Below are 58587 nucleotides of genomic sequence, written 5' to 3'. Positions count from 1 at the left end.
AACCTTTTAGGGTGTGTGAAAAGCAGAGACAGGATAGACAGGGTGAGGGAGGCAGGGGGATTAAACATGGAAATGATTTTCTACCTGATCTTCTTCCATTATTTGGATCACATTCTCTCCCTGTTAGATCTGGATACTGTTCCATTGCCAATAGATCTTGGTTATGTTCTCTCCCAATTAAATCTGGACCATGTTCTGTCCAAAATTAGATCTGAGTCACATTTTCTCTAATATGCTTATACTGGGACCATATTGTTCCAAATCTGAAACAGTTAATCTTCAACTAGAGTGAGTCATGGAAGTGAAACTCAAATTGTCATTCTTACACCAAGTGCTTATAAGAACTTTACTTGCTGCTCTCACTCCTCAGTCTCTCTGCTGCTGCGTGAAACCTCTTCAGCTGTGTTGACAATGGATCCTGGAGCTTTAGAGGATGAATTAACCTGTTCGGTGTGCCTCCGCGTGTACCAAGACCCCGTGACATTACCCTGTCAGCACAGTTTCTGCTTGAATTGTATTGAAGGAGTGTGGGCCCAGACAGCAGGGCCAAGAAAGTTTGAGTGTCCTGACTGTCACCGGAAATTCAAGCACAAGCCCACTTTGGAGAGAAACGCCACGCTGTATAACATAGTGGCAAAATACAAACAGACACAGTCTCCTGCTGATTCACCCAACGTATATTGTGATAATTGTGATGATAAACCATTCCAAGCTGTGAAAACGTGTCTTACTTGTTTAGCTTCCTTTTGCTTCCTTCATTTAAAACCTCATTTGAGGAACAAGGCCTACCAAGATCACACCCTCATTGAACCTGGGCTTGACGTTACAGTGACGCAATGCAATGACCATAAGAAGATCCTAGAGTTTTACTGTGAAGATGACGCTCTATGTGTATGTGTTTACTGTACAATAGTAGGGAAGCATAAATCCCACACACTGCTGAGCCTCGATCAGGCACAAGCGACAGTTAAGGTGAGTGACGCAATTTCTGATGCTAAATACAATGAGGGAAGAGTTTTCTTGTAAATGGCCAATATTCATCGGAACTGACTGATGACAATACTCATTTAGTCTAATGTTTCTTGATTTTGTGTTTGCCTGGTCTGGATTTGTGGCAGTTTGTTTTTTGTCATTCAGATTTTCTCTCTCCCATTTGTCTGACAGAGGAAACAGGATGGGCAGTGGCAGGGATGTGACAGCGACCCAAGGTGGTTAACCTTCACCCACACTTGACTCCTGTGGGAACTGAGAGCACCACAGAATTCAGTCTTCCACTTTGTGGGCTCATGTGAGAACAAGACTCCATGACATGCTGATATAGAGTCTGTTGCAACCTTGTGTAACACTGGAAGATTCTGCCCAAGAATCAAGGAGAAAAAAATCCAGTACTAGGGGGCGTAAGGGACACCCATGGGTGTAGTCTAATGAACTGGGTGGAAAAAGGAATATGTGTTCCTTACTACAAGAGGGAAATATCGCCTAAGAAACAATTCAGGCACAATCTGTCTCTTTTCAGAATCACACAGTTGTACAGCATGGAAATTCATCATTTGGGCCAACTCACCCATGTCAACCAGATATGCTAAATTAATCTTGTTCCATTTTTCCAGCATTTGGCCCACTTCCTTCTAAACCCTTCTTATGCATGTACCCATCAAGATGCCGTTTAAATGTTATAATTCTACCAGCCTCCACCACTTCCTCTGGCAGCTCGGACCATACATGTACCAACCTCTGCATGAAAAAGTTGTCCCTCAGGTCCCTTTTATATCTTTCCCTCTCACCCTAAACCTGTGCCCTCTAGTTTTGGACTCCCTTATCCCAGGAAAAAGACCTTGGCTATTCATGCTATTCAAGGCCCCTCATGATTTTCCTCGTGGCTGATTCTCAGAAATGGAGATACTGAGTTCACATGAAAATGCACACTCTGCTGATTGTGAAATGAAGCTGATATGTTCAGTTATTCAGTTTATAATACACATGGAGTTGTTCTTTGCTGAGGGCCACAGAAGGAAATATCACTGCTCTGAGGCTAAATACTGGGGGCTTGAGATTCACAGGGAGGCAATGGGGCAGCTGTCAACAGCCAGGAAATCTCCAATTGCTGGGAATTTGGAGACCCAGCAAGATTTAATGGAGTTACCTCAACAGAATTCCTTTACTCCTGTTTCCTGCCAAGCAGCTGGCATTGACAGGCTGAGTATTTCTGGGTTAGAAATGCTGCAGGACAAGGCAGGAGCCAGGAGCCTGGGGGATAGCCTTGATCAATCAGAGGGTCAATGGCAGGTTGGGGTATTTCACAGCATATGACAGAGAAAGAGAGAAGTAATGGGAGTCTGAGAGAGGAAAGATAAGAAAAGAGAGAGGCAATGAGGCACAGCGAGATTTTGGGTGAAATGATAGAAAGATGGTCACAGAGAGAAATGTCAGGAAGAAAGAGAAGTGGGGAGAATGAGAGGTGATGAGAGGGAAAAGAGATGGTAAGAGTAAGAAACAATTACTGAGTGAGATTGAAAGCAGCACCAAGGATGAAGCAGCTGGAAGAGAAAGAAGATGCACAGATTGCTACATGGGAAAAACAACAACCAGAATATGAAGAATGAAAGTGTGAATCAGTTAAAACAAATGGAAATAATCTGACAATTGACTGGATTATTACCATTGTAATCACTGACTCTGTAGCCCAATCCTGCTGGGAATGACGGTATGTCAGCTTGTTCATCTCATTTAAAATCATAAACATTGTTTCCTCGCCCTATGTCAAATCCACTAACAGCAAAAAATAGGAAGGAGAAACTTAAAAACAATCATTATTAGAGAAAAATGTTAAGCAAACTAATGGGTCTAAAAGTTGCTAAGTCTCCTCAACCAAATGGCCTTACCATTAAGTGTATAAGTCCTGTCCTGATTTGCCTTTCCAAAATGCAGCACCTCGCATTTATCTAAATAAAACGCCTTCTGCCATTCCGCGGCCCATTAGCACATGTGATCAAGATCCTGTTGTACTCTGAGGTAATTTTTTTTGCTGTCCACTACACCTTCAATTTTGGCGTCATCTTCAAACTTATTTATCATACCTCCTATGTTCACATCCAAATTATTTATATCAATGATGAAAAGCAATGGAACCAGCACTGAACCTTGTAGTAGACCACTGGTCACAGGCCTCCAGTCTAAAAAGCAACCCTTCACCACCACCCTCTGTCTTCTACCTTCAAGCCAATTCTGCATTCAAATGGCTAATTCTCCCTGTATTCCACGTGATCTAACCTTGCTAGCCTGTATACCATGAGGAACATTGTCGAACGCCTTATTGAAGTCCATATAGATCATGTTCACCAGTCTGCCCCCATCAATTCTCTTCATTATTTCTTCAAAAAACTCAATCAAGTTAGTGAGGCACGATTTCCCATGCAAAACCATGCTCACTATCCCTGATCAGTCCTTGCCTTTCCAAATACATGTAAATCCTGTCCCTCGAACAACTTGCCCACCACTGATGTCAGGCTCACTGGTCTCTGGTACCCTGGCTTTTCCTTACCTAAATAGCGGCACCACGTTTGCCAAAATCCACTCTCTGGCACTTTACCTGTAACTATCGATGATACAAATATCTCAGCAAAGGGTCTAGTAATCACATCTTTGGCTTCCAACAGTGTTCTGGGATACTCCCGATCAGGTCCCGGGGATTTATCTACCTTTATGCATTTTCAGACGTCCAGCACCTCCTCCTTTGTAATATGGACATTTTTCATGATATCACTATTTACTTCCTAACGTTCCCTATCTTGCGTATCCTATATGTGCAGTAAACGCTGATGCAAAATACTCATTTAGTATCTCCCCCCATCTCATGCTGTTCCACACATAGACAGCCTTGCTGATTTTTAAGAGGCCTATTCTCTCCCTTGTTACCCTTTTGTCCTTAGTATATTTGTAGAATCCTTTTAGATTCTCCTTAATCCTATTTGCCAAAGCTATTTCACGTCCCATTTTTGTCTCCCGATTTCCCTCTTAAGTATACTCCTGCTGCCTTTATATCTTTCTAGGGATTCACTCGATCTCTGCTGTTTATACCTGACATATGCTTCTTTCTTACTCTTGACCAAAACCACAATTTCTCTAGTCATCCAGCATCGCCTACAACTACCAGGCTTGCCCTTCAACCTAACACGGACATACTGTCTCTAGACTCTCATTATCTCATTTTTCAAGGCTTCTCATTTTCCAACTGTCTCTGTACCTGCAAACAAATATGCAAGTTGGCCTAAAATCAATCATGTCAAAAATGCTGGAAACCATTACTAAGGAAGTAGTTACACAATACTGAAAAAACTGCAAAACAAGCAAACGTAGTCAACATGGTTTTTCAAAAGGAAAGTTCTGTTTGTATTGTTTTGTCTGAGTTCTTTGAGGATGAAACAAACAGGCTCGATAAAGAATAAACAAGTTGTTTGGACTTCCAAAAACATTTGGTCAGGTGCCAGATAAAAGCTTACTGCACAAAATAAGGGCATGTGCTGGGGCTGGTAAATTAGCATGACAGAGGATTGGCAAACATGTAGGAAACAGAGATTGGGATAAATGGGTCATTTTTCATGTTGGTAAACTTTAACCTGAGGTGTGCCACAGACGGGGACTCAATATTTTACGATTTATAATAATGGTTTTGCTAAAGGAACATACGAAATTGTTGCCAAATTTTCTGATGAGACCAGATAGGTGGCAAGCAAGTTATAAAGATTCTGCAAAGGGTTTTAGCTAGGTTAGGTGGTGGATAAAAAAATCACAAATGTATCATAATGTACAAAAATGAGATACTCACTTTGGTAGGAAGAAATAAAGCAAAATAGTATCTGAACAGAGAGAGAATAAAGAATGTTGCAGTACAGAGAGAACAAATGTCCTCGAACATTAAGCACAAAACATTATCATGAACATACAGTTAAGTAATTAGAAAGGCAAATTGAATTTTGGCTTTTATTGCAGGAAGATGGACTCTGAAATAGGGAAGTCTTGCTGTCCCTCTGTAAGGCACTGGGGAGACCACACTTGGAATACTATGTGCAGTTTAATTTCTCTTAAGAATGATACATGTGGGGACAGTTCAGAGAAGATTTATTCCTGGAATGAAACAGTGGTCTTATGAAGAAAAACTGAGTAGCACTGGGCCCATACTCTTTAGAGTTAAGAAGAATGAGATGTGATGTTATTGAAATCAGCAAGCTATGAGGGGGCTTGACAAGGTAGATGTAGTGAAGAATTTTCTACCTCATGGAAGAAATCTAGAATTGAGACCATAGTTTCATTAGAGAGAATTGCCCATTTAAGATGGAGATGAAGAATTTCTTTTCTTAGAGTGTTGTAAAACCATTGTAATTCTGTGGCCGAGAGACATGTGGAGGCTGTCATTGAATATATTCAGCCTAATTATCTGATGGAGAGATTACTGAATTCATGAATGGGAGTGATGGTGGCTAGTAGTAATGTCACTAGTAATCCTGCAGTCCAGGTGAATTCTCTGGTGACTTTGGTTCAATTAGGGACAGAACAAATGGCAACTTTCCCAATGACACTCACATCCTATTAAAGATATGAGGAATAGGGATAAATGTGGAATTGAGGTCAAGAGCAACTTAACGAATGGAACAGAAGGCTCAAGGGCTCAATGGTCTACTCTTGCTCCTATATATTTAACTTCTAATTTTATTTGCATTGGATATGAATGTTGCTAGTTGAGCAGAATATATTGTTCCATCCCGAATTGCCCCTTGATCTGAATGGCTTGCGAGGGCAATTTGAGAAGATTGTTAAGAGTCAGCCACATTGATGTGGATTTGGATTCATATGTAGGCCAGACCAGGTAAGAAACACAAGTTGCCCTTCCTAAAGGACATTAGTGAACCAGATGGTTTTTAACAACAAACGATAGCAAAGGTTATATGCCATTGGGCTATCTTATAATTATTGCAATTTTAATTTCACCATCTACCATGGTTAGATTTGAACCTGTGGCACCAGAGCATTAGCCTGAAGTTCTGGATTACTAGTTCAATGACATTATCACTGCCTGTCCCAAGGATACAAATCCAAGGATCACAGACATAATGGGGCCAACTTATAAGTTTTAAGAGTTTGGAAGACAATGCGCTAAATTGTTCTTCTTCGATAACAGGTATCAATTGAGTTCATGGGCCTACAATACTTAACACAGTAACTCCAGTTCGAGAGAATATTAGCTCTTTATTGAACTTGATTTGATTCCCTGTTACAGGTGTGAAATACTGAAATGCCGATTTTATTTGATAGTTTAGAGACTGTTCACATCAGTTGCAGGACTAACTGTCCCTGGTGACCAGTCACAATAAAACAGCATTCAGAATTTCACAGTTGTTCAGATGCTCAGTCTATAAACTTAAGTCTGTTGTTTTCAGTTACTTTAATTCAATGCAGACCCAGAAACAAAGGAACTGAAATACTCAAAACATGTATATAGGATGACACAAGGCTTATATACATTATCTTCTCCTTGCTCTCCAGCCTTGTAATTAATCTACTGTAGCAATTTGATCAGCTGCCAAAGAACATAAAGGGCAGAAATAGGCCATTCAGTCCACTGTTCAATTAGATCATAGCTAATCACCTAATTCAATGGCACTTTCCCTATCATCCACATATCCTGTAATAGCTTAGCATCTAGATATCTTTTGATCTCCGTCTGAACAAGCTCAATGCTTTCCTCCTTTCCTCTCAGCATCTTCATCTAACTGGCTTTACTAAATAACCACTATCCCCATCCTAGCCCTGAACTCACATCTTTCTTTTGTTTCTATCATACTTCATTGAATGACACAAAGACTGCTGTAGAAACTTTGCAGGCCTGGCAGCGTCTGTGGAGAGAAAACAGAGTTAATGTTTCGAGTTCAGAATTTCTATTTTTGTGTTTCAGATCTCCAACATGTTTTTTTTTGTTTTATCCCATTCCATTGATCCTATTCCTACTAAAATGCTGATCACCCAACATCTCTCTGAGTCTTGATGCTAGCTACGACAATAACGCTTGACCCCATCATCCTTGCAAACTACTGCTCCATCTCCAACCTCCCTTTCCCCTCTGAATGCCATAAAAGAGTTGTCACTTCCCAAAACCATTTGCATCTTTTTCAGAACTCTATGTTTAAATATTTCCACAATTTTGTTGCCCACGTTGGGGTCTTCTTTACATTGGCAAGACCATAAGACATAGGAGTGGAAGTAAGGCCATTCGGCCCATCAAGTCCACTCCGCCATTTAAATCATGGCTGATGGGCATTTCAATACCACTTCCTTGCACTCTCCCCGTAGCCCTCGATTCCTTTTGAGATCAAGAATTTGTCGATCTCTGCCTTGAAGGCATCCAACATCCCGGCCTCCACTACACTCTGCGGCCATGAATTCCACAAGTCCACCACCCTCTGGCTGAAGAAATGTCATCTCATTTCAGTTTTAAATTTATACCCTCTAATTTTAAGGCTGTGCCCGTGGGTCCTAGTATCACCACCTAATGGAAACAACTTCCTAGCATCCACCCCTTCTAAACCATACATTATCTTGTAAGTTTCTATTAGATCTCCCCTCAACCTTCTAAACTCTAATGAGTACAATCCCAGGATCCTTAGCCATTCATCATACGTTAAACCTACCATTCCAGGGATCATCCGTGTGAATCTCCGCTGGACATGCTCCAGGGCTAGTATGTCCTTCCTGAGATGTGGGGCCCAAAATTGGACACAGTATTCTAAATGGGGCCTAACTAGAGCCTTATAAAGCCTCAGAAGCACATCGTTGCTTTTATATTCCAACCCTCTTGAGATAAACGACATTACATTCGCTTTCTCAATTACGGACTCTACCTGCAAGTTAACCTTTAGAGAATCCTGGACCAACACTCCCAGATCCCTTTGTGCTTCTGATTTGTGAATTTTCTCACCATTTAGAAAATAGTCCATGCCTGTATTCTTTTTTCCAAAGTGCAAAACCTCACATTTACTCACATTGAATTTCATCAGCCATTTCCTGGACCGCTTTCCTAAACTGTCCAAATCTCTCTGCAGCTTCCCCACCTTGTCAGTACCACCTGCCTGTCCACCTATCTTCGTATCGTCGGCAAACTTCGCCGGAATGCCCCTAGTCCCTTCATCCAGATCATTAATAGATAAGGTGAACAGCTGTGGCCCCAACACTGAACCCTGCGGGACAGCCCTTATCACTGGTTGCCATTCCGACCAAACACAGACTGGGTGACGGCTTTGTGAAACACCTCTTCTCTATCCATTGGAATGACACTGATCTTCCAGTTGTTTGCCATTTCAATAAATCACCTTGTCCTTATGCTAATATTTCTGTCCTGGACCTGTTGCAATCTTCCAATGAAGCACTAAGCAAGCTGAAGGAATAATGCTTCATTTTTCACTTAGGCATTTTACAGCCTTGAAATCTCTCACTGAATTCTACAACTCCAGAAACTGACTGCATTACACATGTTCTCCATTTTCTTACATTTCTTCCTCTTCCCTACTGCCTCATCTTGTTTACTTTGCTGTGTGTAGAGAAAACCTATTCATTCCCTTTCATATCCTAATTCACAAAATTTTAGATCAATTTTTCTATTTTATCTCCATTAACAAGCCTTCGTCTTTTGTATTGGGCCTCTCCACTTTCTGCCCTTTGCTCCTCCTCTTCCCATGTCAAAAGAACAGGAAAAGTGTTTCAAACACCTTTCAGTGCTGAAAAAACAATCATAAGTCACAAGTGACATCTTTTCTGGCTGTGACAAAAATAAACTATTCAGCCTCATCCTTCTTAACTTGTCCACAAGCCTTTGATGCAATTTACTATATAATCCCCTGCCAGAACCTTTACACTTTCATCGAATTGGGTGAAACAGCATTCACTTAGTGCCATTCTTTTCGTTTTATTAATAGTTGACGTATCAATTGCAATGTCTTTGTTTCCCAATTCTAGAAAATTACCTCTGGTACCCTACAAGGATGCATCCAAGGCCTCTTATTGTTTTGCCATGCACACTTCCGCCCCTTGGCAACATCATCAGAAAGCGTAGGGCTAGTTTTCACATGCTTTATCTCACAATCAACTTTCTTCATTCATTCACAGGTGCTGTATTTTCAGACTACACATTTGACATCATGTGCTAGATGAGAAGAAACTTCATCCATTTGAATATATGGAAGGTTGAAGCTTTTGTCTTCTACAACAAAATTCACTCCCCAGCAGCTAATTCCATGCTGCTGCCTGAACTAGACTCATAATTGCAGTAGCTTACTTACAGCTACACTTCTGACAGAGATCTATAGCACAGATAAAGGTCCTTTAGTTCATCGCATCCCCAGTGGTCAAAACCAACCACTAACTATTCTAATCCCATCTTAATGCATTTGGCCCATAGCCTTCGTATCACAAAAAGAGCACATCTAAATATTTTTTAAATGTTATGAAGGGTTCTGCCTCTACCATGCTTATAGGGAAGGAGTTCCAGATTCCATTACCCTCTGGGTGAAAAGGCCCCAACACTGATCCTTGTGGGACCTTATTGGACACAGATTTCCAGTTGAGAAAACACCCTTCAATTATCACATTATTAACAGCATTAAAGGGCAGAAGCTTTAGCGGAGATTTGAGAAAAACATTTTCTGTGGTCGGGTTCTCTATGACTCGATGATGCTTTTGTTATTGCCAGAGTTGATTCTTCCAATATTTTCCTGATTTCCCTCCAACAGTCTGCCCCTTGCATAGATAACTTCTTCCAAAATTTTGAAGCCATTTTCCTGGTTTGGACCAAATCTTGTTTTTTCATCATCCTCATGCTTGTTGATCTATGTTGTATTCTAGTCTGGCAATGCCTCGATTTTAAAGTTCTCATCCTTGTGTTAACATCGCTTCATGGTCCTTTGTGCATCCTTAGCTTTCTTCTTCTCGTCACTGGTGGTTGGCCTTCACCTCTAGAATTCCATGCTTAAGGTCATTGTCTCTAAATCTCTCCTTCCCCTCCATGAAAGGCTCCTTAAAACCTACCTTTTCAACGAAGCTTTTGTCATAAGCTCTAATGTGTTATTCTTTTGCTTGGGTTGAATTTTTGAATGATTACGGTTCTGTAAAGCACCTCCCGATATTTTACAATATATAAAGTTTATCATAATTTTAAAGTTTTTTGAAATGTCTTCACAGGAAGAATTGGAAGCAGAAATTGAAAGACTACAGACAGACCAGGAAATTTATTCCAGGAAACAGCGAGATTTGGAGAATTCAGAAATTGACATTAAGGTTAGGAAAAGTAGGACTAGATTTGGAGAGGTATTCTCTGCACAGTAAATGGAGCACCTCACTAACAGGCCTTCCAAAGCAGGCTGGTTCTGTTGGAGCCGAGTCACTGATTACACTGAATTATCCTGGGTTTTATGTGAGGGTATGCTATTTAACTCTCCCTGCACCTCCCAGCGAATATTATTCTACCACCTGGACACTGGATTTACTGAAACACGCACAGTCAGAGGCTGGATCATATGAACGTAGAATAGAAGAGCAAGAAAACCCCATTTGCCCCAGTGAGCCCGCTCCATGCAGACAGGATTCATTCACACACACCCACTGATCCACCACTGAGTCCTGGCCTAGGAAAGACAAACAGAAGAAAGACCAGACATCTGCAACCAATTCAGAACAAACCCAGGAAATTACTCTCCCTGTCCCTTTAAAAGGGTGACAGTGACTCCATATCCACCACATGATCAGGGAATCTGTTCCAGAGCATTAACGTAATTCACAAGAATACATGAAAAACACAGGAATTTGGTGCAGGAGTAGGACCAGCATTCAAACCAGCTCCGCCATTCACTAAGATAATGGCTTCAGTAACTCTGACCTTAACACCACTTGTGGTCTGTCACCTCTCTAATGTATGCATTGTATTCACAGGCTATGTATCTGACCATCCTGATCCATCTCAGTCATCCCATCCAACAAATGGCTACAGGAATCCCGCTATCATTTTAACACCTCCATCATGTCCCTCTTAGTCAGTCTTTCTCTCAGTCGCCTGACCCCTTGGAGTTGATTCTCTTAACAAAAATCAATCAGACTCTTGTATCATTCCAGTCACATCCACTCCAGAATCTCAGTCTCCCTCAAAACTGAAGGCATTGCTCCAGGTGTGGATGGACCAAGTGGCAGTGCCATCCCCAATCTGAATGCAGTGCACTTTTTTTGAAACTCAAGGTAACACCAATGAAATTCTGTTCTCCCTCCTTGTGGACACCCTCTGACCCCACTGCTTGTCTATCTTTAATGATGATAGGTTGGTGATTAAAACAAACTACCCTGTACTTAGAAAGTGCCATGTGCTCAGGGTATTGACTGTGAGGAAATGCTGTTTGTAATGAGAGTTAGTTTTGGTTTCAGACACAGATCAATGATCTGAAAGAAAATCTACTGAAGAGCTTCTCTGAATGGAGGAAAAAGCTGGAAGAAGATGAAGAGTCCACCATGTCACTGATTGATGAGGAGGGTCGCCGAGCTCTGTCACAGATTAGAAGCTGTTCTGAAGCATTGAAGAAGAGAATGGAACTGATAACATTAATAAATAAGGAAACCCAGAATCTGGTACAAAGAGACCATCTGTCCTTTATTCAGGTACATTTTCAGTGTAAACAGGACCATGGCTGAGATTTCAGACACTTGAGGCTGGTGTAAGGCTGAATTGTTTGAAGTCTGTTGCTGGAGCCCAGTGTTGAAGTTGCCCCCTCAGCTCTGCCATTGGAGTGTTGGTGCTCCCCCTCTAAGTCCCACCCTTAGGTGATGGTGTTGCCCCCTTGGCCCTTTTCTCAGAACGTTGGTGCTGCACCTTCAGCACTGCTCTTGGAATATTTTTTGCTGCCTGCCCAGTCCAGCCCTTGAAGTGTCGGTACTCTGTCAAGATGGAGTGCAGTGAAATGTGAATTGTTCCCTATTTCTGTGACTGGCTTCACCTATTGTTCAACAGTGAACTCTTTCTCTCAATCATAAATTCATTGTTGTGTTTCTATGGGTGTCTGTTTTTCGTTGACCGATTTGATCTCCTTTCTTTATTTGTAGAACTCAAGGCAACTGATTTCCAGGTAAGCTCCTCTCAGTTATACACTGACTGCTGTTAGGGAACCTTCCTCTGGGAGAAGAGTGGAAGTAGACTATAGGTGTGGAAACCTTCCCTGATACAATCCTATCAAATGGTGAGAATATTGAGTGATATTCCAATGTGGTTTGAGGGGTCTCTGGCTCAGGCAGCCTGTTGGAAACGGCTATGTTATGAACTGTTTGTTAGGAGCTTCTCAGAAATCCGAGAGAAAGCTGCATTATTCATTATCAAAATCCCTTCAGATGAAAAAAGGCTATAGTTGGGGACTCATTGTTACCTCCTTGTCATGGAAGGGAAACAAAAGATCTGGGTTTCCAATAAAATAGGAAGCTGATAAGGTCTATGGGTTCCAATGGGTATCTCCTGCTTCTCCTAATTCACAAGGAGTATGAAAAGGAGCAGATAATTACCACTGACCTTCGGACAGTCAGCTCTTTCAATACCTGAGCTGCTGCTGGGCAACCAACAGCACTAGGCCCTCTGACCTAGAAACACAGAAACTAGAAGCAGGAGGAGGCCAGCTGGCCCTTTGAGCCATCTGCATCTTTTAATATGATCAGCTGATCTTCTATCTCATTGCCGTACTTCTGCTTTCTCTCCATACGCCTATGCCTTTAAAAGCTAAAAATGTTATCTATTACTTTCTTGAATATATTCAGTGACTTGGCTTCCAAAGCCTTCTGTGGTAGATAACTTCACAGGCTCAGTACACTTTGAGTGAAGACAATATTCCTCCCCACACTCCTGAATGCCTACCCTATATCCTGAAACTGTGCCCACTGACGCTAGACTCCTCAACTGGGGAACACATGCTTCTTGCATCTAGTCTGTTCAGCCCTATTAGAATTTTAACATTTCAATCCTCTCTCATCCTTCCAAACCCTAGTGAATACAGGCCTAGTTGAACTAATCTCTCCTCAGAGGTGTGTCCTGTCATCCTGGTATCACTCTGTTGAACTTCTGCACCACTTTCTCTTCGGGAAATATACCCTTTCTGACGTAGGGAGACCAAACTGCACACTATACTCTATGTATGCTCTTACCAAGGCCTGGTATAACTGCAATAGGACATCCCTATTTCCAAAGTCAAATTGTCTTGCAATGAAGGCTGGTATATCATTTGCCTTCCAAATTGCTGGCTGCACTTGCCCATCTACGGTCATTAACCCAGAGTACAAGGACGCCCAGATCCTTTCCTACATCCATACTTCCCAACATATCATGGTCTAAAAAAGTCTTTCTTTCTGTTTTCCACACCAAAGTGTATAACTTCACATTTAATCACATTGTATTGCATCTGCCGTATGATTGTTGACTCACTCAATTTATCTGAATCACCTTGAAGTCTCTATGCATCCTCATCACAACCTGTCCAGTTTTGTGACATCAGCAAACTTGGAAATGTTGCATTTGGTTTGCTCATATATATCTATATCATGAATAGATAGGGCCCAAGCATTGATCCCTGTGGTATCCCACTAGTTACTGCTTGCCATGCAGAGAAAGACTAATTTATTTCCACGCTCTGTTTCCTGTCTGTCAGCATTTCTCGACTCACGCCAACATAATACACCACATGTTTTAACTTTGCCGGTTAACCTCTTCTGAGGGACTTTACCAAGAGCTTTCTAAAAATGCAAATACACCATATCCACTAGTTCTCCCTTATCTACTCTACTGGTTACATTATCAAACAACTCCAATGGATCAGTTAAGCATGCCAGTTAAATTGCTTTTCATAAACCCTTACTGCCTTTGTCCAAAACTATTAAGGCTTTCAAAATGATCTGTTATCACATCTATTTAATAGAATCCAGCATTTTCCCATTGCGATGTTAGTCTAACTGGTCCATAATTCCCTGATATTTCTTTCCTTCCCTTTTTAAATAATAGATTTAAATTTGTCACTCTCCAATATGCATGAGCTACTCCACAATCTATGGAATTTGGAACATGACCACCAATGTATCCAATACTTCCAGAATCACATCCTTTTTCACTTTAGGATGTAGATTGTCAGCCGTCTATACTTCCATTCCCCACCAGGACACTCTGAGAGCGCTTGACTTTTCCTCCACCAGAGACCTGAACAATCCTTATCTACACCACTCCCCTTTGCTGGCCATGGGCACCTTCATGGGCCCCAATTATGCCTGCCTCTTTATGGGCTATGTGGAACAATCTTTGTTCTAGTCCTATACTCAACCCTTTCCCACAACTCTTTCTATGGTATGTCGATGACTGCTTTGGTGCCACATGATGCTCCTGTCCGGTCCTTGAAAAATTTGTTCATTTTGCCTCGAATTTTCATCCCTCTATAATCTTTGCATCATCCATTTCCGACTGTTCTCTTCCTTTCCTTGACCTTGCTGTCTGCATTTGGGGAGTAAATTGTCCACTGCCATTACTATAAAGCTACTGATATCCACAGGAACCTTCACTGCAGTTCCTTACACCCTAAATCCAGCAAGGATTTCACCCCATTCTCCCAGTTCCTTCGTCTATGTTGCATCTGTTTGGATGATGCCACCTTCCAAAAAGTGCAGCTGAGATAGCTTCCTTCTTCCATTACCTTTGTTTCCCAGCTGCGGTTGACAGGACGCTCATCCACCTCCAACCTATCACCCATGCTTCTACCCTTGCCTTTCCATCACTTACAACAGTATTTTCTGATCTCCCTTGTCCTCACATTTTATCTGACTAGCCTTTGCATTCAAAGAATCATTCTCCATCATTTCAGACAACTCCAGCAGAACATCACCACCAATCACATCTTCCTTTCAAACCTGATCCACATTTCGTAAGGATCATTCCCTCTGGGACACCCTGGTCCATTCCTCAATCACTAACACCACACCACATTCCCATGGCACCTTCCCATGTAACTGCAAAAGGTGTAACATCTGTCCCTGCTTACCATCCAATCGCGTAAACAGTCTGTCAAGGTGAATCAGCATTTCACCTGTACTTCCTCCAATTTTGTGTATTGTATTCACTGCGCCCAATGTGGCTGACTATACATTGGAGAAACCAAATGCAGACCGGATGACCACTTTGCAGAAGACCCTTAGTCTGTGCACAAGCATGACCTCGATCTTCCCGTAGCTGGTCATGTTAACACAGCATCCTGCTCGCATGCCCAATTGTCTGTCCTCAGCATGCTGCAATACCCCAGTGAATCTCAGTACAAACTGGAGGAACAACATCTCATCTTCAGACTGGGCACTTTAGAACAACCTGGAGACAGTAAGGACTGCAGATGTTGGAAGCTAGAGTCAATAAATGTGGAGCTGGCAAAGTACAGCAGGTCAGACAGCATCTAAGGAGCACAGAAGTCAATGTTTTGAGCCAAAACACTTTGTCAGGTCTGGGGAGGGGGAGGGGAGCCCAGATATAAATAGGGGGAGGGGAGTGGGGCAGGAGGGAAGATAGGCGGATGGAGGTAGGGGATTAACTCCATCTCTGGTAACCGACTCAGCACTGACATCTATTTTAAACCTATTGACTCCCACAATTACCTTGACTACACCTTCTCTCGCCCACCCTTCTGCAAAAATGCTATCCCACATTCAAAATTCCTCTGCCTCTGCCACATATGCTCCCAGAATGAGATGTTCTACTCTAGGACTTCCCACTTAAGGGACCGTAGTTTCCCCTCTCTGTTATTAAGGATGACCTCAACTGCATCTCTCACATTTCTCATGCATCTGCCCTCAAACCCTCTTCCCCCAACAACAATAAAGGATAAAGTCCCCTTAGTCCTCACATACTACCCCATCATCCTCTGACATTTCTGCCATCTAAAATCGGACACTACCACCAAAAAGATATTTCCCTCCCCAACCCTGCTTACTGCAGGGTCCATTCACTCCAAGACTCCCTTATCAGCTTCACACTCCACCACACCTGGTACCTTTCCCTACAACTGCCCCTATACCTCCCCTCTCAACTCCGTCAAAAGCCCCAAACAATCCTTCCACAACCGGCAGAAATTCACCTGCACTTCATCTAATCTCATCTACTATATCCGTTGTGGTAACTTCTATATCTGGGATATCACCTGCAGACTTGGGGACCGGTTGGCAGAGCACCTACTCTACCAACCAAACTTTAACTTCCACTCCTCTGGTTGCATGTCCATCCTTGGCCTCCTCCACTGTTAGAGTGAGGCCAAATGTAAACTGGAGGAACACCTGATACTTTGCCTTGGGAGCTTATAGCCCAGTGGCCTGAATATTCACTTCGCCAGCTACAAAATCTCTCCACCCCTAACATGTCCATCGCCCGACTCACCTATCTGCTTCTGCCTTCCCACTGACCAACCACAATAACCACCTACTTGCATCCACCTATCTGCACCTGACCTACCCTCCCCCCAGCCCTGCACCCCTCCATTTTTTTCTGGGCTCCCCTCCCCCTCCTCAGTCCTGACAAAGGGTTTTGGCCTGAAATGTTGACTTCTGTGCTCCTCAGATGCTGTTTGTCTTGCTGTGCAGTTCCAGCTCCACATTTATTGACTCTAGGCACTTTACAGCCTTCTGGACTTAATACTGAGTTCAACACTTTCAAATTATGAACCCACTCCCATTCCTTCTCTTTCTTTTAGCTTTACATGTTACATTCTCTGTTACCATTCCTCTCTTCCCTCCCCCAAACCCCAGTGGCACTGTATTCTTTGAAGTCTGGGAGTTGGACATACCATTTTTCTGCCATTCTCACTTTCCAATCAATTAATCTGAACTATCAACATCCTTTCTTCCCCATTACTCCACCCTCCACCATTGCCTCCACAATTCACATCAGCTCTGATGAAGCATCAATTTTTCTGGCCCAAAATGTCAAGCTTTCCTGCTCCTATGATACTGCTTAGCCTGCTGTGTTCATCCAGCTCTACACCTTGTTAACTGAAATGTTAGCATGCTTACTCTCCATGGATGTTGCCTGGCTGCTGTGATCTCCATCATTTCCTGTTTTCATATTAGGGAGATTATTTGTGCTGTTTTTTTTTGTGAAGATGGAATCAAAGTATGTGTTCAATTTTTCTACCATTACTACACTTATTTCAGTCACCACCTGGCATGTATTATTGGGCAGCAAATTTGGAATATTTATTAGCCCTTCACCACCCTTCACAACAGCCTCAATGATGAACTGATTCCTTTGATTGAGTAGGAATGAGATTGAGTTACTACAATCATATGCTTTAATATAAGTAAGATTTCCCAATTCAAACCCCAAACTCCTTATGAAAATCAACCTCTCAGGTAATCACAGTGATCCCTGTTCTCTGAGAAGATGTTCTTTCTCCTCTGATCACGTGTTCCTGCAGAGAAGGGTAGAGCACAGACTTGGGATAATAACCATTATTAATAATGGAAAAATGAGTCTCCAATGCAGAGAAACTGAACTAAATAAAGTGGATTTGAAAACCACAAACTGATCTGAAGTGGCAGTGAGTCAGGTTCCTGCTGCACCGGCTGAATTTTATCATGTTTCCAATTGAACCTGCTTCAACCATTTGCAGGACACTCAGCTGTATCTCTCAATTAATTAACCTTGCTTGGACAACACCTGGAAGAAGCAGAGTTCATGGAAAGATCCCAACTAAGGTATGAGGAGTCTGGAATGAATGAGACCAGTTAGGAAAACTCTGACCAGGAAACCTCCCAATTTTACAATTCCTCTTGGTCAGTCCCTGAAGGTTTATAATATCCATCTCGACATGTGGAGATCAATGCAAATGAGGGGAGACTGTTAAACCCTTGGATTCTGACATTTTCAGGATAGGTTCCTGTAGGATATAGGTAAAAACATTAGAAGGCATACCAGTTCTTGCTGATCTTGTTCCCCTTTAGATTTCTGATCTGAAATGTTCCCCATTGATAAGACTATTCTTTCCTTCTCCATTACAGATCGAATGAGACTCAGAGAATCACATTACTAACTATATCAGAGCTCGCTATGAACCTGCCCAGTATTTCTCAATTTATCCAGAAGAGACTGAATGGATGGGAAAAGTACCAGTCAGACATTTTGCGAATTGTTGGTAAGAAGGCAAAACTTTTCGATAATCTAAGGGAAATTGTGTTAGTTTTGTTCAAACAGCTGGGAAAATTCCTGAACTTTAATGTCAGCTCCATGTGTATGTGGATTAGGAGCCTGAGGTTCATCCTCAGGCGTCAGTGACACCTGCTTGAAACATTCTCATTGGAATGGGCCAGAGTTTCACCCATCATAGCCCAGGGAAGGATGGGGTTTCACGGGTTGATCAGAGTGTTTCTTAAAGAGGCAGTGCCCCTCATAGAACTGTCAGTGAAATAATTACATAAAGACCTATGTCCTATCGCTGAGTTACCCTTTATTTACACATGGAGAGTACTTGACACTGATCCAGCTCCCTCAGAGTGAATGAGATGTCTGACACTCCTGTTCTTATCTGTCAGCCAGGGCTCCCTGAATGGCCCACAGAAACAATCCTAATGAAGAAACTCATATTTTATGAAATCCACCTGGCTGACCTTGTTAAATTATAGTCAGAATCATTATAAACTCAAGCTGTCAACACCAATGATGAAATTCAACATTATCTCCAGCTTGTCAACACAGTTTTTGGCTCTCTGAGGGATAGAGGACCTGATGACAAATACCTCAAATCTGGCAGCAAATTCATGGTCCGCAGCGCATCTGTATTTACTTGCCTTTCTGTTGGAACAGAGACGTGGGGAATGTACAGCAAAAACTCTGATTCCCTAGATTCAATCACCAGTGATGCCCTAGTGAAATCCTTCAAATCCAGAATGGGTGCACTAATAACAATGTCTTCTCTCAGCCAAACATCCCCAGCATGGTCAATCCACGAAATTGCACAAGGCACATTTTACAATAAGACGTCCTAAACAAGCTCTTTGCTCCAAACTTTGTCACATGAAGTGGTTGCCAGGAAGGCACAGGAAATGCTTCAAGGATGTTCTCATATACCCCTTGAAAAAAATGCAATACTCCCATTGACTTGTGTGACTGTTTTGCCCTGGACCACCCAAACTGGTGAATATAGTTCCACGACAGTACTAATCATCTCAAGCATTTCTGACAGATAAAGGCCAAGTGCAAACAGTGGAAGGAGTGTGTGAAAATCTGAGCATCTATTCCATCTTCCTCCTCAAACACCACCCTGTGGTAGAGTGCATAAATCCAGCTTTGAACTGTTTAACTACACCAGAACTCTCAATTCATACTGGGGAAAAGTCATCCTTTGTATGGACAGAATGAAAAAGTTAGAACTGTTCTGTTCTGATTGGAGAGAAGAAAACTGAGGAGAGATTTGCTTGAGATTTTCAACATAAGTGGGCTGAATAGAGTAGACAGGGAGAAGTTATCTCTACTGATTAAAACAAAACTAAAAGGGCAGAGATTTAAAGTGATACGCAAATGAAGCAAAGGTAACACGAGAAAAAGCTTTTTTTAAACAGCAAGTAGTTAAGTTGGGGAATGCATTGCCATGAAATATGGTTGAGGCAGGTTCAGTTGAGGCAATCAGGAGGGCAATGGATGATTATTTGGACAGAAATGGTGTACAGGGGTATGGGGAAAAGACAGGAGATTGGCAGTAGGTAACAGAACTAAGGCACGTATAATGGCACGAATGGTCTCCTTTTCTGGTGTAATTATTCTGTGATTCTTTGATCCCAAGGAATTATCCAAGGTCAAAGTAAAAAGACTTACATTTATTAAGCAATTCTCACAACCACATAATTCGGAGCAGGGAAGACCATTTTGCCCATTGAGGTTGCTTCACCAGTCAATAAGGATTCTGTTTATGCTTACAATTCTGAATGCCCAACAGTCTATGATAGCCTTTGATTCTCTTGCCTAACAAGAATTTATCTACCTTCGTTCTTATAAATATTCAATGACACTCTGAGGCAGAGTTCCAAAGTTACACAACTCTGAAAGAAAACATTCTATATAATTTTCAATAGTGCCCTCTAGTTTGCAATTCATCGATAAGAGGAAACAATCCTTTTCACATCCACCTTGTCAAAAACACTGAAGATCATACGCACTTCAATCAAGAGACCAGTCAGTCTTTTAAACCACTAGAAGCCCAGCCTGTACAACCTTTCCTCATATGACAGCACACATGTTGCAGATTTTGATCTATAAATCTCCTTTGAACTGCCTCCAACACATTTACATCCTTCCTTAAGTAAGGAGACCAAAACAGTATTTCAGATGTGGTCTGACTAATGTCTGTGTAAGTGAAGTCCCTATTTTTATGTTCAATTCCTCTCGAAATGAAATAAAGCGTTCCATTAGCCTTCTTAATTACTTGCTGAACTTGGGGGTGGCTTGGTGATTCCTGCCTCACGGTGCTGGGGACCCAAGTTTGATTCAAACTTCGGGCTACTGTCTGCGTGGAACTTGCACATCCTCGCTGTGTATGTGGGGGCTTCCTCCAGGTGCTCTGGTTTCCTCCCACAGTCCAAAGATATACGGTATAAGTGGATTGGCTGTGTTAACTTGCCCATAATATCCAGGGATGTGCAGGCTAGGTGGATTAGCTGTAGGAAATATAGGATTACAGGGATAGGTGGGTTAGGTGGGGTGCTTTTCTGATGGTCAACATGGACTTGATGGGATGGATAGGCTGAACGGCCTGCTTCTACGCTGTAGTGACTTTTTTTTATTCTAACTTACATACTATTGTTTCGTGATGCATACAATTGAACATTTAGCACTCTTTGCAATTCAGAATTCTGTGGTTAGGTTATTCCAAAGTACTTAGAGCCAATAAAGTTTTATTCTTAAAAGTACTCACAGTTGCATTGGAGAAATATATAAAGATGGAATTCATAAACCACTACTGAGTGACTAGAAGTAGGGTAGACCTTGCAGTGTTCAATTTTCCATCACTCTATTTTTCTTACAGTGCCAGATTCGACTGAGTACATGAAACCATCAAATATCTCCTCTGAGGAGACTCCTGATCCTGGGAAAGTTCTCCAGCTATCATCTGAAATCAGCAAGAAAGCAGAAATATCCCAAGGTGTGTTTTTAATGCTAAATAGGGATAATGCTGACTGTAACTTGTACTAAGCTTGCTCATTTATCTACTAACCCGTTTTTCTCTTAGGTCTTTTCATTTCTATTTATCCCCTTCCTTTTGGTCATATGTCTTCTGACATTGTCTTAAGTATAAACAGTAATTTTTTAAAAGTCATTTGTAAAGACAAAAGTCAATTTTATAGCAGCTTTAACAACCTTGGGATGCCTGAAAGTGCTTTATAGCCATTAAATTATATATTTGAGCCACAAGTTAATTTGAACAGGGTCAAGAAGATTAAAATGGCAAATGCATGGCTCAAAGACTGGTTCAGGAGAAACTGGTTCAAATGCATAGGACATTGGTACCAGTTTTAAGGAAACAGGGAGTAGTTTCTGTTAGGATGGGATCCACTTGAATCATGCTGGGACCAGAGTTCTGGTGAATTGCACATCTAGGGCCTTAGACAGTGCTTTTAACAAAATAGTGGGAAAGGAAGGTACTGTTGTAAGAAGAATAAAAAAAGTGTAACGAGAAGTAGGACTGCAGGTTCGTGATGAGACTGATTGTTATCAAAAAGTTAGATTTTTTTGTGCATCTAATAATCACAAATTTGCAGAAGAAACCCACTAACACGTAGAAAAAATCCTTACTGGGATAAAATTCACAAAAGAAGTAGAGAACAACAACCAACTACTCTTCCTGGACATAATGGTAGAACGCAAAAACAACGGGGAGCTCTAGACTAGCATATATAGAAAAACCACGCATACGGACCAGATACTCAATTACACTTGCAACCAACCCAACTCCCATAAACGGAGATAATAGGAACTGCAGATGCTGGAGAATCCGAGATAATAAGGTGTGGAGCTGGATGAACACAGCAGGCCAAGCAGCATCTTAGGAGCAGGAAAGCTGACGTTTCAGGCCTAGACCCTTCATCAGAAATGGAGGGTCTAGGCCTGAAACGTCAGTTTTCCTGCTCCCATAAACAGAACTGCATCATTTCACGATTTAAACAAGCCACAACACATTGCAGCAACTTGGAACTACTCAAAGCAGAACAGAAGCACCTGTACGGAGTCTCCAAAAGAAATGGATACCCGAAAAGAATAATCTGCTGTTACCTCCAAGACAGACCACAACAGGAAGACACAACACAACCAGATTCACTTATCACCCTACCATACATCAAGGACATTTCAGAGATGACCACAAGACTGCTCAGACCCCTAGGTATCAGAGTAGCCTACAAATTGACAACCCACCCTACGACAGCTACCCACGAATGTAAAGGATCCTACAGCCAAAACCAGCAGAAGTGGGATAATATACAAAACACCATGCAAGGACTGTGCGAAACACTACATAGGCCAAACTGGAAGAAAACTGACAATATGGATAGATGAACACCAACTAGCCACCACGAGGCAAGACCAATTCTCACTTGTCTCACTACACACGGACAATGAGGGACTCAAATTTGACTGGGACAACATATTGATAACCTCAGAAGCCAAACAGAGACACACCAGGGAATTTTTGGAGGCCTGGTATTCCAACTGGAACTCCATCAATAAACACATTGAATTAGACGCTGTGTACAAACCACTGACAAACAGTACCGCAAGTAATACCAACCATCTCAGCAAACTGAGGCATCTAAATAACAAGCAAGACAGAATACCAACACTTTACCAAAAGCGCATTGACAATGTTACCTAGTAGGGTGACGAAACATTTGCAACCAAACCCACTGGCTTGGCAAACTGTCTACAACCTCATTCACAACCCGAGCTACATATCTTCTTGAAAACAGTAATCAAATTTTTGAGAGTAGTCTTGAGGCAGAGTTCATAGAATATGTTTCTTGGAAAAAAAATCTTGGGGAATCAACCAGGGAGCAGGCTGCTTTGGATGCTGTATCGTGTAATGAGATGGGATTAATATCTACTCTGACAGTAAAGGATCCTCCAGAAAAGTGTGATCATAGCATGTTGGAATTTCTTATTTAGCTTGAGGATGAGAAAATTAACTACTGTTCTGGTGTTAAACAAAGGTAATTACATAGGCATGAGGTCAAATTTAGTCCTCGTGGACTGGACAGAAAGACTAAAAGGTAGGTCAGGTGATAAATAACGGCAGATGTTTAAGAAGATATTCAACTCATCCCGACCTAAGTATATTCCAGAGTGCAAAAAAAAAGACTAAGAAGGGAAAAAAGCATCCATGGCTAAGTAACGAAGATAACATAAAGGCAAAAGCTAAGTCATACCATATTGCAAAGGTCAGTGGCAGGCTGAGGGTTGGGAAACTTTCAAGGGGCTACTAAGCATGTAAGAAAACTATTGAAGGTTAATTATGAAAGAAAACTAGTGCAAAATATAAAAATGGATAGTAAAAGCTTCCATAGGTATATAAATTGGAATAGAGTAGCTAACTTGAATGTTGATTCCTTAAAGACAAGGCAAGGGAATTAATAGTGGGGAATACACACATGGCAGAGACAGTAAATTAATACTTTGCCTCAATGGTAGAGGACAATGAAAACATCTCAGTATTAACTGGTAATGATAAGGTTAGAGTAAAAAAAGGAATTTAAAACATTTGCCATCACCAGGGAAGAAGTACTGAGTAAATTACTGACATTGAAGTTGCACAAGTCCACAGGACCTGAAGACTTACATCCTTGGGTCTTAAAGGAAGTTGCAGCAGGGATACTGGATCCATTGGTTACAATATTCCAAAATTCCTTCAATTCTGGATAAGTTTCTGTGGATTGGAAACATGTTAATATAACGGGCCTATTCAATAAGGGAGGCAGAAAGTAGGAAACTACAGACCAGTTAGTTTAATGTCTGTCATTGGGAAATTGTTTAGAATAAATTATTGATTCAAATATTTGAAAGCAGTAACAAAATATTTGGAAAATGAAAATGCAATCTATCAGAGACACCATGATTTGAGGAAGGGTAAATTGTGATTGACTAATTGCTAAAATTCTTTGGAGTTATAACAAACAAATGGATAATGGGGATCCTAATGTGGTATATCTGGACTTCCAGAAGGCATTTGCTAAGGTTGGCACTAACAGTATAATACACAAGGTTATATCACACTGGGTTTGGGGAATTATATTAGCTTGGATAGAGGATTGGTTAATTAACATAAAACAGAGGAGGAATTTTTTTTCCCCTCTGGTTGGCAAGCTGTAAATAATGGGATGCTACAGAGTTCGGTCCTCAGGCTTCAACTATTTACAATCTGTAACTTGACTTCAGGGTTAGATTGTACTATTGCCAAATTTGTAGATGACACTAAAATAGGTGGAAAAGTAAGTTGCAATGAATAAGTAAGAAGTTTACAAATGGATATGGTTGGATTAGGTGAATGAGCTGAAATTAACAGATGGAATTTTAAAGTAAATTAGTGTGAAATTATCCATTTTGATGGAAAGAATGAAACGGCAACTTATTATCTAAGTGAAGAGAAAGTTCAAAATGCTTTGGTATAGAGGGATCTATCTGGGTGTCTTTGTGTGTGACTTGCAGAAAGTTAGTATGCAGTACAGCAGGTAATAAGGAGGGCAAATGGAATTTTGGTATTTATTGCTAAAGGAATGGAGTATAATGTAGGGAGTATTGCAATTGTAAGACTGCTTCTGAAGATGGCATGCAGTTTTGATGTCATTACTTGAGGAAGGATTTAATTGCATTAGAGGTAATTCAGAGGAAGGCTTGTCCTAAAAAGAGAGATTAAGCAGATTAGGGCTATACTCACAAGAGTTTAAAAGGAAGAGAGGATATCTAATTAAGTTTTAAAAGATGCTAAAGGGGATGACAAAGTAGATGTAGACCTGATGTTTCCTGTTGTGGGCAACCTAGAATAAGAGGTCATAGTTTTAGGCTTGGGGATGCCAGATTTAAAACAGGGATGAGGAGGAACTACTTCTCTCAAAGGGTCACTTCCTCAGAGTGGGGTGTGCTTTAGGACTTTGAATAAATTTAAGGAGGAAATAGATTTTTAATTAGTCATGGGTTAAAGGATTATGGGGAGCAGACAAGAAAGTGGAGTTGAGGGCAAAAGGAGCTGAGTCATGATTGCACTAAACGGTGGAACAGGCACGAACAGGCTCAAGGGGCCCAACTGCCTACCTCTGCTCCTGAGCCTGTTGTAATGTAGGAAAATATAAAGATTGAATCCATAATCAGCAGCATGGAGGCTCAGTGGTTAACACTGCAGCCTCACAGCCTCAGGGACCTGGGTTCAATCCCAGCTTTGGGCAACTGTCTGTGTGGAGTTTGCACACTCTCCTCTTATTTGCTTGGGTTTCCTCTGGATGCTTCAATTTCTTCCTACAGTTCAACGATGTGTCGGTTAGGGGTATTAGCCATGGGAAATGAAGGGTTACAGGGACAGGGTCTGGGTGAGATGGACTTCGGACAGTCAGTGTGGACTTATTGGGCTGGATGGCCCGTTTCCAAAGTGTAGGGATTCTATTCTATAATCCACTAATGACTAAATGAAGGAGGCTGAAACTTGCTACACCGCAATTTTTAATCAATCTGTTCTTTGTTTCCAGTACCAGACTCCACCAAATATAGAGAGACACTGAACGCAACTCCATCCCTAGACAATTCTTCCGGAACAGTTCCCATCTCGGAAAATGTCCTCCATCTAGCCACTGGAATCAACAGAAGAGCAGGATTATCTCAAGGTACATTTAAATTCCGAAGCAGGGATCACGCTGACTGTAATTTATATATAACACTCTCCTTTTTACTGGCTGCATTTAGTATAGGTGTTTGAGGTTTAGGTTGCTGTTTTTGTTCCCTCCTTTCTTGTCTGAATCAGTTCTCGTTTCAGAAATGGCACCAGAGGAAGTGTTGGTGAATTTAGAATCAACAAGGAGCAATAGTTTAATGCACAAGATTTTATCTCAATGCACAACTGAATCCTCACTGTGGCGTATAAACTGACTGCCTTTTTAATCAGGCTGTATTCAGCAGGGAAGAATAATGAGAGGGAGACAGTCTAGGATATACTCCTATCGGCTTTGTGGTCTCAGTACAGTCAGTGGGACTATATCTGTAAAACTGTGGGATCTGGTATGTGCTGGTGGATCCTTTCCATTGTGTCTGTGCTCTGTGCTTGAGCTTTGTGTAATCAAACTGATCGTTACTTTGTTAATTACTACAGCCTTTGCACATTGTGTTCAACACTCACACTGGGGCCATTATACTGCTATTTAAAAGGGGAGTTTGATTTGAGGCCATTTATTTACTCCGGGGAGAATACAGGGCTGACAGTGCCTGAGAAATATTTACACTCCAACCTGCAGCTGTTAAGTAATGATTTGAGTGGAATAACTGTCTGATCAATGTCTTCTCTCCTCTTCAGGGAAAAGCTCATTGAGCCTGGATCCAAAGACAGCAAACTGCAACTTGGTTCTGTCTGATGATCTGAGATCGGTAACATGGACCCAAACTGAACAGTCCTACCCGCATCACCCAGAAAGGTTTAAAGATTGTCCCCAAGTCCTCTGCTCCCAGAGTTTCTCCTCAGGGTCCCATTCCTGGGATGTGCAGACTGATGGGGAATACTGGAGAATAGGGATTGTTTATGAGAGCATAGACAGAGAGGGGGAAATGTCTTATCTTGGAAACAGCCATAAATCCTGGAGTTTGGATTTTATTGCTGGTTATCTTACAGCCCGGCATAACTCACAGTTCACAGTCCTTCCACTACTTCCATCTGCAAACAGGATCCGAGTTAATTTAGACTATGAGGCTGGGACTTTGTCATTTTTCCAGGTCACTGACTCACTGAAACATTTATACACATTTCAATCCACATTCACTGAACCTGTGTTTCCAGCATTTTATAGTTGGGACAAATCCCTAAAACTGTTAACTCATTCTGATGACTGAGACTCTGTATCAAGACTTGAGGTTTCAGCAAATTCAGTGGCATCATTTCCAATTTTGCAACACATATTCCTGAGATTTTACTTCCCATTTGGTGTGTTCCGATGATGTCATTGGCAGGTCTTCCTCCAATGATGATGTTAATCCCTCTTCTCCCCTCATGTCAAGAGCTCATGGTTTTAAGGGTCTGTTTGCTTTTTTCATAATTATCTGTCAATAATGTAAAAAACATCTTCTGTTGAGTTTACTGTAATTCTTAACGGTACAATTGATTATTCAATTCAATTGTGTAATTTTGCTGCTTTAGTTGCATACCTGTCGCAATACTAATCTCAGTAGTAATGTGTCATTGTGGCTAGCATATTTGCACTCTTATCTGTAGTCAGTCACAGTAGTGACAGACATACCTGTATTAATCTTGGTACTGAACTGGAGTAACATTAATCATGGTTACATTATTTGTTCAAACTTGGTTTTCCAGTGAATATCTGTTAGCAATATTCAGTTAGATTCCAGGCAGGCAGTGTTTTTTGCTGTTAAGGAGGACATTAAACTATTTCTGTCAGCTGTAGTCTTTAGAAGCCACCTGCCATGGATCTGTAGAGTTATATTATGAGGCATGTGATTCTCAAGTAGCAGGAGTGAAACAAAAATAGGCTGTTAAAATAGATGCTTCAGAATTGGGCAAGGTTTAGCCTACTGAACGGCATCAGCTCAAAAACCTGTCACCCAGTGAATTAATCAGTTCAGTCTTCTACGTGAGAAGACTTGAAGCTAAGACTCAAGTGCAAGAAGCTGTAATTAAAGACTTATTATTTCTGATGATACTGCTCTAGTTCAGAATGAGATAAGCAACACGGCAGAGATTTTCTTCTTATCTCATGTGATAAATGGGAATATACACAGTAGTTCTTCTAACTTTTGAATGCTTGAGATGTGCACAGTTTGTGGTTAGGCGTGCAAACTCCACTTTCACATGACCTGTTTGCGGAGATACTCAAGATCAGAATACAAGGTTCCCAATACTGAGATTCTCTCCCTGAATGACATCCACACTTTGCTGAAAAGAGCTAAAATAAGACAGGCAAGATACATTGTCAGAATTCCTGATGAGTGCTGCCCTTCTACCATGACGTAACTGAAGGGAAATGTTCACACACAGGCCAGAAAAATCATAAGGATACCTTGATGATATCAACAAAGAGTTTCAACATCACTTCAAAGAGGGGAAACCTCACACAGGATTTCCAAATTGACAGCCAACTGACATCAAAAAAGGCATCACCTCCAATAACTTCCAAAGGTTGAGCAAGTTCAGAGTCAAAAGCACCTGTTTTGCACCAACAATACACCATGTCCAACATGGCTGACTTCCTTTTGTGCTCAAATTAGAATGAATAGTCATTATCAAACACATCACACATGAAACTTAACCTGTTGAATTCAAGTTGATTTTTTGGCCATCTTCAATGACAAAGAATAAACAACTCTCTGTAAACATCTTGAGCATATGTTAAATTATGAGTGACAGTTATTATTGTTTCCTTTTGATTACAGGTAATAATAGCTATCATTCTATGCTTAAATGCTGTGAAAACTAATAAATGTTTATGAATTCTCTATCTTGTGGAATAATTTGTGAACTTATAGATATGTCCACGCATTCCCTAGCAGTTGGCACCACTGATATAGTGGCAGAGTGACTGCACATTTGGTTGTACAAAGCTTTTTGGTGACCTAGACTTTTCTAAATTTTAACACTGCCATGTTGCAGCATATCATTGCATCAGGTTCATTATCAAACTTCAGACCTGATGAATTTACAGAAACCTGTCCCTGCTCTTTGAACATCACAATTTGAATCGGACATAGAGGCAATTTAAATGGCTTTGAACCTCTTTTGCTAGATTGGATCCAGGGCTCACAATGTAATAAATTTAGTTGAGGTGCACACAGTTTGAGGCGGAACCAGCTGGCACAGATACAGAAATCTGGGGCTGTTGGCCAATGTCCCAATGTCATTATCTACCTGCATTCTGGATCAGTCCATCCTACCCCTTGTCCAAAGTTAGGATGAAAAGAAATATGTTAAAATCGCACAGTAAATGTCAGAAAATAAGATTGTTGTGAGGAGAAAATGGTTCAAATGAAAGGCTGATGGGTAAAGACTTATTTAATATAGGCAATTGTTCTGAAAAGTTGTCCTTTAAAGGGGATCATGTGACGAGAGAAATTAAAAATATAAAGCAGGAGGGCCTTCTGACACAGTGGTAGCATCCCTACCTTTAGGTCAAAACATCTTGGTTAAAGTCCCACCCACCATTGTTATGTGTCAAAACATACCTGAACAGATTAATAAAAATAGTATACAGACACTGGACTGCTTCAGCTACTCTGGAAAGAGATTGCTATTCTTTTGATTGTTCTGTGACTATAATGTTATCACTGACTTTAAGAATTTGCAGTTGTCTCCTTTTGAAGGCGTACATTTAACTTGCATTTAAGCCAACAATGAAAATAAATATTTGTAGTCAGGCAAACAATTGAGCTGAATGACTTCCTTGACTGCCTGTTGTCTGAACATTTTACTATCCATCTTGTCCAGACCCAGTGTCAGCCCCAAAAAGATGCTGCCCTTGTAACGGAGTGGTCAAAGATCAGAAATGAAGGGCTCAAAATCAACCAGAAATTGAACAGCAAATGGAAGAGGTCCCACAGCCTCTCACATAAACATCCATGGGTTTGCTTAAATATCTACTGCATGAACTGCTCTGTTCATCACCCTCCATGCAAACCTCTCATGGATAATGGGAGGATTGTGACATGGGGAACTTTCCACTGGGGAGACGTGTACCTTCTGATGGCAAGATGGGGCACAAAATTTTGTGCAGTCGATGGATAAGGTTGAAGATGTTGTAAGTATTCAGGGGTATCCCATAGAGGAAATCTTTCCACTCAATGTGGAATACTGCAGAAAGGATTTTAAAACAATTTTTGCCTTATGACATACAGCTCCCTTGGGAATTTTTGAGGGCTTGATCTAGTTGGAAATTCCACTCAAATCGAGGTCAGTTCGGACAAGATGCTCCACACACCTGAATCTCCTTGACACACAGCACAACTGATGCAGCATGCTACTGTCAGGGTCAAACAGCATCAACCTTAAGCCAGGACAAATGATGGGCCAGCTCCTCTGGAAATATATTGCCTGCTCCATACTCATGAGCTGCAAATTATTGATCTAAGCCGTGAAATTAATTGCATGCCTGCCCCCCCAGTACAGCCTGTCTGATCAAATTCCTCTGCAAGATGGACAGGAAATACTCCATTCAGCATCCATCCAGATGCACTCCTCTTCCAAAGTGGAAGAGCACCAAAAACCTGTTTATTTTAATCACTCAGTGGCAGCATATAGATGTCAGATCCAGATGAGAAAACACACACTGAAAGAGAATGTTCGTACTTGCCAAAATAAATATTGATAATACACCCTGATGTATCTTTCACCTAAACCAGGGAGAGGAAGATGATTGACAATTCACTCCTCTAGGAATTGTGGGCTAGGTCCAAAAGCAGATAGATGATGTTGTGGCCTAATTTTGCATAGGACTCGTCAGGATGGATCGTGTGGGCTAGCACAGCGTCAAATTAAGCAGACATTGTCTGTAAAAATTTTGTGATCCATGCTGAGAAGGAAGACTGAAATCCCATGTTGTAAAATACTATTTTTGAAAGCTCAGCAATGACCGCCCCTGAATCAAGAGAGGTCTCCTGGATGACCGGAATTTCCTTCAGGGTATCCTACAACATTGTATGGAATTCCATGCTCAGTGCATCCAACCTCAGAGCTTGAGATCTGGTACAGGGCTATGGTTATTGTGTCCAACCCCAGGGCTGACAAAAGGGACCGATCAAGCTTCCAATCAAGCTTAGGGACACACTGAGTCACTTAGCCACTCAAGGCTTTAATTAATTAATCAATAATTTAGTACTGATTTGGTTTGTTGACTAAAACACATCTAATTTGATAATCTAAAACATAAGACTGTACATGGTAGTAAAGAGATTGAGCTTTTCCTGTGAGATTTACAGATTAAGAATCTGAAATAAGATTATGAATCAATCAAGAACATCATGTCAGAATCCAGAAGTCAGATTCAGATGAGAAAACGCCCTGAAACAGAATGTTAGCACATGTCAGAAGTGTGATCTTGGACTTTAACCAATTAAACTACACTCAGAGAGAGAATAAAAATACAAAGTTCTGAAGAAACTCAGTGAGTCTGTTAGCATTTGTGGAAACAGAAAAACAAAGTTACTATTTTGAATGCAATACACCTCTTCTTCAGAACAGAATGGGTCTGGAAAAGTGAAAAAAGCGGAAAGGCTTATACTTTAGAAATAGTGAGGAGGTGCAATTGAAGTGAATGGTAAAATAGCCCAAAGCAAAAGGTAAATGGTAGAACAGAAGGGATACAGGTGGATTGACTGAAGAAAATTATCTAAGAGTATAATGGGATCCTGATCAAATGAGCCAATGGGCTGACGAGTGGCAGATAGAATCTAATTTAGATTAATGCAACGTGTTGCATTTTGGTAAGGCAAACCAGGGCAGGACTTATACAGTTAACAGTAGGGTGCTGGGAGTGTTGTTGAACAAAGAGATCTAAGCGTTCAGAAATGTGGTTCCTTGAAAGTGGTGTCACAGGTAGTGAAGAAGGCATTTAGCCTGCTTGCCTTCATTTGTCAGAGCAATGACTTTAGGAGTTGGGATATGGCAACATAGGACATTGGTGACGCCACTTTCGGAGTGCTGCGTACAGTTGCACTGTTCAAGGAAGGATATTATTAAATTGGGATGGGTACAGGAAAGATTTACAAGGATGTTTTTGGACGGGACAGTTTGAGTTATCAAGAAAGGCTTGGCAGGCTGGGACTTTTCTCCCTGGAGCATAGCATTTTGAAGTGTGAGTTTATGGGGTTTATATAATCATGTGGGGCTAAGGCAAGGTGAATAGCAAAGGTCTTTTCTCTAGAATAGGGATTTGTGTGTGTGCCTGTGTGTGTTATTGAACTGAATGTTGCATCCTGAAGGCTGTAACGTGCTGTTCCTTGAGTTCTTGCATTCGGCTTCACTGGTACACTGCACCAGACCTAGGACAAAAACATAAGCACGAGGAAGATGGTGTATTGAAATGGCAAGTTACTGACAGCAACACATAAGGAGGTGTTTTGCAAAGCAATCACTAAGCCTATGTTTGCTCTTGCCAGAGTAAAGGACACTATATGTTAACAGCAAATAAAGCAAACTAAATTTTAAAAGAAGAATGTTTCACTCAAAATTTGGGGCTTTGGACAGTGAGGAGGATGGAAGATGCTTGCGTTACATCTGCAATTGCATCATTGGAAGGTTCCATGATGGTGAGTTGAAGAGGTGTTGGGAGTGACAGAGGGTACCCAGGAAGGAACACTCTCTGTGGAATGTGACAGGGAGAAGAAGGAAAGATTTGTAGATTAATAGGCTGTAGAGGAATAGCAGGAGATCAAAGGTGGCTCAGTGTTTGCCAGTGGACTGTGTCGACCTGGGATTGCAAAGCCTCCCAAACATTTGAGTTTTGTGTAATCTCCATTCCCTTTAACACACCACCAATGCTTGACAGAGGAGACCTTTTGGAGAATACAGCCCCATGTGTCTGTTGATTGTATTTGTGTCAAGTGAAGAGCATAAATAACTAGGATGTTTTCTCCATTTTCCATCTGTTTGACTGAGATTGATGTTACACTGTGGCAAAGGCGTTGCTGGTTTTTTTTTGTTCGGGCATAAGCAATTAATATACATCAAATTTCTGCAGCAGCAATACAGTTTAAAGTGGAAAAAGTGAGTGACAATAGGTAGCAACAACAAATAGTCAAAATCTGAAAAGGGGAAGTATCTATAGGTAGATTGGGTAATAGACCGCCAGGTTTCCAAAAATGAACCTTTCCCTCTGCCTATATTGAAGAATTGAATGTTATTGTAACAGAAGTTAACTCTCAGTTTATTGAGTATCATTAGTCAGTTGCAAGTGAAGGACTAATACATGGTTCCACAGATTACAGTTAAAGTAATTTCAAGGTCCTCCAGATGAAACTGATCAGATATTTCTACCGTTATGTCTTTTTCAGAAATTCATAAAAGTACTGCTGGTCCTGAAGATAGCTATCCAGAAAGCAGGGATGTATATCATGTAGTGTCAGAGGCTGGAGTTGGAGCATCGGGTATAGTGTGACAAGAGTTAATCAAGTATTCCTTGAATGGAACATCATTAAATATAACTTCTAGATGGAGCAGGATATGCATTTCATTCACAGGATAAGTCAAGACAGATTTTTTGGTTGGCACAAGGTAGCCAGAAGGTGGCAAATCCAAATAAGCTCGCATTGATGTGCAACAAAACTCATAAGCATTGCTTTAGAATTTTGAATTTTCTGTGATTTTGGTTCTGTTATGTACACTTCCCTGCTTGCAAGGCTAATTGAAAATAGTGAAGATTTTTAAAAAAAGACTTACATTTATATAGGATAACACAGTGTGGAGCTGGAGGAACACAGCAGGCCAGGCAGCATCAGAAGTCAGGAAAGCTGACTTTTCGAGTCAGGTCCCTTCTTCAGAAATGGGGGAGGGGGAAGAAACTTCTGAAATAAATAGAGAGGAGGGGTGGGGCTGGGGAAGGTAGATGGGACGGTGATATATGGTATCTTTCATGACAACAAAACATTGCCATAGCACTTTACAGCCAATGAACTACTTTTGAAGTGTAATTACTGTTGTGATGTAGCAAATATGGTAGCCAATGTACACACAGCAAATTGCCATACATAGTATTATGATGATAACAGGTAATTTGTTTTCCTGATTTTAATTGAGGGTTAATGGAAATGAATCTGCTCTCATTTGAAGCAATGCTGTGGGTTCGCTCAGCCCTCTTAAGGGGGCAGACAGACCCTTACTTTAACATCTTAAATGAAAATTAGCATTTTCAATGTTGCAGTATTCCCTCAGTACTGCACTAGAATATTACCCTAGATTTTCATCAGAATCTGAGCCAACAATTTTCTGACACAGAGGCAAAAATGCTATTAACAGAATATCGACTGATCATAAAAGTTGAGACTACTGTAATTAAGGTTTCAAAATGGATTCACAGAAAAAAAGCTGTAATATCCATATTCTTTAGAAAGATCAATAAATTTACCTGCAGTCACACATACTTGTGAAGCTTTTAATGATTATTAGTTCCACATTATGTAACTGAACACTTGTTGATTTTTATCCTATAATCTTAAGGGAAGTAATTCATGATTTTAATAAGTATAATCCATGGGAACTATTGTACCATTTATCAGGGAAGAGATAGGGTTTAAGAATTAGAGGAATGAGGACAATTTACAGGTATGGAACAACTGGCCTGACAGTAACATGGGACAGGGTAAATGTATAAATGGAAAATAGGAAGCGCAAAGGCAAATAAAAGGGTTACTTCAAGATGTTAATTCAGAAGTAAGAGAACCTTTGGTGTTAATAGAGGAATGGAACAGCAGAGTTAGAAGAGGTTCGGCATAAAATTAATGCAGTAATTATTCATAACATATCTTCGAGAACAATGGCTCTCTCAGTACTTGGAAGGTTTTTGCTAAACCATATTAAAAAAAGTTACTTGGTCCCAAATTTTACGGTGGACAAAAATATTAAAATGTGGGATCATGGACTGAAATGAGAGATGAAAATATGGGCGAGGATATTAAACAGGAAGTCCTGATAACAAAGTGACATTTTTTGGGACTGACTCCTCTCAAAATGGAATCAATAAAAATACGGGTCAATGATAGAAACAAGAAACTTATGAATTATCCAAGGACATTAATGTGGGGAAAAGACAGGATCTGGAAAACAATAGATATTTCATATTGTTTGAAGAAAAGTAGCATCTGGCAGGGCTATGCTGATGCAAAACTACGCTATCAGCCTGTCCGAAGAATACTTTATTGGTACAATTAAAATTGCTCAATGGGATTCAGAAAGGAGCAATGTTGAGGAAGCTTTGTATTACAAATAACTAGGGGCACCACACACATGGGAATATTTCAGACCCCACTGGAGGGCAGAAATTTGTCCCAAACCACCAATGTGACTAAAACTGGGTATACAGTATTAGTGCTTGTGGCCTCAGAATATTACTGAAATTCAGGTAAACGTTACATTCTAGGCAGAAGCATTACAAACAGTTGTAAGTTTTGACCTGCTAATTCCACCCTTTTCTTCAGTCTTAAATTCACATTACATCATTTCTCTAGTTTTGTACAAATGTCCAGCACATATACAACATAAATAACATTGGGTCATCAATGGTCACCCTGAGTGATGCCCCCAATTAAAACATAGCGAAAATTACAGGACAACATCCCAATTCAAGAATAACTGTTCCCTATTGCAGATCATTTTGCTAATTGTACTTACAGTATGGTCATTTACCTCAAGACAACTTGAGGTACGAGCAGAAATAATATCCTGGACATGTCTGCACGACCAGATTTTGAGGATCCAAAAACAATTTCATCAGGTCATGTGGTGGGGAATGCAGGTCTGATGGCATAACTCTTAATTCTAATATAGGAAATTGTTAAAGTCATTAAAGACGTTTACAAATATAAAGTCAAAAGTTCTATAATATTAGCAGGTGTTCAGTGATCATGATCAGGACAAGGTTCTGTGAATGGATATTAAGTAACTAATAACTTGAATGGTGAAACATGGTAGTTTCCTGAGCTAAGCAAACTAGCCCATCAAAACCTTTTAGCATACGTATATTTGGGAGGTGGGGGGCGCGGGGGATAAGAAAACCACAAAACACTGAATTAGTTAACAGAACAAAATGTTTCTTTTTTCTTTGAAATACTTAAAAAAAGGCAAGAGAGGTATAATAAGGCCAATTCCTCTGCTGAAGCAGGTTCCTGGGCTACCAGTAATGAGAATGTATTATTTCTTTGGAGGGAGGATGGAAAGGAACACCTTACAATTGGGCATCATGGGATGGAACATTAAAGTAACAGAGTGCACCGGCAAATTAGGGAAAAACTGTGAAATAAAGAAAGAATGAAAGGCTGTTTATCTTTTTGCAGATAGCATTCAAACCATGCTGGTTGAACTGGTAACAGAAACAGATGCAAATGGAAATATTACAATGATTGCAGAGGCATTTCTTCATTCTCCAAAACAATGTTTTCATGCATTTGTCTCTCAGGGATTAACGTTACTTTAATACTCTTTTTTATGTACTAAAATACAGTCAGTTTCATAAAACCTGAAAGGACTGCAGATGTTCTAGATCAGGTTCAGAAGTTGCTAGAAAAGCTCAGCAAGTCTGGCAGCATCTGTGAGGAGAAAAGTCAGATTTAATGTTTCGGGTGTTTGAACAAGTATTTGCTAAAACTCGTTTCCACAGCCATATCACATTCCTCAGTGACCACCTCCGAAACGGACTCACCCCACGTGGATTCCAACTGAAGTTTCATTCCTCATGTTTTGAATTCACCCAGGATCACAAGTTCTGAGGAAGGGTCACTGGACACAAAACGTTAACTCTGAGTCTTTTCTTCACAGATGCTGCCAGACCCACTGAGCTTTTCCAGCAACTTCTGTTTTTTAAGTCAGTTTCATATTTTTGACTGGTTTATTAATGTTTTTACAGTTCATGTGAAATTTGGTTACACTTTGGTTTTAAAATATCTCCTAATCCTTAGATTTACAATATGCTTTGCAACTTTATAAACCTCTTCTTAAAGACTAAAAAATACAAAGAAAAATCTGGAAATCTGAAACAAAAACAGAAATTGCTGGGGCGTCTCAGCTGGTCCGAAAGTATCTGCGGAGGGAAAAGAGGTTAATGTTAACTCTCCTTTCTCTCCACAAATGCTACCAGACCAGTTGAGTTTCCCAGCAATTTGTGTTATCTGTTCTTAACAAATTTACTATTCTTAACTTCCCAAAAAGCAATAATGGATCTTTAGTACTTCCATTTTATGAAATGTTTTGATTCATTTCTTGAAATGCATTATATGGTTTATTTTCCATCATGTCTATTAGTTTATGAAGGTGTTGTATCAGTTCCAGTGAGTTAAGGGTTAAATTTTCAATGCTATTGGTAAATGTCAACAACACAGAAATGAACTAAAAACGTGACAGTCAACCTGTCAAGGCTAGAAGCCTTGTAGGGTAGAAACCAAATTATCAGAGACCTTGAATGATGAATGGAAAATGCAAATGAAGGCTGTGGGAAATCAAAGATAATATGAGACACACAAACATTGAAGAAATGTGATAACTGTAATACACATGCTGTAATCTGTATAAAGTTCGAAGGTGCTATGTAACTCACCACAGTGATCTACACTTCATGGTATCATTGTCCCATTTCTTGATTTTGTCATTATCATTTTGTCAAGTTGACCTCACATCAATCTATTTCTTCAACAATGTTAGTCAGTTCTACCTGCAGGACTATGTACTGTATACAAGATATCAGAGCTGGAGTAGGCCATTTGGATCCTATAGCCAACTATGTTCTTTCGTAAGATCAGTATTTCTATGTTGTGTTGCATGTGAAAGAAATCTTTGGATTTTAAATGTTAATTCAGTCTCTCTCCACAGATATTGTCAGAACTGCTTAGTTTCTCCTGCATTTTTAAAAATTTTTGATCTGTATTTTTTAAAAGTTCAGATTGACAACACCTGCAGTATTTTACTTTTGGTTTAAAGGTTTTAGTTTTCTGCTTTTCAGTCTAGACACCTGAATTTTACTGCTTTAACATCAATGCAAGGGGAAATCAGGCACTTTAAACTAAAAACTGGCACTTCGAAAAAATTATTGGCACCAAACCAAGGAAATTAGCCTGCTTTCGTGATGATAAATTCCATGGAGAACGTCACAATGGAATAAGCTAAAGAAACTGTCTGCAGCACCATCAGTTGAAATCTTCAAGATCCACCTTTTCTATTTAGACGCTTTCATCATCAAGACCACCACAGCAGGTTATACCTGATTAATTAGCCCTACAGTTATGAATGTTGGCAGAATCTGGATGTTTGTCTGCGATTCTGACGAAAGCAGATCAGAAAGGTTATCCACGTGCCTGCCGATTCATGGGGCAGGGAATAGGTGAGCGGTTTGCTGGGGACGCCCCAGTTGAATTGCTGGTGATTCTAGCAAAGTGGGCACAGGCTGTGATACAGACGGGGAGGTGAAGGAGGAATTTTCCTTGAGTGGAAAGGGCCCATTCCGAACATGACTTCAATCTGACAGCTGATGCTCGGAATTCAGCTGATCACCAAGAGACAGGCCCCGACCCCAATCACCACATCATCGCACCTCACACAGCGAACCCAGCCGGGAGAAGGCTTCTCCCGCCACATTATTCCCTCTCGCTTTGGTTTCACCGAAACCACACTCCGCTCGCAGACAGAACGAGCCCAAGACTATCACCACTGCGCAGGTGCAGCAGGAGGTCGCGAAGTCACGCATTCAAACGGCAGCGCGCGGCGCCCCCCCCCCTCCTCCTCTTACCGCTATTGGTTCAGGGTCACGTCCTTCAATCACAGGGGACGAGCCACGTGCAGCGGGGTCGCCATCGAGTAATTGAAGCCGGTCTTGATCAAGGAGACGTAAGGAAAAGGAAAAAAAGCGGAGTCGATTGAGTGTCGGGGAGAGTGGTTTTAGGATAGGAAATCTTCATAATACTTACACTGCTCAATAATATCTTTGAAAACTTGTCCCTCAACAACATATTCACTAGCTAGTGACCTGTAGACTTACATAAAACAGTGCAGCGCAAGAGTGGCCCTTTCGCCCACAATGTTGTGCCAAATATGATACCAAATTAAAGTAATCCGTTCTGTGTCTGCCCTTGGTCCATATCCATCCAATCCTTGCGTATTCGTGTGCTTATCTAGAAGTCCCTTAAACGGCCCATCATATCTACTTCTATCTCCACCTCTGACAGCATATTTACAGATTCCTACCACTCTCTGTGCAAAACAAACTTGCCCCTCACATTTCCTTTGAACTTTTCCCATCTCACCTTAAATGCATGCACCCTAGTATTAGACATTGCAACTCTTGGGAAAAAGATTCTGGCCATCAAATTCCTTGAACAGGTGACCAAACACGTGAATGAAGCTAGAGCAGTGGATGTGGTGTACATGGATTTAAGTAAGACGCTTGATAAGGTTACCCATGGTAGACTCATGCAGAAGGTAAGGAGGCATGGGATAAGGGGAAATGAAATGAAACTGCCCCTCTTGTTTAGCAGAAGAGGGAGGCTTATGTGGCAATGAGATGAGATGGTTGAGATGAGGCGATGGAGAATTACAGATTAGCTAGGAAGGATTTAATGAGAGTTGAGAAGAGCAAGGAGGGGACATGAGCAGACATTAGCAGGTAGAATAAAGGAGAACCCTAACGCTTTCTATAGGTATGTGAGGAATAAGAGGATGACTAGGGTAGGAATAGGGCCAGTCAAAGAAGTGGGAAGTTGTGTGTGGACCCTGTGGAGATCGGAGAGGTGCTACATGATTATTTCTCATCTGTTCTCACTGAGGAACAGAAAAGTATTATAGAGGAGATGACTGAGTTACGGGCTACTAGAATTGAAAGGATTAAGGTTAGTAAGGAGGAGGTGTTATCAATTCTGGAAGGTGTGAAGGTAGATCAATCCCCTGGGCCAGATGGGATTTTTCCAAGGATTCTCTGGGAAGTTAGGGAGGAGGTGGCGGAGCCCCTGGCCTTGATTTTTGAGTACTCATTATCTACAGGTTTAGTACCAGAGGACTGGAGAATTGCAAATGTTGTGTCCTTGTTCAAGAAGGGCAGTAGGGATGACCCAGGTAATTATAGACCTGTGAGCTTTACGTCTGTTGTAGGAAAAGTTTTGGAAAGGATTATAAGAGATAGGATTTATAATCTTCTAGCAAGGAACATTTTGTTTGGAGATAGTCAGCATGGATTTGTCAAGGGCAGGTCATGTCTCACAAACCTCATTGAGTTTTTTGAGAAGGTGACCAAGCATGTGGATGAGGGTGGAGCAATTGACGTGGTATACATGGACTTCATTAAAGCCTTTGTTAAGGTTCCACATGGTAGGCTATTGGAGAAAATACAGAGGCACGGGATTGTGGGAGATTTAGTAGTTTGGATTAGAAACTGGCTTTCTGTAAGAAAGCAGCGAGTGGTGGTTGATGGAAAATATTCAGCCTGGAGTCAGGTCACTAGTGGTGTGCCTCAAGGATCTGTTTTGGAACCACTGCTGTTTGTCATTTTTACAAATGACTTGGACGCAGGCATAGGTGGATGGGTTAGTAAGTTTGTAGATGACACTAAAGTCGGTGGAGTGGTGCACAGTGTGGAAGAATGTTGCAGGTTGCAGGGAGACTTGGATAAACTGCAGAATTGGGCTGAAAGGTGGCAAATGGAGTTCAACACAGCTAAATGTGAGGTGATTCATTTTGGGAAGAATAATAAGAAGGCAGAATACTGGGTCAGTGGAAAGATTCTTGGTAGTGTGGATGTGCAGAGGGATCTTGGTGTCCATGTACATAGATCCCTGAAAGTTGTCACCCAGGTTGATAGTGCTGTTAAGAAGGCATACGGTGTGTTAGGCTTTATTGGTAGAGGGATTGAGTTCCGGAGCTGTGATGTCATGCTGCAACTGTACAAAATGCTAGTGCGGCCTCATTTGGAATATTGTGTGCAGTTCTGGTTGCTCCATACAGGAAGGTGTGGAAGCATTGGAAAAGGTGCAGAGGAGATTTACCAGGATGTTGTCTGGTCTGGAGCGCAGGCCCTATGAAGAAAGGCTGGGGGACTTGGGTCTGTTCTCATTGGAGAGAAGGAGGCTAAGAGGGTATTTAACAGAGACATATAAGATGATCAGAGGATTAGATAGTGTGGACAGTGAGAGTCTTTTTCTGAGGATGATGACCTCAGCTTGTACAACGGGGCATAACTACAAATTGAGGGCTGATAGATTTAAGACAGATGTCAGAGGCAGGTTCTTTACTCAGAGAGTGGTAAGGGCGTAGAACGCCCTGCCTGCCAATGTAGTTAACTCAGCCACATTAGGGACATTTACACAGTCCTTGGATAAGCATATGGATGATGATGGGATAGTGTAGGGGGATGGGCTTAGATTAGTTCACAGGTCGGCGCAATATCGAGGGCCGAAGGGCCTGTTCTGTGCTGTATTGTTCTATGTTCTAACTAAAATTAAAATGAAACTAAACTCAAAACTGTAAACTTCTACAGTGAGCACATGCTGTATACAGAAAACAGAATTGGCGGATCCTTAGAAGACAAAGGGTGGTAGTGGATGAAAAATATTCAACTTGGTGCTCAGTTACTAGTGGTGTACCACAAGGATCTGCCCTGGGTCCTCTTAGATTTGTGATTTTTGTAAATGATTTGGATGAAGAAGTGGAAGGGTGGATTAGTAAGTTGGTGAACGATATGAAGGTGGGTCACATTGTGGACAGTGCCGGGGGATGGGGTCTGTTCTAGGTTACAGACGGACATTGATAGGATGCAGAGTTGGGCTGAGAAGTGGCAGATGAAGTTTAACCCTGAAAAGTGTGAGGTGATTCATTTTGGAAGGAAAAACTTGAAAGCAGAACACAGGGTTAATGGAAAGATTCTTGGCAGTGTGGAGGAGCAGAGAGGTTAGCCTCATTGGGGCATTTAAGCGGCTATTAGATAGGCATATGGATGATAGTATAATGTAGGGGTAGAGGTTAGATAGATGTTAGGATTAGGGTAAAAGTTTGGCGCAACATCGAGGGCTGAAGAGTTCATGTCCACAGTTCCACGAAAGCTGCCATCCAGTTGGATAGAGCTGTTAAGAAGGCATATGGTGTGTCATTAATGGAGGGACTGAGTTCAAGAGCCATGAAGTTATGCTGCGGTGATACAAGAGCCTGGTTCAGTCACATCTGGAGCATTGTGTCCAGTTCTGGTCACCTCATTACAGGAAAGATGTGGAACCATTGGAAACGGTGCAGAGGAGATTTACCATGATGTTTCCTGGAATGGAGGGAAGGCCTTATGAGGAAACGTTGAGAGAGCTAGGGCTTTTCTCTTTAGAACGATGAAGGATGAGAGGTGACTTGATAGAGGTGGACAAAATGATCAGAGGTATAGATAGAGTAGACAGCCAGAAACGTTTTCCTACGGTGGAGGTAGCTATTATGAGGGGGCATAGTTTTAAAGTTAGTGGAGGTAAATATAGGGGAAATGTCAGAGGTAGGTTCTTTACTCAATGGTAGGGATGTGGAATGCACTGCTGGAGAGGTTAGTGGGGTTAGCCTCATTGTGGCATTTAAGCGGCTATTAGATAGGCATATGGATGATAGTATAATGTAGGGGTAGAGGTTTGATAGACGTTAGGATTAGGGTAAAAGTTTGGCGCAACATCGTGGGCTGAAGGGCCTTTACTCTGCTGTACTGTTCTGTGTTCTATGTCAATCCTATCTATGACAATCATAATTTGCAAGTTTTCTATCAAGTCTCTTGGCAGCCTCTGCTGGTCCAGAGAAAACAACCCAAGTTTTTCTAACAGAGATAGTAGGCACTGCCTCTTGTTATAGCTCATACCCTTTAATCAAGGCAACATCCTGGTAAACATCTTCTGCACCCTCTGCGAAGCTTGCACATCTCCCTGTAATGTGGTGACAAGAACTGAACGCAATACTTTTAAGTGTGGCCTAACCAAAATCCTATAAAATTGCGACATGACATCCTGACTGTTATACTTAATTGCCCGAAGGCAAACATGCCATATACCTTCTTTACTACCCTATCTACATTTGTGGCCACTTTCAGGGAGCTATGGACCTGAACCCAAAATCCCTGTGCACATCAGTGCTGTTCAGGGTCCTGCCACTAACTATAGGCTTAATATTTGATCTTCCAGAGTGCAGCACCTCGTACTTACCCAGATTAAACTATTTGCCTTTGCTCTGTCCCATATCTGCAACTGATCCTGCTGCATCCTTTGATAACCTTCTACACAATCTGCAACTCCACCGATCTTTGTATTGTCTGCAAACTTACTAACACACCCGACTACATTTTCATCCAAGATAATGAAATGTGAGGCTGGATGAACACAGCAGGCCCAACAGCATCTCAGGAGCACAAAAGCTGACGTTTCGGGCCTAGACTCTTCATCAGAGAGGGGGATGGGGTGAGGGTTCTGGAATAAATAGGGAGAGAGGGGGAGGCGGACCGAAGATGGAGAGAAAAGAAGATAGGTGGAGAGGAGAGTATAGGTGGGGAGGTAGGGAGGGGATAGGTCAGTCCAGGGAAGACGGACAGGTCAAGGAAGTGGGATGAGGTTGATAGGTAGGAGATAGAGGTGCGGCTTGGGGTGGGAGGAAGGGATGGGTGAGAGGAAGAACAGATTAGGGAGGCAGAGACAGGTTGGACTGGTTATGGGATGCAGTGGGTGGAGGGGAAGAGCTGGGCTGGTTGTGTGGTGCAGTGGGGGGAGGGGACGAACTAGGCTGGTTTAGGGATGCGGTGGGGGAAGGGGAGATTTTGAAACTGGTGAAGTCCACATTGATACCATTGGGCTGCAGGGTTCCCAAGCGGAATATGAGTTGCTGTTCCTGCAACCTTCGGGTGGCATCATTGTGGCACTGCAGGAGGCCCATGATGGACATGTCATCTAAAGAATGGGAGGGGGAGTGGAAATGGTTTGCGACCGGGAGGTGCAGTTGTTTATTGCGAACCGAGCGGAGCTGTTCTGCAAAGCGGTCCCCAAGCCTCCGCTTGGTTTTCATCCATTTTCATCCAAGTCATTTATATATATTGCAAACAGCAGAAGTCCCAGTACGGATGCCTGCAGAATGCCACTAGTCACTAGTGGATGCATTACTTATAATTTTCCAAAAATCATTGGATTCTGGGGAAGTACTAGAGGAGTGGAAAACTGCCAATGTGTCATCCCTATTCAAAAAGGGAGGCAAAAAAGTGCAACTATAGGCTGATTAGCCTAACATCTACTGTTTAAAAAATGTTGTAATCAATTATTATTGAAGTAATAGCAGCACATTTGGAAACTTATCGCGTAAATCAAGCAACATCAGCATAATTTCATGACCGGGAAATATGTCTGATTAATTTATTAGAGTCTTTTGAGGACACTTCAAGCAGAATGAATAGAACAGAACCAGTAGATGTGTTGTCTTTGGACTTCCAGAAGGCATTTGACAAGGTACCTGAAGAAGGGTCTCCACTCAAAATGTCAACTTTCCTGCTTCTCTGATGCTGCCTGGCCTGCTGAAGTAGGCTTGAATGGCTGAATCACCTACTGTTGTTCCAGTTTCTTATGGTCTTACACCAGAGGGGAGACAGGTTGTTGGTATGGATCCTGTGTTCGTTAAAGTTGTGAAGGAAGGGTCACCGGACCGGAAATGTTAATCTGCTTCTTCACAATACTATCAGACCTGCTGAGGTTTTCCAGCAACTTCTGTTTTTGAGACTATTTTCTAGCCAAGGTGTTAGGAAACATCTCCATGGGTCTTCTCTCTCCTCGTGAATCTTCGGTTTAGAGAATGCGGCTCTTCTGGGACTCTTGAGATCTGCTGCCTATAAAGGCTGTCTAATAATGATCTCCCACTACCCCTAAATACTTTCTGTATACCCTATGTCTAGGGGCAGATAATTTGCTCAGTGTCAATCAATTACCTGAATCCTTTTGACCAATGATTATGGGATAACTATTAATGATATTGGATGACTGTTGCTCCCTTGCCATCCTCTGTTTAAGATTAGTTTACGTTCCTTCCAAGAGCAAAACCTCCTTATTTTTGAAAACATTGCACACTTAATAGTGTAGCGTGGTGCCCAATTAAACTTTTTGTTTATGCTCGTGGTTGGCTAGTTACTACTATGACAGTGACAGTGACATATGACAAAAACAAGATCTCATGTTACACAGGAAATCGTGAATATGCAATACTGAGTGAACACGGATTTAAAAGGGACCTTTATTTCCAACAGTGCCCCCTTTCAGAAAGAAATATACGTACTAACTTCTTACAAATAATTCTTAACTAACCATTTATTTCTAAGGTAAAGTTAATCTCCCCATTTTCCTGATTATATGTTGAAGATAACAGAAAAAGCCACTAGAACTGGTACTATTAAACTTTGAGCAGTTACTAAACCTAAGGCCGACATCCTCAATCAAGGAATCTGGCTGATACTGTAAATCTGGTCAAATCAGGAACCACTTTGAGCTTTATAATTTCTCCTTCTGTGTCTTCATTCGACTAGATCATTTAAACCAGATGTTTTTTCCAGGGTACTGGTCCTGTCTAGAATTTATCTGATATGCTGAAACAAATAAGAAATTTGGTGGCCAAATTGAGATGGCTTAATGTGCCTCGTTCTTCATAAAGATATTTACTCTCAGCAGTGTGATGTTACGTATGGATTTTGTATCATACTTATTTCAGTGGATTGGAATCAGAAGTTTGGATTCCAAATAGAATAAATATCTTCCGCCTGAACTCCCCATCATTCACTTACCTTTTTTCTTGCAACAATTTGTTGGATTTCTCCTCTTCTCCCTCATTCTGCTTTGAAGCTATACTATCATTCTTTGAGGGTTTTGGGTCATCCTTAACTAATTACAGTAAATTAAAATACAGCAATAGATGATACATGGACTTAAAAAATTCCCCAGCTCTCTATTCACCTGTACACATTTGGTGGAATAAAAACTGAAAGAACTGTGAATGCTATAAATCAGGAAGCAAAACAGAAGTTTCTGGAAAAGCTCAGCAGGTCTGGCAGTATCTGTGAATTAAAAATCGAAGTTAATGTTTTGGATCCGTTCTGAGGAAAGGTCACTGGGCCCGAAACGTTAACTGATTTTTTTCTTCACAAACGCTGCCAGACCTGCTGAGCTTTCCCAGCAACTTCTGTTTTTGGTCCCCATTTTGTAGATTTTTCTTATTAGATATTTTCTCCCCATAGCCTTCAATCATTCCTAACCAACATTATTTTTACTTTAATTCTTACCCATACCCCTCACCAGTACCACTTAGATTGTTTTAAAGTCAGCTACTCTCTGGATTATGTGTCAGTGAAACTCTGTTTCCTGTTCTTCAGGTCACAGTAACCATTTTTATGTAGATCTGCATATTTGATATTAATTCTTAAGTGCATTTCACTGTGTATTCCCTCTTGATAATTACTTCGGATGTGACAGTCACTTCTGCATACTTACATAGGTATGCCAAGATCATGCCACAACATTCTTGACTTTCAGATGATGTGGTTGTAGGGAAGGATGTGTATCCTCTTCTCCTGGGTTCTAACGTTTTAGGTGGTGGCAAAATCATCTAATTTGTTTTTTTTAAAAATCTTAATGGATAAGAACACATGTCCAAACTACAGTCAATTAATTTCATCTGCACTCTTCACTTGATACATTCCCATTTAATCAATTTGATGCTGTGTCACTTATTCCCCTGTCACTATTGTTATTCTCAGTGGGACATCCTATTAAATAAAATATTAGATTCAGGAGCTTTGGAGAAATATTACTGTCCATTTTTAAAGATGGGTATGTTTTCACAATGTCTTTAAGGCAGAAATCAAACATTGCTGGCTGATTTTAAGTTTTACTAAATCTCACTCTTTTGTCCTTACATAATTTGCATTCAGTTTCCTCAAAAGTAGTTGTCAAATTGTGCTTGATATTTCTTTCTTTTAAAATTACCCAACACTGAAAAATGGCAAATAAAAGACTTAAGGGTTTTTTTTATGAACAGCCTCCATAGTGTTGTTGGGTTTACAGATTTTGTTAGTGGTAACTAAATTCTTACAAATCACCTTTCCCATTTTTAATAGAAATTAATGTCACCTCGGCAGTTTCCATTGGCTCTTGCTTTAATGCAAATTTAAAATATTACATTGTATTTGTCCCTACAAGTTCAATGAAATTTCCTGTTGTGTGTTGAACCAGCAAATTGTATGGAGTTGCTTATCAATTTCCATTTCAGAAGCAACTATGATCAGGCTTGTGGTTTTAAAGTACTTTTGTATTGGAGATATAAGTTAGTTCAGGGCTTTCCTGTTTCCTTTATCTCAGCAAGACTCTCACTGTGTTGTTGAACCTGTTTGAAATCTGGAAAAGAAAATCCACAAGAAGAAACCAAATAGATTAATCATGTTTAAAAGTATCTTGTAAATTTAGAAATCCAAAATTTAATGTTGTTCAAAATCACACATCTAGCCACACAGGAGGTATATAACAAGAGTTGAAAAACAAGTAGCTGAAAGAGTTATCTCTCTGCTGTACCGAGAAGATGCAGGGCCTAAGTCACCAGGTGACTTCAAATCATTGATATGTTTTAAAGCAAAATATATAAACAATCTTCTGAATTTCAAACTGACTTTTAAAATGTTTATTTTGTGAGGAAAAGCTTTGATATTTACAATCACCTTCAAAAAATAATACAGATATACAAGCAAAATATTTCTCAATCCACACTGAGTTCAAATTGGATGTTATTTAGGATGTGGCTCATCTGTGTTTTGAAAACTAGCCAAATTCTTTTACATATCAAAAAATAATCTTTTTTACAGCACTTAAACCAGTAAAAAAAATTAAAAATTTAAATTGGTAATACTCGTTCATTGAGACAGAGGTTTATAGCACAGAAAAAGGCTTTTCAGCCCATCAAGTTTGCAGTGGTCAAAAACAAGCACCTAATTACAAAAAACCCAGAAGTGGTTTTCCAGGAGTTGTTCCATAGCCTTGTATGCTTTTGCAAGTGCACATCCAAATACTACTTCAACGCTGTGAGGGTTTCTGCCTCCATTATTGCCATCATCCTCTGGGTGAAAAAATGTTTCCTTACATCTCCTCTAAACCTTCTGCCCATTACCTTAAATCTACACCCTGGTCACTGAGACCTCCACTGGCAAAAAGTTCTTTCCTGTCTATTTAGGCTTCTCAATTTTATACATCTCAATTATGCTTCCTCAGTCTCCTCAGCTTCAAGGAAAGTAACATCAATCTACTTCGTCTTTCATGTCTGAAATGTTAATGTTTACCTCTCCCTTTGCACACTCTTTGCAGCTATAACACTGTATTCTGCATTCTGTTCTGCTACCCTGATGCACTTTGTATTGTATGATCTGCCTGTGTAGTACACAAAACAACTTTATATCTTGGCACATGTGACAACAATAAGTGAAACTCAAACTCTTAACTAAAACTCTCCAGCCCAGGAAACATCTTGGTAAATCTCTGAATCTTCTCCAAAGCAGCTACATTTCCTCCTGTAATGTGGATTCCAGAACTGCACACAAAACTCTACTTGTGGCAAAGCCACTGTTTTATGCAGTTCCAGCATATCTCCCTGCTCTTAAACTCTAAGCCTTGGCTATTAAAGGCAAGTATTCCATATGCTTTGTTCGCTACTTTATCTACTTGGCCCACTGCCTGAAGGGACCAGTAGATAAGTACACCAAGGTCCCTCTGATGCTTATAGATCGTAGGAACCGCAAATACTGGAGAATCTGAGATAACAAGATGTAGAGCTGAATGAACACAGCAGGCCAAGCAGCATCATAGGAGCAGGAAAGTTGATGTTCCGGCCTAGACCCTTCAGAAATGGGGGAGGGGAAGGGGGTTCTGAAATAAATAGGGACAGAAGGGAAGGCGGATAAAAGATAGATAGAGGAGAAGATAGGTGGAGAGGAGACAGACCGGTCAAAGAGGCGGGGATGGAGCTAGTAAAAGTGAGTGTAGGTGGGGAGGTAGGGAGGAGATAGGTCAGTCCAGGGAGGATGGATAAGTCATGAGTGTGGGATGAGGTTTATAGGTAGTAGATGGGGGGTGGGGCTTGAGGTGGGAGGAGGGGGATAGGTGGGAGGAAGAACAGGTTATGGAGGCAGGGACGAGCTGGGCTGGTTTTGGGATGTGATGGGGGAGGGGAGATTTTGAAGCTTGTGAAGTCCACATTGATACCATTGAGCTGCAGTGTTCCCAAGTGGAATATGAGTTGCTGTCCCTGCAACCTTCAGATAGCATTGTTGTGGCACTGCAGGAGGCCCAGGATGGACATGTCGCCTGTGGAATGGGAGGGGAAGTTGAAGTGGATTGCGACTGGGAAGTGCAGTTGTTTAGTGCAAACTGAGTGTAGGTGTTCTGCAAAGCGGTCCCCAAGCCTCCGCTTGGCTTCCTTGAGGTAGAGGATGCCACAAGGGGAACAGCGGATGCAGGTATACCACATTAGCAGATGTGCAGGTGAACATCTGCTTGATGTGGAAAGTCTTCTTGGGGCCTGGGATGGAGGTGAGTGGGGAGGTGTAGGGGCAGGTGTAGCACTTCCTGCAGCTGCAGGGAAAAGTGCCGGGTGTGGTGGGGATGGAGGGCACTGTGGAGCGGACAAGGGAGTCACAGAGAGAGTGGTCCCTCTGGAAGGCAGATGAGGGTAGGGAGGGAAAATTGTCTTTGGTGGTAGGGTCGGATTGCAGATGGCAAAAGTGTCGGAGGATGGATCTGGAGGTTGGTGGGGTGGTGCATGAGAACGAAAGGGATTCTGTTTTGGTTTTTATTGCGGGGAGGGGGTGTGAGGGATGAGTTGCGGGAAATGGAGTCACGGTGGAGTACGTTCTCGACCACTGAGGGTGGGGAGTTGCAGTCCTTGAAAAATGAGGACATCTGAGATGCGCGAGTGGAATGCCTCATCCTGGGAGCAGATGCAGCGGAGGCAAAGGAATTAGGAATAGGGGATGGCATTTTTTGTAGGAAGGCGAGGCAGCACCAATATAGTCATCAATTTAACGGAGGAAGAGGTGAGGTTTAGGGCCAGTGTAGAGGGATTGTTTCACATGACTTACAAAGAGGCAGGCATAGTTTGAGCCCATGCGAGTACCCATGGCCACCTCTTGTGCTTCTCAGGGTCCTACCATCCTTCGTGTGTTCCCACACCTGTCATTGACTTGTCATTGCAGAAAGAAAAACACATATTTCATAGCTTTTCACCAAGGGCTTGCTTGGGACAAGGGCACAGGTAATCAGAAGGTGATAACTTAAGTTATAGAGGCATAGCCTAGTTGACCATGGTGCCCACTCAGTTCCAATGGCCTGCATTTAGGCCATATCCCTCTCAACCCTTCCCATCCATGTACCTATTCAAATGTGTTTTAAATGTTGCTATTGTATCTGCCTCAACCACTTTTTCTGGCAGCCCTTTCCATATACTGACACTTCACGAAGAAGTTGCCACTCAGGTCCTTCTTAAAACTTTCCCCTCTCACCTTAAGCCTATGCCCTCTAGTTTTCAATTCCCTGTCCCTGGGAAAATGGCTATATGCATTCATCCTGTCTATGCCCTTCATGATTTTATACACCTCAATGAGGTCACTCCTCAATTTGCTATGTTCCAAGGAATAAAGTCCTACCCTGGCCAACATCTCCCTGTAACTCAGGCCTACTTAGTCTTGGCAACACCCTTGTAAATCTCCTTGGCACACTTTCCAGTTTAACCATGTCTTTCCTGCAAAAGGGTGGCCAGAACTGTACACAATGCTCCAAGAGCAGCCTCACCAACAACAATAACATAACGTCCCAACTCTTGCACAATGCCTCAACCGATGCGAAATGCCTTTTTCTCCACCCTGTCTACCTGTGATGCAGCTTTCAATGAACTATCTACTTGTACTCCTAGGTCCCTCCGTTCCACAACACTCCTCAGAACCTTACCATTTACTGTACCTTGCTTTGACTTTCCGAAGTGCAACACGTCACATGCATCTGTATTGAATTGCATTTGTCAATCCTCAGGTCACTTCCCCATCTGATCAACATCTCTTTGTAATTTTTGATAACCTTCTTCGCTATTGATGATATCTCCTAATTTTGTATCATCTGCAAACTTACTATTTATGCCTTGTACATGCACATCCAGATCATTTATGTAAACAACAAATAAAGGTCCCAGCACCGACTCTTGTGGCACATCACTAGTCACAGACCTCCGGTCCAAGAAATAACTTTCAACCATCACCCTCATCTTCCTACCACTTCCAGTTTTGAATCCAATTAGCTAGCTCTCCTTGGATCTCATGTGACCTAACCTTCATGACTAGCCTGCCGTGTGGGATCTTGTCAAAAGTGATTGTGTGAAGGAACAGCTGGTTTACAATGCACTCAAAGCTTGGAGGAAGCTGTCCACTTTGTCATGTACATGTCAGATATATAGTCGGTTTTATGAACATACGAGCAGGCCATACAACCCCTTGAGTCTATTCTGCCAGTCAATAAAAACATGGCTAATTTGTTTGTACTGTAACCTCAATTCTACATTTCCACATACCTGTGATCTTTTTAACTGATTACTTTACAAGAAACTGTATTAAAAATAGTCAAGGACCTTTTCAGGGACAGAATTCCAAAGGCTCTCAACCCTCAAAAAATTCTTACTTGTTTTAAATGTGCAACACCCAGTTTTTAAAAGCAACTCCTAGTTCTGGATTCCCCTTTAAAGTCTTCCCACCTGAAACACCTCAAGATTTTATGCGCTTCAGTAAATCACCTCTTACCCTTCTGAATTCCAGCAGAAACAAGCCATAGCCTCTGTAAACCTTCCTTATGAGGCAACTATCCATTTCATGTGTTAGTTGAATAAACTTTCTCTGAACTTGCCTCCAACCCTTAAATAAGGTTACCAATATTGTGCCATCCTATTTAACCTACTTTTGCATTCAGTTCCCTCACGAAAAGTTATAACATCCCATTAACTTTACCAATTACTTGCTATGACTGCATACCATCCTCATGTGATTCATGCAGAAGACAGCCAGATGCCTCTGCATCTCAAAGCTCTGAAGTCTGTCACCATTCAGATAATATGCTTATTTTTCAATTTTTTTTGCCAAAATGGGTAACTACACATTTTCCCATATTACACCTCATTTGTCCATTCAGAAGGGACTTGAGCATAGTATTGATCTTTTCATTAACAATGCCCAGGCTCCAACTCTTTTGATTACCCCTTTCAGCTCCTGGGTGGCATTACACACTGACTTTGTCTCACTACACTTGTTTGTGACAGTGGGGAAGCACTTTTATTTATATTCCCAAGGCTACCTTCCTTGACTTACAAGTTAGCAGCCACAGATAATGTCTGTTTAAAGATTTTTACTTGGCATGTTTTGATTTTAGCTAAATCGAGGGGAAAGTTTCATCCATCTGAAAATCAATATCCTTATGAAGGGTGTAAAACCAAAAAGCTGACTTTCCTGCTGCTTTGATGCTGCCTGACCAGCTGTGTTCCTCCAGCTCCATACTGTATTGACTCTGACTTCAGCATTTGCAATTCTTGCTATCTCTCAATGTCCAGTTTGTCTAGTCCTAATACCAGCTTTTCCTCATGTTGTGTGTAATGGGGGCATTGTATTCCTGTTGTCACATTCAGTGAATAGAATTCCTATTTAAGAATTCTAAATGCATGACAATCTTGAATTATAATTATATAATGATAATTACTTAAGGATTTATTCTTAGAATAAAATGATAATTGTATTTTCTATAGGCCTCCGAATAGTTCCAGATATGTAGAGGAAAGGATAGCAAAGATGATTCTTGATAGGAGTGAGAGAGACAGGGTAGTTGTCATGGGGACTTCAACTTTCCAAATATTGACTGGGAACACTATAGTTCGAGTACTATAGATGGGTCAGTTTTTGTCGAGTGTGTGCAGGAGGGCTTCCTGACACAGTATGTAGATAAGCCAACAAGGGGCGAGGCCACATTAGATTTGATACTGGATAATGAGCCTGGCCAGGTGTTAGTTTTGGAAGTAGGTGAGCACTTTGGTGATAGCGATCACAATTCTGTTATGTTTACTTTAGTGATGGAAAGGAATAGGTGTATACCACTGGACAAGAGTTATAGCTGGAGGAAAGGCAATTACGTTGAGATTAGGCAAGATTTAGGGAGCATAGGATGGGGAAGGAAACTGCAGGGGATGGGCACATTAGAAATATAGAGCCTATTCAAGGAAAAGCTCCTGTGTGTCCGAGATAAGTATGTACCTGTCAGGCAGGGAGGAAGCTGTAGAGTGCAGGAGCCGTGGTTTACGAAGGAAGTGGAATCTCTGGTCAAGAGGAAGAAGAAGGCTTATGTTAGGATGAGATGTGAAGGCTCAGTTAGGGCGCTTGAGGGCCATGAGGTAGTCAGAAAAGAGCTAAAGAGAGAGCTCAGAAGAGCCAGGAGGAGACATGAGAAGTTGTTGGCGGATAGGATCAGGGTAAACCCTAAGGCTTTCTATAGGTATTTAAGGAATAAAAGAATGACGAAAGTAGGATTAGGGCCAATCAAGGATAGTAGTGGGAAGTTGTGTGTGGAGTCAGAGGAGATAGGGGAAGCACTAAATGAATATTTTTTGACAGTATTCACTCTAGAAAATGACAATGTTGTTGAGGAGAATACTGAGATACAGGCTACTAGACTAGGTGGGATTGAGGTTCACAAGGAAGAGGTATTAGAAATCCCACAGAGTGTGAAGATAGATAAGTCCCCTGGTCCGGATGGGATTTATCCTAGGATCCTCTGGGAAGCCAGGGAGGTGATTGCTGAGCCTTTGGCATTGATCTTTAACTTGTCATTGTCTACAGGAATAGTGCCAGAAGACTGGAGGATAGCAAATGTGGTTCCCCTGTTCAAGAAGGGGAGTAGAGACAACCCTGGTAATTATAGACCAGTGAGCCTTACTTCAGTTGTTGGTAAAGTGTTGGAAAATGTTATAAGAGATAGGATTTATAATCATCTAGAAAAGAATAAATTGATTGGGGATAGTCAGCACGGTTTTGTGAAGGGTAGATTGTGCCTCACAAACCTTATTGAGTTCTTTGAGAAGGTGACCAAACCGGTAGATGAGAGTAAACCGGTTGATGTGGTGTATATGGATTTCAGCAAGGCGTTCGATAAGGTTCCCCACCGTAGGCTATAGTACAAAATGTGGAGGAATGGGATTGTGGGAGATATAGCAGTTTGGATCGGAAATTGGCTTGCTAAAAGAAGACAGAGGGTGGTGGTTGCTGGGAAATGTTCATCCTGGAGACCAGTTACTAGTGGTGTACCGCAAGGGTTGGTGTTGGGTCCACTGCTGTTTGTCATTTTTATAAATGACCTGGATGAGGGCGTAGAAGGATGGGTTAGTAAATTTGCAGACGACACTAAGGTTGGTGGAGTTGTGGATAGTGACGAAGGATGCTGTAGGCTGCAGAGAGACATAGATAAGCTGCAGAGCTTGGCTGAGAGGTGGCAAATGGAGTTTAATGCGGACAAGTGTGAGGTGTTGCACTTTGGTAGGAGTAACCGGAAGGCAAAGTACTGGGCTAATGGTAAGATTCTTAGTAGTGTAGATGAGCAGAGAGATCTCGGTGTCCATGTACATAGATCCTTGAAAGTTGCCACCCAGGTTGACAGGGCTGTTAAGAAGCCATACAGTGTTTTAGCTTTTATCAATAGAGGGATCTAGTTCTGGAACCAAGAGGTTATGCTGCAGCTGTACAAAACTCTGGTGCGGCCGCACTTGGCGTATTGTGTACAGCTCTGGTCACCGCATTATAAGAAGGATGTGGAAGCTTTGGAAAGGGTGCAGAGGAGATTTACTAGGATGTTGCCTGGTATGAAGGGAAGGTCTTATGAAGAAAGGCTGAGGGACTTGAGGCTGCTTTCATTAGAGAGAAGAAGGTTGAGAGGTGACTTAATTGAGACATATAAAATAATCAGAGGGTTAGATAGGGTCGATAGGGAGAGCCTTTTTCCTAGGATAGTGTTGGCGAGCATGAGGGGGCATAGCTTTAAATTGAGGGGTAAAAGATATAGGACAGATGTCAGAGGTAGTTTCTTTACTCAGAGAGTAGTAAGGGAATGGAACGCTTTGCCTGCAACGGTAGTAGATTCGCCAACTTTAAGTACATTTAAGTCAACATTGGACAAGCATATGGACGTACATGGAATAGTGCAGGTTAGATGGGCTTCAGGTTGGCACAACATCGAGGGCCGAAGGGCCTGTACTGTGCTATAATGTTCTATGTTCTATGTATTATCATAGTGGTAGCAAGTTATAATATTTAAAATGATTTAAATAAAAAAAATCTAGAAGTAAATGAAGAATGACAAATTCACCTTGGCACAAATATTGGCATATACAAACAAATAATATGTTAAAATTGTACTGAAAATGTAAAGCATAGATAAAATCCTTCATTGCTGAGACAAGAGAAATTTATAACCTTTATTTTCTGCTCAGTCAGTGGTAGAAAGCTTGATCTTGAAGCTTACTTAGGGACCAAACTTAAAGAGAATACCTTAGTTTAGGAAGAACTTCACCATTAATGTTGCTAATAGTTTTTTCTTAGAGCCTTTTGTTTTATCAGCAAACAAAATTGGTCCAACTCTGTCCAGGTGCAACTTATGTGGTGTGTACAGGACCCGTTTGCTCCTGATTTGTCCGAAAGTTCCGATCATCTAAAGTCATTGTTGAACCATTTCTTCAGCCAACCATTCATCTGGCCTCTCCTCTTTTTTTACCTTCTTGCACATGGTATCAAGAGTAATCTGGAGATTATGACATTACAAGATAAATGGAGGAAGGATGTTCCCAATGACTTGGGTATCCAGTACCAGCGGTCACAGTATATGGATATGGGTCCTGCTTGCTAATGTCCTATATAGCTCACTAAATTCTGACCGCAGAGGCACATTCCTCTTTTCACCTGTGATGTATGTGCTGGTATGAACAATGGTCACTGGCTGTTCACCCTCCCTCACTCTGCAGCCATCAGAATATCAGAACATAGGATTTGAAAGCAGCAACAGCCCAGTCAGCCCTTATAGTTGATTTGATTGTGATCTTAACTCCACTTGCCTGTTATTCCCTTGACCCGACTCCAGGGAGGCAACATACCATCCTAGATGAAGAAAAAAGGTAGGAGGAGAAGTCGGCCATTCAGTCCATTGATCCTACTCTGTCACTCAATAAAATCATGGTTGATCATTCAACTCTGTACCCTATTTCCATTTTCTCTCCATATCCTTTGTTTCCTTCAACCCCATGAACTATATTTAACTCTGCCCTCAGGGAAACTTGCAGTGTTTTTGCTTCAACTGCTTTCTGTGGCAGAGAATGCCACAGATTTACTATTCTATGGTTGACAAAATTTCTCCATCTCAAGTGGCCTACTCTGTATCCTTAGGCTGTGACCCCTGGTTCTGGACACCCAAGTCATTGGCAACATTGTTCGTTCTTTTATGCTGTCCAGTCTTGGTGAAATTTTAGAGGTTTCTATGAGATTCATCCTCATTCTCTTAAACTCTAGTGAATGTGGTTCTAGCTGATCCAGACTCTCTTCATAAATCAGCCCTGCCATTCCCAGGAGTCAGTCTGGTAAATGTTCATTGCACTCCCTTCATAGCCAGAACATTCAACTTTGGATAAGGAGACGAAAACTTGACAGAGTACCCCGGATGTGGTCTCACCAAATCTCTGTACAAATTCAGCAAGACATCCCTATTCTTGCACTCAAATTCTCTCATAATAAAGGCTGACATATTATATGCCTCATTCGCGATCTGCTACAACTGTATGCACACTTTCAGTGACTGGTGTACAAGGACACCTGAGTCTCACTGCACCTTACCCTTCCCATATCTGTCACCATTCAGACAATAATCTATTTGCCTGAGTTTGCTGCTAGATTGGATAACTTCACATTTATTCACATTACATTTCATCTGCTATGATTTGCTGAATCACTCAACTATTCCAAATCAAACTGAAGCATCTCTGTATCCTCCTCACACTTCACTCTCTCACCTTGCTTTGCATCTGCAAATCTATAGAAATTACATTTGGTTCTTTCATCTAAATCACTAATATATTGTGAATAGCTGGGGTCCAAGCAATGATCCCTGCCATTTTCCATTTGTCACTGTCTGCTATTTGGAAAAAGACCAGTTTATTTCTACACTTTGTTTCCTGTCTGCTAACCTGTTTTCAATTCACAATGGTGCACCACCCCCAATCTTATGTCTTTTAATTTTAAATGGTGAAGACCTTTGTGGGACTTTGTCAAAAGCCTTCTGAAATTCCAAGTAAACCACATCCGTTGGTTCTCCCCTTATCAACTCAACTAATTACATCCCCTCAAATTTCCCATAGATTTATTCTGCACGATTTCCTTTCATAAATGCATGCTGATTCTGATTGATCCTGTCACTGTTTCCCAAGTACTCTGCTTAATTTTTTTAAACTGGCTGGATGATATCAGGGAATTCTGAGTGCCACGTGCACAGTGATTGCCTTTTACCCACTGAGGTTGCAAATCCAATGCATTGGACATTTTGGCCGTCTGGGAAATGGTGAATTGGACAAACTATGTTTTTAATTTGAGGAGAATTCGCAGGCAGTTATGGACTGCTGATTGTGAGATGCCACACATGTACCATTTGAGCATTGAAAGGAGTTGGCAGCAACAAAATTCAGTGCTGCTGTCATATTCTGTGACACAGGCATAATTCCTCAGCCCATTCTGAGTGGCTAGAGATCTGCCTACAGGTGATCTCCAGGCTGGTGTGGGTGATGAGTCTCCTGGCCATTCATTGTCGCTTATGGCACTGCCAATCCGTAGCTGACTGTAAAATCTTGGGTTAACCTTTATTGGTAGACTGCTTGACAACACTGAAAACCCTTGTTCCCCTCTTAATATGTTGCTTGCATGTCCACAGTTGCATCACAATCCCCTGGCCCTTGTGTCTCTTATTCTGTTGGTGTTGTTCGTTCTTCTTCTCATACTCCTTTTATCTTCTCAGCCGAACAGAGACAGTACCAGCTTAAATTGTTGAAACATCTACTGTGGAAGTAATGATCTGTGAAAAATATCTCAGGAATGAGATATTTGTTTTTTCATTTGGGCCCATACTAGGACCTTACATATTCAGTGAAAATCTGCTTGACAGCCAGCTATAGAAAGTGAGCTGCTTCCTCCGTGAGCAACAACTGATTTTTCCTTTCCTGATGCTGCCATGTGAAAAATATTGTAGTCTTGATCTTTACATAATGCTAATTCACATATGAATAGAAAGCATTATAACTCTTAGTGATCCGTACTATGGTAGTCCTTGCAATACAGGCCTAAAGTCTTGGAATGTAGTCTGCCTGACAGTTTCTTCTCTGTCCTTAAATTTCATATACATGGGCTCGAAAATGGTCCTGCGTGAGTGAATGTAGCATAACCCCTTCAGTCCTATCGTCACTCAGAATCACTGAATTACTATGGTGCAGAAGGAGGCCATTTGTCCCATTATGCCTGCAAAGCTCTATC

The 58587-nt window shown here is 41.3% G+C and overlaps 1 protein-coding gene across 1 annotated transcript; it reads left to right on the top strand.

Annotated features, from left to right (window-relative positions):
- The first annotated feature begins 411 nt into the window (after nucleotides 1-411).
- On the top strand, nucleotides 412-27142 carry LOC125458464 (E3 ubiquitin/ISG15 ligase TRIM25-like). Its single transcript, XM_059650510.1, has 7 exons — nucleotides 412-972; nucleotides 10225-10320; nucleotides 11455-11685; nucleotides 12127-12149; nucleotides 18079-18212; nucleotides 25795-25929; nucleotides 26613-27142. Exons 1-7 carry the CDS (start codon nucleotides 412-414, stop codon nucleotides 27140-27142), a joined length of 1710 nt encoding a protein of 569 aa, XP_059506493.1.
- The last annotated feature ends 31445 nt before the right edge of the window (nucleotides 27143-58587 follow it).

The sequence above is a fragment of the Stegostoma tigrinum genome, chromosome 13 (assembly GCF_030684315.1).
Source record: "Stegostoma tigrinum isolate sSteTig4 chromosome 13, sSteTig4.hap1, whole genome shotgun sequence".
Classification (NCBI taxonomy): domain Eukaryota; kingdom Metazoa; phylum Chordata; class Chondrichthyes; order Orectolobiformes; family Stegostomatidae; genus Stegostoma; species Stegostoma tigrinum.
Note: the sequence above shows the minus strand (reverse complement) of the source record. Positions and strands in the feature narration are given on the sequence as shown.

What these genes read in the sequence shown, in the direction of transcription:
- LOC125458464 (XM_059650510.1), top strand. Translation starts at nt 412, where the DNA reads ATGGATCCTGGAGCTTTAGAGGATGAATTAACCTGTTCGGTGTGCCTC. An exon ending in TCAAGGCAACTGATTTCCAG is followed by an intron (nt 12,150 to 18,078) that starts GTAAGCTCCTCT and finishes TCTCCATTACAG; the next exon opens with ATCGAATGAGACTCAGAGAA. An exon ending in AGACATTTTGCGAATTGTTG is followed by an intron (nt 18,213 to 25,794) that starts GTAAGAAGGCAA and finishes CTTTGTTTCCAG; the next exon opens with TACCAGACTCCACCAAATAT.